The 60591-nt window shown below is 50.9% G+C and overlaps 1 protein-coding gene across 1 annotated transcript; it reads left to right on the top strand.

Annotated features, from left to right (window-relative positions):
• The first annotated feature begins 22083 nt into the window (after positions 1-22083).
• LOC144944354 (fibulin-2-like) lies at positions 22084-57505 on the top strand. Its single transcript, XM_078872457.1, has 16 exons — positions 22084-22318; positions 27169-27298; positions 32679-32808; positions 34717-34915; positions 36118-36297; positions 36849-36914; positions 37765-37866; positions 39148-39285; positions 40158-40295; positions 40686-40829; positions 41066-41194; positions 41647-41772; positions 47061-47180; positions 49063-49194; positions 54398-54521; positions 55932-57505. The coding sequence occupies exons 1-16, from the start codon at positions 22255-22257 to the stop codon at positions 56320-56322; spliced, it is 2313 nt and encodes a 770-aa protein (XP_078728583.1). The 5' UTR covers positions 22084-22254; the 3' UTR covers positions 56323-57505.
• Positions 57506-60591: the final 3086 nt, after the last annotated feature.

Genomic DNA, 60591 nt, shown 5'->3' with positions numbered 1-60591 from the left:
ATAATAAAATAATTCTCACGACGTTTCGGCCACAACGCAAGCAGCCATCCTCAGGTGAAGACCAGGTCTGTCGGGGAGACAGCGTCAGACGCTGTCTCCCCGACGCTGTCACCCCGACAGACCTGGTCTTCACCAACGCTGCTTGCGTTGTGGCCGAAACGTCGTGAGAATTATTTTATTATGTTTTATTTTTATTATTTACCTTCTACGTGACTTTACCGAAAGAACCAAGAAGATGAATCCCTGCAGTCACGAAAGCTTTAAATCGAAATATCAGTTTCAGTTTCATTTATTTGGTATCGCCCTGTGAGCCATTAGGCTCTTGAATCGGGTGCAACCGCAACAAACAAAAAACAAAAACATGAACAAGAAAACATCTTAAAGTGACTCATTCGTATAATAACTATACAATTACAAACAATTGTTATTCTACAAGGTAAGGTGCACTGAGCCATGTGTCTCTTTTTCAAAAGTGACCTGGCCACAAATGATAACTCAAGGAAGTGGCTTATCACGTGCAAATGTTTTTAGCCGCCAAAGATGCTGAACGCGTGTTGCTAAATGTAGAGGGGAAAACCGGAGGCCCCGGAGAAAAATCGACGCAACCGCGGGGAGACAGAGAGAACAAGCACACTCCGAATTTACAGGCGTCGGGGTCGAGATCGAATCGGCGACCTCTTGCATACCAGGCGAGGTTGTTAACATCTCGACTCTGCGGCGCCCCTGATGCTAGCCATGGCTGGGAATAGAATTTGGGTCACTTGGGTTTGCGGCGCAGTGCGCTAACCACCACTACGTCATCGATCGCTGCATATCCTTTCACACACAAAGACAAAGATCCCCCGTATAGCCTTAACTGACTGTAGGGGCAAGTGCTGTTAGCGATCACATATAAAGGGCCGGCACGGCACACGAGGGTGTGGGTGGCCAGCACCACGACCGACCATCTTTGTCTCCCTAGTGGCGATGTTTACACATCGCGCCAGGTACTCATTTGAGGCTGAGTGGACCTAGAGGAGACTCAGGACCGGTTCAGATAATCGTCACCGGTGTTGGCCGTGAGTGGGAATCGAACCCGGGTCGCCAGTATCCCACGCACTCACACTATCCCACACACTCACGCTATCCCACGCACTCACGCTCACACTACCCCACACGCTCACACTACCCCACACGCTCACACTACCCCACGCACTCACACGCACACTATCCCACGCACTCACACTACCCCACGCACTCACGCTCACACTACCCCACGCGCTCACACTATCCCACGCACTCTATCCCACGCGCTCACACTATCCCACGCGCCACACTATCCCACGCACTCTATCCCACGCGCTCACACTATCCCACGCACGTGTACGGCGTGACACGCCAAGGGGCCAGCACGCTCCGTCCACGGCGTCACACGCCGCGCGATGACAACTGCAATAACAGCGCGGAGTGAGAACTCGGCAGCCGCGGCGAGGGAGCGGTGTTTGTTGAGACGGTGTGAAATAGCCCATGGCGGTGCCCTCAGTCGACCCTGCTCCCACACCACCACCACCACCACCTGGCCACCACCACCACCACCACCTGGCCACCACCACCACCTCCTCACACCCTCCTCAAACTCAGCCCCCCCCCCCCTTCACAGCTGTGCCGGTTGAATGCATTCTAGGGCTGAACGATTTGGGGAAAATATCTAATTGCGATTTTCCTAACAGATATTGCGATTTGATTTGCGATTACATTTTTTTAAAGTCAAGCTTCAGTTCAATATTCACTGTGTGATAGATTTAAAACATGTGATGGAGCATTACCACGTGATACCATCACAATATGAACTGTCCTATATATTCTAATGCAAGGAGAAATTCAAATATATTAATTGCTTCCAATGTGTCTTTATTAAAATGTTTTAATTGAAATAGAACAATCAAACATAGAACAATTGTTAATAAAAAAAATTGTATAATGATAAAAAATAAAACAATTACAATTGGAAAGTAATAGAACTTTTCAATTCGCAAAAAATCGCGATTTGCTAATCGCATTGTTTCAAATTGCCATTGCGATTTGAAATCGATTAATCATTCAGCCCCAATGCATACCCTGCTGTGCACACGGGACATTCGCTTGATGGCCTAACCCTGCAAGCGCTGTGGAGGCAGCGAGGGGTTGGCGGATCACACACGCGTTTGCAAAACTTGCCTCCCTACCCGTGGGTGCAGAGGGTCACCATCACGTGGCTTTGCCAGGGTGCGATGGCAGTACAGCGAGTGAGCTAATTTCCATCGGCGTTTCCATCTCGACGGAGACTGAGTGCTCCCACCCATTAGCACGTGTGGGATGTTTTTTTCTCTCTCCAAGCACTCCGGTTTTCCTCTCACGTGTGTATCAAAAAAACAACTCATCATTGGAGTTGCCAAAACATCCCGACATCGGGATACAGAGACTTGGGCACTGAATGGCACCGGTTCAGGCCGCGGTTTCCCGCACCTCAGAATCGTTCTCTCTTCCCTCTCTTTTTGAGAGTGAACACAAAAAAAAATGTGCACGTGACGAATTCCAAATTGTTATTAGAATTGACGTCCACGCGGTTTGTGAGGTTATTTGGAGAGAAGGCAGGCGGGAGGCAGGGGCCTTTGCGCACCGAGCGTCTCCTCACCGCTGCAATTTTTGCCGGCAAATGTTCTATTAAGGCAGTCTGAAGGCCCCTTTTTTTGCGGTCGAGTCCGTTGTTGCTTTCTTAGCCGTTAACATCTCAAATGACCGCAGTGAAAGCTATTGGGTCAGTGTGCGGCTTCGACGCGCGCGGAGCTTCGAGTGTTATCTCGTATTCTTGGGTTTTTCGGTAAAGTCACGTAGATAGGTTCAAAGAAAATAACTTAAAATAACCACGACGTTTCGATCGCAACACAAGCAATCGTCATCAGGAGAAAAAAAAGTAGTTTTTGGTTATTTTATTTTTTGTTATTTTCTTTGAACCTATCTACGTGACTTTACCGAAAGACCCAAGAATATGAATTCCGGCAGTCACGAAAGCTTTAAGTCAGGGGTGTTACCCCGTTATTCTGCGTTGGTTTTTTCTCAGTGTTTCAGTTTCACTCCCACAGGAAGACGTTAATGGTCAAGAGCCCCCCCTCCCCAACCCCCCTCCCTCCGCACTGCCCCCCCCCCGCCACTGCTGGGGAAAAGCCTCCGCGAATATCTTCCACTTTTCATGAGCTCCTTGCCACCTTCTCATCTCGTCTCGCCATCTCATTTTCTCTTTACTTCTTCCTCTCTCTACTGGCTTCCATTCCCAGCGTGAGCCTCGCCCGTCTGTCATCTGATTGTCCTGCCCCAACTCTGTTATGTTTCTGTCACTTAGCAAATTTCAGCAGTGATTCTGGTTTTAATACTCAAATCTTCACTTTCAACGTTGTCTCTCCTTGTTATGTTCAAAAGCCTCGTTGCTCTTTGGCGTACTCCGGGCTTCATTTTTGCCGGGGGTCTGTCTGGATCGGCGAACCGAAAATGTTTCCGCCCTCAGGCCGAAAACCTGCCAGTATGCCCCTCGTCCTGGCTGTGGCTACCACGAGTCACGTGTCACCTATTCCAGTCGAACCGGTGACCCGGAGAACCTTCAGTGAAAAATTAAGCCCTGTACACGGTCATACTCACATACATGATCATACATATGAAGACAAAGTTAGCCCACATATACTTTCACGCGTTGGCGACCCTCTGGCAATGTACAGACGTTCGTACACCGCACGCACCGGCTATTTCAGGCTGAGTCGACCGAGGGGAATGGCTCCAGAGCAGGTTCAGATGTTCGTCACCTATTGACCTCAAGTCTGCCGGGTTTGTAGCGCGGTGCCGCTGACCAGCGCCGCACCCCATTCATGCACAGCGTGCGCAGACACGAGCGTACGCACACTAAATTAATCCTTGGGGTGTACTCGTGAGCTGGCTACTCTATCGCCAGATACTCGCTAGACGGATACTCGTGAGCTGGCTACTCGTGAGCCGGCTACTCTCTAACGGGCTACTCGTTATTTAGCTACGCGTTAGCTGGCTCGTTGCTCACGGCACACGAAGCCCCCTGGCGCTCGCCCGTTCCCGGTACCGACCGTGGCAGCCTTGACTGCGGCACCGGAAGTGGTGGGGAAAATAAAAATTTGGGGGTAAAAACAAGAGCCGCAGTCGCACTGTTGATTCGCCGTGTTCCTGGCCGAGCGGTGTGAGCAACGCCCTCGGTCCACGCTCACTCGGAGCAGTGAATGGCTCCTTGTGTTTGTTCTAAATGGTGCATAGATGTGGAGCGGCTACTCTGAAACGTGCGTGATTAGTCAGCGTGACACCCCCCCCCCGCCCCAGCCCCCCCACCGCCAAATTGTTCAGAAGTTTAAGGTCGGGTGTCGATCGCGACGATTGGCGTAATCTGGCAGAAGAAAGCGATGGGGGAGTTTGCGGTGGAATCGGCGGCACTGGTCACGGTGACCCTTGACCATGACTCGCTGCCACTGTTCTGTCGTCCGTGTGAGCTCCCAGGGGGCTCAGTCTAACTGGGTATTGAAAAAGAGCTATATAGCTCAGTGGGCCTGGTAAAATATTAAAATAGTTATTTACGTTGAGTCGTCTGTACTTGACCAGGTGCAGGCCTCTGACGATGATCCACGATGATCCACTCCTTCCTGCGATTTGATGAATTGTCACGTTTTGTGGCCACAATTCTTTTTAGGTTTATACGTTAGATTTCATTTATTTGAGCAGGTTCATTAGGTTTCCACTTCCTTGGTAGTTTTTACGTCGCGTTTGTATAGTTTTTGTTTGACCCGTTAGCCGAAATGGAACGTGAGCATATCATTTGCATAAAGTAATGAGCATCATCAATCAGTCTGTAGTTAGCATAGCTCCCTTCACAATCACTTGGAGCAAGGTGCTTCACGAGCACCACGCGGCAGTGATAGATAAGCAATGAAAACTGTCAATAATTATACAGCTAATTAACAATGAAAGCATGCAATGCAGAAATCATGTAATGCATGCAATACTGGGTAAACACATTACAATGTGGGCAATAGAATATAGAAGTGTGTCTTCAATAGGCTTTTACAAACTCCTCGAGTGGGAAACATGCAATCGATACCTGTACGATTCAATACATGGATCACTTTTAATTGAAACATCATTAACGCGTCCAATAATCAGCGTTGACCTGTTCAGGTGTCCTGGACCACAGCACTTACCGCGTTAACCCGCAATGCAGCGGCACCGTGAATGGCAAGGTACGTCTAAATGATACGTCCCACGGTCAACGTTTGTGAGCCATGCGAGAGCTTTGGGGGGAGTGCGACGAACACCGTCCAGCCCGCCGGAGAGCGTGCCTAGCAGAGCGCAGAGTTATTCTCCGCGACGTGGTCCATTGTGTGCCTCGGGTGTTCACAGTCACTGTGGAGGGGGCGGTGCGGGTGTGGGTGCTCACCTTTAATGTCCACACTCATCGAAGAGGAGTGCCCGGCAGCGAGCGGTCGCCGTACTAAAGCGGTTGGTGACGGCTGCCACCACAGTTGCCTTGGCAGAACGAGGGCATGCGGACCAGCGGCGGGGCCCTCCATGAAGCTTTGAATCGGAACGTCGGCGGCAGAACTCCACGGTGGCGTTCTCCAGCGCCCTTCCGCTGGCCCCGCTTCTCATCCGATCGTCTCGCGCCGCTATCCCAGATTGGTTCTCCTGGGGGACCTCGGACGAGTTCGCGGAGGCTCGAGCAGGCCCACGAGGGCACTTTTTGAGAGAAACGTGACCAGTCGAAGCAGCGAAGAATCGCGAGTGCCGATTTTTTTTTCGAGCGAATAAGGCAGCAACTGCGGCGACTATCTAACGAGATGGGGGCGCATTCCGGGCGATTTGGTTGTAGCGAAGCTAAGCAGGCGTTGAGCTTGGACAGCGAGTGCTTGGTATGCATGAACAGGGCTTGCCTGTGGTTACGCTGTGGGCAGCAGAGGGCATTGCAGCAAGACCCTGGGTTGTACTGTGCTTATGTACTCCCACTTCAGTGCTCCCCACCTTCATCAACCCGCACTCACAACCGCTGAAGCGTGGTCAGGTAATCCCTACGGCCCGCGTGGCAAGGGGGGGGCCTCATCCAGCAGTGGATTGACAAAAGGGCTGTATGTCTACACGTGCACAGTAATTACCGACAGATGCCACCTGCGCTATGGATGTCATGCCGGATCCTTGCTCATAAATTGGTAACAAGAGCAGATTTAAACTTGGAAAAATATTATGGTGATATCAATGCAAATGATTTACTTGGGGAGAGCCTCACCGAGTCTCAAGACTCTTCATACAGGGGGGTTCTGCTGCACTGGGATGTTTGGTCAATGCCACGAGTACCGTACCTGAAGAAAACCCACCGTTGTATTGCAAGCAGACAACACTCACGGCTCAGCACAGATGGAATCAATTGGCACAGGCAGACCCAATGAATCCACGGTGAATGTAAACTCTTCGGTGTGGTGGGTGAATAATAATAATTAACATTTATTTGCAAGGCGCCTTCCACTAATGTCTCAAGGCGCCAGTTTTCTACAGGGTTGATTTGCTTACTGCAGCACGGTGATCCGTTACCTGTCTCACATCCGCGGGAAGGGGAGAGCCCTCAAACCTGTGCTGCCTCAAGTGTCCTTGTCTGCGTGTTGTGTGTGGGGAGCGGCGTTGCAGTGGTTAGCGCACTGCGCTACAAATCCAGCAAAACTGCGTTCGATTCCCACGCACTGTCAGCATCGGTTACGAATATCTTTACCGGTCCTGTAGACTCGGTCTTAACCGAGCATTTGGTGCGGTGTGTGATCATTTGCCCTGGGGAGACAAATGCGGCTGGGCTTAATCGGTGCTCCCGAACAGCACTTGGCCCACAGGTCTGCATGTCCGTACGGGCGATCTTTGTCTTTGTGTGTACCTCCCCGTGCATGTGTTAGTTATTTGCGGCGGAGCTCACGGGAAAATGAGCCCCATCTGGGGACGAGTCTGCATTCCGTTGCTCAACAATCGCAGGGCACAGGACAGCGTCTCTTTGAGAATCACGGGCGCTTGATCTTTTGTTGACGGAATTCAGGCGAGGCCAACTTCAAGTCACCGTCGCCAACAAGGGCAGTTGCGTCCCGCGGTTGCGCGCGGCTTCTTTGAACGGGTGCAGCGCGGGAGGAGCACTTCAGCTGTATTTTACCGGCGGGCCTCAGCGATGCACTCAGCTGTGCGTCGTCGAGTGACATGACGCCTTCTTGCGTCACGACGCGTGCGGGCGCTGCTATGTCACGTGGCATCGCAGCATTACAAACTAAACTATTCGAAATGTTTATTTTATCAGCTAAGGCCCACTGAGCTATGTAGCTCTTATTTCAGAAGCGACCTGCGCCACAAATGATAGCTTAACGAAGTGGCCTATCACGTGGAAATGTATAGCAGCCATACGCTCTAAATATCCACGCGACCACGGGGAGAACACGCACACTCCAAATATACAATGGGCGTTGTCGGGGTCGGGATTGAACCCACGACCTCCTGCTTACCAGGCGAGGTAGTTAACATCTCGCCACCGTGACATCTGTGCGCGTGACCCGCTAATCGATGTGCCTACAGGTCTCTCGCTCTCATCTCGCTAATCCGTAGTTCATTGACCACAGCCCCCGTCATTTAATCGGTGCCAACGACAGCTGCCGGTGGCCTGAACTCGATGTCCGTTACACTCCAGGGCGATCGGTTTCAAAGTGTGGGACACCTCGTTGCCTTTGCTGCCATCGTCGTTCAAACGCTGCCGTGTAAAGAACTCCGCGCAACGTGACCGCGTGCGCCTGTCCCCAGCGCTGAGCGCTACTTGTTGTTGGTGGAACGTGCGACGTACGGAATTTTGCCGACCGCAAATGTTCCCACGGACGTCTGTTTTTTTTGTTTTTGCCAGCAGAGCCTTTTGCGCGTGTTTGCACGAGCCACCGGCTTGACCCAGCCCTGGCCACGCGGCGCGAGCGGTGCGGGCGGACAGAGGGCCCGTGTCGTGCGGTGAGCTCTAGGGGACGGTCGCCACGCTTCGTTTGTTGATTTTTTTGCAACGCTGTCCAATTCATGTTGAAAGGTGTAATGCAAGTTGCTTTGCCCGTCCAGCCGTCTGTAACGAGAGAGGACGATGATGATATTAAGAACGAAACCCTGTAGAAAACTGGCCACATTTATGAAAGGGTTTGCCTCAAACCATCATGCGAACTTCAGTCATCTTCGCAGTGGCTCTTGGCTGGCCATCAAACAAAGACGGTCACCGCATCGCGCACTTTCAGATGCGCTTCTGCGGCTGCCTGGAACGCTCTTCCTTCTGATATTAGGAAGCCGCTGGAGCTATGCTGTTCTAAAGAAATGAGATTGAAAACGTATTTCTTTAGAACTGCTTTTTTGCGTTCGGTTTGCTGCCCTTGCATCGCATCTCTGATGAGCGCGGTTGGCTATGTACGGTGCAAAAGAAGTTCACCATGAATTTCGATTTAAAGCTTTCGTGACTGCAGGGATTCATATTCTTGGTTCTTTCGGTAAAGGCACGTAGAAGGGAAATAATAAAATAAGAAAAATAAAACATAATAAAATACAAATTCTCACTCTATTTATTTTATTACTTTATTATTTCCCTTCTACGTGACTTTACCGAAAGAACCAAGAATAAGTTCACCATACCCGCACGCAAACGTGTGCTAGCACGTTCGACAAAGTGCGTCGCGCGTTGTCCCTTCCCTCGTCACTAACGTGGCCACCAGTGAACGTGCCTCGCGAGCTCGCGCTGTTCCAACAAGAACAACAACAACAAGCGGCCCTCGAGTGTGCTTGAGCGTACGCGGTGATGTACTGCCTCCGCTTGTGGAGCGCCAACGGAATATTACATTTTTTTTTTAAAGCGTCACGAGAGCCCTGCTTCGGCTCGAGAAGTCGAAAGCCTGGGGTCTGGGAGGAGCAGTAAATGGAAGGATTGTTGAGCAATTTGTGCTACGGTCGAGTGTTTCGCTTTGAAGTTGAAACCCTTTCTTGCCTTTCGCGCGATCTACGAACAGGGCGTTATTAGTGACCGCCGCGGTCAGGGAAACGGGTGTTGAGGCCGATAGTATTAAAAACAAATTCTTGACGAATGTGACCAATTTAGCAAACCGTGTATGAGTGCTGGCTCATTAGCTGTACAACACTCGCGCGCTGTGCGACCCCGGGCAGCCTGTCCGCGGGGCCTCCTGGAGGTGATTCATGCTTGCCCGAGGGCTAATGGACCCTGCCGAGAAATGTGGCTGCCAAGTTCACGCATTGCTGCCGCTGAGCCCACCAGAAATCGTCACGCGAAGGAGCCAGATGACGCCCACTCTGGGGAGGTGGCCGAGGTGCCTCAGCGGTCAGAGACGCTGAGCCGACACGGGCCAGAACCTGGGTTTGAATCTGGGTTTCAGTCAAGTTGCAGTGGGATGGTGGTCTCACTCCGGGTCATCAATGACTTCATAAAAAAAAAACCCATCATGTTAACAATACTGAATTTTTTAAATATTGGTTTGACTGTCATGTGGAAATTGATCCTCTTTAGCAGGGTCACTTGAAGGCATATCTGGGTTAGTTCTGCGAAATCTGCTTCTGCGGGCTGCTTTTGCACACACTAGGCGGGGATGCACTCCTCTGCAAGAGTTCCGATTCGACACTTCATCTGTCGACATGACGCCAAATCGTAAAACAAGAAGAGTGGGAATAAAATTGCGATCTTGCGAACGGCATGGAAAGAAGCAGGCATTTGGTAATTATCCCCCAAATGTCACTCATTCCTGATTCCTCGCATCGCCAATTTCTGTGACATCTGGCGCGGGACGAACCTTCATGATGGGCTCACAGCCCAGATGCCTTGCTGCGGTTATCATCAGGGCTCGCTCCCTCCTGGGCGACATCACCGTGCAGCGCGATCGTGCGGCGTTGAATATAACCGCTGACTAGCAAATGCGCAGCGGAAGCCGCGTGGTCCATATGGGCTTCCACAAGACCACCACAAGGGAGGCCATTATGATTCACTCCATGCCGAGCTGCGCCCTTGGGGCTGTTAGGAGATGCATTTAAATGTTTGCTGGTGCCCTAGCGCAAACCATTAAACAGGCGATATTACAATGAAAAGAAGTTGTCCTGGAGGCCCCGCTGGCAGTTGTCAAAATCAAAGCCAGCTGTGAATAAGTGCGTGTCAAATTTATTGCGGTGTCTGTAAAACATTAACTGGCTTCTCCTTGCGGGGAGGGAGCTGGCGGCTGCCTGGCTCGTGTGCTGGGCGCTCACCAGAGTGCGGCACGACTCGGCGGCGGACGGCTGAGCGCTCATCTCTCGGTGACTGGGTGTGGAGCTCGGGAGGCCGAGTGGCTCGTATGTCTGGAGAGGGAGCTCTTTGTTGAACATCACGTTGGCTTATTTATTTGTGTCCGTGACAGTCGCTGACGCAAAGCAATGAGCGACTAAGAGCGCCGATGGTGGGATGGCGCAGAGGGGAGCGCGATTCTCTCTTGTTCGCGGCGGTTGAAAGAAGGACACGGTTTTTTTTCCAAATGGATCCTCTCTGCGTTCACCCCCGCGGTTACAGGTCGTGTGTGGTGGGTTAAAATGTGGTTGCGTCCTCCGTCGCCTTCAAAGACGTCTGGCCTGCGTGGTGGAAGAGAAGGCCATATGTCTTCTAAAGAGGCTCTCTGGAGCTCACGTTAAGAGGCCCTTTAGCGGCAATGGCATGGGCAAACAAGTGCAGGGTCGCTCCTTTACCATTTTACCTTTCACTCGCAATGCTCGATGAATTCATCGGTCGCGCAATAATTTATTGGAATCGACTTATCGTCACTTTCCTCCGCGGCTTGGGCAGCACGAGCAGAATGACTCCTGAACTCCGGAAACTCCGTACCCCGCATCCTTTTTGCTCTTCCTCTCTCCCCGTTTCTCTCGCGCCACGCGCACTTCCACATTTTTTTTGCCAGCGTGAGCCTCTTGAAATGCGAGCAGGCGCTGAGAACACAGGGAAGTATTTGGTTACGCGACACTCAGCTCGGGCTCGGACTTCCAACAACAAACACGCGGCGCTCGCCCCCCCCCCATCGCAAAGCTCCACGAGTGCTTTGCGCACGGTCCGCGCGATCGCGACCCACCTCTCCGTCTTCTTTGCCTTCAAGTGAATTGTGCACTTAGCCGGTCAACGTGACATCGTTGGGTCAACATTTGGGCTATCGTTGGTGCAACGTTGGTCCATGCATTGTGTGTTTGCTGGGGTACGGAGCTTTGTTATTTTTATTATTATTTTTTAAAACAAAAATCCACCGAGGTGACTGGTTGAAGTTGAACAGCACAGCGATGTGGGTCTTGTCTCTCCGCACGTTTTCCCCTCCCACCACTCCGCGTGTTTGTGTAATAGCACGAGAGACGCGTGACATGGAATTGCTGTAATTGTGGGTTCCGATGGACGTCAGCGCTGTAAGGGGGGCGGTTGTGCCGGGTGACTAAATAAATAAACATGACAATCGTAGTCCGTTCATTGACAGCGCAAATAACTTTTAGGCGGTGGGAACAGAAGGAATTCATGTTGAGTGGTTACAACAGATATTGCGTACGCTACGCCGGTGACCCATTCACCTGGAGAAGAACCTCATCTAAACTAAGATATTTTGTATTTTACCAGGTAAGGCCCACTGAGCTATGTAGCTCTTTTTCAGAAACGACCTGGCCGCAAATCACAGCTTAACGAAGTGGCTTATCGCGTGGACATTTATAGCAGACAAATACTCTAAATGTGTGATGTTGATTCTAAATGTGGAGGGGGAAAAAAACCGGACGACCTGGAGAAAAATCCATGCGACCAAAGGGAGAGAGACACGCAAACTGCAAATATACAGCAGCAGCAGCAGGCGTCAGGGTCGGGATCGAACCCACGACCTCCTGCATACCAGGCAAGGTAGTTAACATATCCACGGGGAGAAAGAGAGACACGCAAACTCCAAATATACAGCAGCAGGCGTCAGGGTCGGGATCGGGATCGAACCCACGACCTCCCGTATACCAGGCGAGGTAGTTAACATCTCCACGGGGAGAAAGAGAGACACGCAAACTCCAAATATACAGCAGCAGCAGGATTCAGGGTCGGGATCGAACCCACGCCCTCCTGTATACCAGGCGAGGTAGTTAACATCTCCTAGCCACCGTGATGATGATGATGATGAGAGAGACATGCAAACTCCAAAAATACAGCAGGCGTCAGGGTCGGGATCGAACCCACGACCTCCTGTATACCAGGCAAGGTAATTAACATCTCGCCACCGTGGTCCCCTCACGATCTCATCAGATGCTGGAAGCTAATCAGATGTGAGCCTAGATCGTGCTTGGATGAGCGTCCACCTCGCTTAAAGCCGGCACTGCAGGCTGCTGAGCAGTGCCGTTGTGAGCAGCAGAGGACAGTGCAGGGAAATGCGTTGTACTGTACTATGCTTCGAATTTCTGTGCCCCCCTCCTTCTACCTGCACTGACGGACATGGGGAAGTATGGTCAAATTACCCCTATGACTTCTACCGTGTAGGGTGGCCCTCGTTCAGTAGTAGATTTACAAAAGTGCCGTGCGTTTACATTTGTATGATGGGATGTCAACATTTTTTTGAGAAGGGTGCGACTGCTGTTTTGCCACCTGATGTGACGTTTATTTATAAGCCCCATCTCCATCTGCTCATCAAAAAAACATTGACCTTGGATGTTATGAATGTCATCATCACTATAATCATGCATGTTCTATCCAATAAAACAAAGGCCATCATCATCACACAGGTCACTCAAAGGGGTTTCAGAAGTAGCTGTGCTATTATCTGCTTCCACGGTCGCCCTTTGACACATCTTGTTTTCACTGCTCTGCGAGATATTCGAACGTATAATTCGTCGCATGATGCGACAACGGAATTAAATTGTGGAATGGGGACTATTATTATTTTTACTCACACGAAATAAAGACAGGGCAATTTGGATTCTAATTAAGTGATCCATCCTACCTCTTCAGGGCAACCCAGTGCACATCCACACACACGCACCACACTCGCTCCCATTACGATGGGTCACAGGGATGGACGGGGGGGGGGGATTTATTTGGGCCCCTCTGGGCCGAACACGGCCACCTCGGGGGAGGCTGGTTCTGGAGGGCTCGCTGTGACCCAAAGTGGGCTGTTAAAGCCGCGTGGCTCTGGTTTGGATGAGAGAGCCCTTTTGTCTGACGCACAACGGCCTCTGGCAATCGACGCGTCGCACCCTGCTGCCGCTGCTGCTGCTGCTGCGTGCAGGAGCGAGAGTGGGGAGGAGAGGGGAGGAGGAGGGAGGAGGAGGGGGGAAATGGGCCAAGTCCAAGTCCCGTCCGTGTTGCTCGCACGGGCGCTGTTTGTGCCGTGCGTCGTGCGCGTCACAAGCGCGGCGCGGTGTGTGTGTGTGCGTGATCTCCGCGCTGCAACTGCGACGAGAAGTTGCGGCTCCTGATTCACGGGCATGAATGTGCGGTTCCCTTTGGCTCGCGCGTCCGTGCGTGTGTTCATACGGGGGAAGATTTGTCTTTGTATTCGCGGGGGAGCGGTCGCGCAATGGTTAGCGCACTGCGCTACGAACTCGGCGACACGAGTTCGATTGCCACTCACGACCGACACCAGTAACGATTGATTATTTGTACTATTAAGGGGCCTCCCCTAGGTTGACTCAGCCTCAGATGAGTACCTGGTGCGATGTGTAATATCGCCGCTCCGGAGACAAAGCGTGGTGTTGGCCACCCACCTCGTGTACGCTTAATGTTCTCGCAAACGGAACTTTCCCCATGTATCTGTGTGTCGGCTATACAGGGGATCTTTGTCTGTATGTGTGTGCGCGTGCGAGCCTGCTGTGTGTGCTTGCGTTGGCTGCTGTTGGCCCTGTTCCGCTGCGTGAGTGTGCGATGGGCGAGCGAGTCACGCTGATGACACATTCGTCACACGGCGGAGATACGAGATCACAGTCCCTGGCCACAGGGCAACCACTGGGCAATTTCACCAAAGACAAAAATCCCCTGTGTAGCGTTAACATACTTTTGGTACAAATGCTCCGAGCGAGTAGCAGTGATGAAGGCTGGCATGGCGCCCGAGCCGGTGGGTGGCCAGCACCACGTCCGGTCGCCTTTGTCTTCCTCGTGGCGATGTTTTCACAAACCGCATCAGGTACTCTTTTGAGGCGGAGTTGATGTAGGTGAGGCCCAGGACCGGTTCAGATAATTAATCGTCACTGGTGTTGGCCGTGTAGAGGGGCATCGAACTCCGGGTCATTGGATTCATAGTACAGCGCGCTAACCACGACACTACCACTCCCTCCATGGGCAATATGACCACACACAGTGACACATTAGAAGCGGCCTTTCTTCCATTAAAATGAAAATCTGGTCTCTATATCGCTCAATTACTCTTGGGAATTTTTTTTTACTTTTCCCCAGAATTACTTTTGTTATACTTTCTTCTGAGAACGTTAGGAGCACTCATTGCATGCTGATTCTTGAGCGTTTTATCCACCTGGGTGCCCTATAGTTATACGAGCGCTGGTCCATTGTATTATCATTGTATTCTCATCGCATGATTTATTGCCTGGATAAAAAGCTGCAAGCATTGGGACCCTGATAGCGGCCGAACATTTGTGCAGAACGTTGTGGTGTCTCCTGCATCTTAAAAATCTGCACGTGAGTGTGCGTGCTGGTGGAAAGTGGTCAAATTCCTCACGCAGGGAGCGGTGGCGCAGTGGTTTGCGCATCGCGCTATAAAACCGGGGAATCGAGTTCGATTGCCGATCACGGACAATGTCAGAGAAGTATATATGAACTGGCCCAGGGGTCCTCTTCTAGGCTGACTCAGCCTTAAATGAGTACCTGGTGCAGTGTGCAAACATCAGCACTTGGAGAGATAAAGGCGATCACACCACCCCATTGTGTACCGTTCTGGCCTGAATGGGTTCTCGATAACAGCACTTGTCCCAGCAGCTTGTGTAGGTTACACGGTGGATCTCTGTCTCTGTAGTCATCTTCTGTACATGCTTGCACGTGTTTGAGTGTTTGTGTGTGTGTGCATGTGATGCGTGTGTGTCAGGCAAAACAACCTCCTACCTCCTCGCGGTGCCGGACGGGCAACACTGTCGTGGGCAGTGCTGTGGGGGGAGGGCCAATGCCCATTGGCCTCTCCCCTCATGGCGTCTGTGACCACCACAGTGGCTAAACGGGGGCTCTGGACGGGTGCGAGGGGCTGGTAACCCCTCCACCTTCAATTAACCACCACTAAACTACGAATTAAACATAAACCTGTAATTAATAAGCTTGTGCCGGAGGCCCCGGGGGGTCAGGCTTTTATGACGTCTCCTGGCCAAACCCCATTTGGCGGAGCCAGGATATTGAATTTTAACCCTCGGGGCTCCTCCAAAAACAACGAAAAACCATTGCGGATGGCCACGTGGAATGTTCGAACGCTCACTGCGGAGGAGAGGTTGCCACTCCTCTGTCGGGAGCTGGACCGGTACCGCCTGGATCTCTGTGGCATTCAGGAGGTCCGGTGGACCGGTTCTGGCTCCTGCCACAATGAGGGGTGGACAGTCCTCTACTCGGGGCAGGAGACTGCCAAACAACAGGGTGTGGCTCTTCTTCTGAACAAAAGAATGAAGGGGGCGTGGGAGCGTGGCGGTGAGGTGTGGGAAGCTGTAAGCCCCAGGATACTTTGGGCTCGCCTTCCCATCAACCAGAGGCGAGGAGTGGTGGTCGTGGTTACTTATGCCCCCACCGAAGACGAACATCCGTGGAGGGATGCAGGCAAAGCCGATGAGTCGGACGCTTTCTATGACCTCCTGTCACAGGTGCTGGCTAAAGTGGCCACTCGGGACAGAGTCATCTTGTTGGGTGACTTCAATGCCCGAGTTGGTCATGATGCTGGCACCTGGTCTGGAGTGATTGGAAGGCATGGGCCAGATCAGCTCAATAATAACGGTAGGAGGCTGCTAGATTTGTGTGCAGCCCATGGGCTTGTAATTACCAACACGCTCTTCCGGCATCGGCGCATCCACACAACATCATGGATGCATGCCGGGTCCAAGCAAGAACATCTGCTGGACTACGTAGTGACGGACCAGCGGATGCGAGCCCATGTCCTTGACACCAGGACCTACCGTGGAGCTGATCTGCCCTCTGACCATCGACTAGTCATCTGTAAGATGCGCCTGCCATTCTTCCACTCCGGTGGTGGGTGTACACCCAGGATCCCATTCCAACCAAAAGTGGCCTGGTCTAAGTTAGCTGATGAAAGTTGCAAGCGAGAATTTCATCATCGCTTGCAGCTGGGGTTGGCATCGTCCCCCACTCCACCTGATGTCGAGGGTAAATGGGCGAGGTTTAAGACTGTGACTCATGCAGCTGCAATGGCTGCTTTGGGTACGCGGTCCAGACCTCCCCGGGAACCCTGGCTGACGGAGGAGGTGTTCAGGTTAATTGAGAAATAGCGACAGGCCCACTCTCATCGCCTACAGCATCCCACGTCAGAGAATGAGGAGGTTTACCGCAGTCTTCGCTCGGAGGTTCGGAGAGCCGTGAGGCGCTGCAAGGATGGGTGGTGGTCGCGGGTTGCTGAGGAGATGGAGTCTGCCTCAGTAGCCCGCGATCACAAATCACTATTTAACTCCATCAAAAAAGTAACCTGCAGCGCCACACCTATTACCATCATTAGAGGAAAAAACGGTGATCCAATCTCCGACCCCCAGGAACAGGTTTGCAGATTTGCTGAGCATTTCTGTAAGGTCCTGGGGGAGGGAAAATCTCTCAGCCAGGAAAACATCATGGCACAAAGTGGGGATAACCCTGCTGAGGCTGCGGTGCCTCAAATATTGGAAGAGGTCACCCCCTGTGAGTGGCTGGCTGAGGTACCAGCTGTTGAGGAAGTACTGAGGGCGATCCGGAGTCTGAGACCAGGGAAGGCACCGGGCAGAGATGATCTCCCAAGCGAAATGCTGAGGGAGGGTGGCGTTTGTGCACAGACTGCCCTATATGACATCATACCAACAGTCTGGACCACTGGACGGGTTCCGCAGGACTGGAAGGATGCCCTGGTGGTCCCCCTCTTTAAGAAGGGGGACCGTACCGACTGTAACAACTACAGGGGCATCTCACTCCTCAGTGTGCCGGGTAAGGTCCTGGCAAGGATTATTCAACATCGCCTTGCTAGGCACGCTGAGGAGAGGCTTGCGGAGCCCCAATTCGGTTTCAGGAAAGGGCGGTCCTGCACAGATGCCATATTTTCTGTCCGTCTGCTACAGCAGAGGTGTAGGGAATTCCAAAAAGACCTACATCTCTGCTTTATTGACCTGGTCAAGGCCTATGATACCATCAGTAGGACTGGGCTCTGGGTTGTTCTTCGTGCTTTCGGAGTCCCTGACCCTCTGCTCACGATCATTAAGGACCTTCATGATGGTGAGCGGGCCCGGGTAAAACTACGTAGCCGGGAGTCGGAGCCTTTCCCTGTACACCTTGGGGTGCGACAGGGATGTCCTCTGGCTCCCACATTATTTAACATCTATTTCGACTGCGTAGTTCGTGAAGCCTTCAATAGCTGTACCGGGGGAATTACCATTTGGTACAGATACAATGGGAGGCTGATCGACGCCCGGGTGCGATCAAGGGATGGCTCCCTATTGGTCAACCACGTTATGTATGCCGATGATTTGGTAATAGCTGCTCATTCAGAAGAGGAGTTGGAGACGCTGCTGCTGAGACTGGAGCGTGCCACTAAGAGGTGGGGCCTTACCATCAGCCCCACCAAAACTAAGCACCTGCCTGGGTATTTTGTACCATCGGGCACTCCACCCCCACAACTCCCAATCGGTGATGGGGCAGTTGTGGAGAGAGTGGAGAGTTTCCCATACCTGGGCAGTGTGCTTATGACCGGCTCCAGTTTATCAGCAGAGGTCTCACTCCGAATCAGTCGAGCGGCAATATCTTTTCATCGGTTGCGTAACGCTGTGTGGAAGCTACCTGGTCTGTCGCTCCGCACGAAGCTTCAGGTCTTCTCGGCCACGGTCATTCCCTCCCTTCTCTACGCTTGCGAAACGTGGACCCCCCTAGTGGAGCATCTTCGCCGGTTGGAAACATTTAGGCTGGCCTGCCTATGATCCATCCTGGGTTTAACCAGGCTGGATTGTGTGAGGAGCTCACAAGTCCTTGAAAGATCTGGGCAAAGTCCCATCAGTGAGCTCCTCCGGCAGGCAAGGCTGCGTTGGCTGGGTCATGTAGCCCGCATGCCCAGCCACCGCATGCCTAAACAGCTTTTGTTCGGCCGGATCGAGGGGGCTAAACGGGCGCGGCACGGGCTAGAGAAGAGATGGAGTGATGTGGTACAGGAGGACGTGGAGCTGAGTGGACTTGCCGATGACTGGTACCAGCGGTGTCAAGATCGGCCTCAGTGGAGGAGGCTCGTGAAGGACGCTACTGGGCAGTTGGAGGCAGTCGCCCTCCAACAACAACGGAGGGCGGAGGAGCGACGCTCACAACAACGAGCAGAGCGCTGGGTGGCTAAAGCACAGCAAGTTGGCACAGTAGGGGGCACAGGTGGTGCATCAGCCAGTCATCTCGGTCATCTCGGTCAGTCGACCCGTGGCACCTGGGTCTGCCCCGTGACCTCCTGCCAGCGGGCGTTCGACACTTCACGTGGCCTCAGGGTGCACATGGCCTGGCACAAGCGTCGTGGTGACGTCACCGCCACTTAGTGGCGAATGGCGGTTGTTGTTGTTGTGATGCGTGTGTGTACATTGGGTGGGTGAATGTGTGCATGTGCATTGCGCTGTGTGCGCAATGGGTGGGTGATGTGTCCACGTGTGCGGCTGTGTGTATGTGTGTGTAGGGGGTTGATGGATGTCTGTGCGTGTGCTCCACCTCCACGTGTGTGCGTGTGTGTATTGGGCGTGTGAATGTGCGTGGTGTTCGCCTATACGTGCTGGGATGCGTTCGTGTGTGTGTGTGCGGTGTGTGGTTGGGGAGCTGTAGTGCGCTACGAACCCGGTGACTGGAGTTCGATTCCTGCTCATGGCCAACACCAGTGGCGATTGTCTCAACCGGTCTTGGGCCTCCCCTAGGTCGACTCAGCCTTGAATGAGTACGTTTTAACACGATTATAGTCTGCAGTAGTTTCACAGTAGGGGACAATGTTAATGTCGGGGGCAGCAGAGCTCTTCACCCAATTAGATAATTTGTGGGTAATTATTTCAAACTTGGGCCATGACGCCAGCACTGCGTGGCCTTCTCCGTTTTGAACAACATTACGCTGTCTTTAACGCCCGCTGCAAAGCGGACGGCGGTCAGTTTCACTTAATTCCCCTGCCGCAGTACTAACCAGGGCGGCCGATGAGCTCGAACCCGCGGAACCTCCGTGACCAAACGGCAAAAACGCAACCGCCGCCCGGGCCCGCGTCAGCTTGCACCACTCCACAGGGCATCTTTGTGCAGCAGAGCCACGTGAGCGAGCGGGAGACCGCGAGGATGCGTGGGCCCACTGGGCGTGGGCTCTGCCCCGATGGCTTCTCATGCTGCCCGGGCGTAGCCGGTGTTGAGTTCCAGCTTGCGCAAGCCGCTCTCTCCCAGGCCGAGGTCTGCAGCTGCAGACTTCAGAGGACCCGTTTATCCCATCCCCGGGTTGCACGTTGCTCGGGGTGACGTCAAGAAAACAGACGCGACCACCGCCTGCGAACCGAGGGCCCGGCGTGCCCTAAAAAAGCCAAGTGGGCAGCAACAAACAGCACTCTTTGAAGGTGTGCGTTTGTTTGGTACGTTTATTGGAAAGAGCAAAGGTTATTTGTGGGAGCTTGGGAAAATAGATGATGGGAGAGAATTCCCAAGTGGAGCAGTGAGTGCAAAAATAATACGCAGAAAGAGAAGTGTTGTTGTGACCTCCAGTGTGGTGGTGGTGGTTGAACGCAGTGCGAATGAGACGACACTGGCCTTGGTCTACCAACGCCTCAACGTGGGTGGAGGAATCAACGAGTGATGTTCACGAGAATAGTGACCACAGTAGTAGCCACAAATGAACCACAGTATCTTGCTGATTTCGTCAAGAAGCATAAAAACCACCACAAAAAATTCCGGTCATCCTCGCAGCGGCTTTTGGCTAACCATCGAACAAAGACGGTCACTACATCGTGCGCTTTCAGGTGCACTTTAAAATCTAGATTGAAAACTAATTTCTTTAGAACTGATTTTCGTGTTTAGTTTGTTGTCCTTCCTCCGCACCTCCAATTAGCACGGTTGGCTACGTACGGTGCGAAAGAAGTTCAACATACATACATAGTGATAGGGGAGTTTTCTTTTTTTGAATAGATTACATCAACCATTAGAGTTGTGAGCGACAAAGCCATTCAATTGCTTTGTCTGAGAGACGGCGGTTTGCAGATAACACCCAAACCAATGCCTTCGAATGCATATTTTGTATAGAAGAGTGATACGGTGGTGGCTGACCGCCCACCCGCCCGCCGCTGAGCGCGCGACGAGAGTAAAAACGGTGCACGGTACAAATAGTGAAGATACTGCACTCAATTAGTGTTAACTAATTGGCACGTATCTAACTAAAAACAACTGCAACAACTGTATTACGAGTGAACAAAACTCAACACGTTCGTCAATAACACAGCGTGTTTCAGGCAATGTGCTATGAATGAATCGTCACCTATTACATTTGTTACATTTGTTTTATTTTAAGGCCACAGTGTTACTGACCGATGTGTTGAGTATTTTTTTGTGTTTTTTTTTTGTTAATCGTGCTCGCGCACCGCTCTGCCAACGCAGCAGCAGCAGCAGCCAAATATTTTGTCATATTCTTGGTTCTTTCGGTAAAGTCACGTATGAATGTGAAGCCCTGCAGTCACGAAAGCTTTAAATCGAAATATTTTGTCGTTTGATTTTCAAGTGCGGCGAGGTGCGCCCCACGAGAAGAGGGGGGTGTTTGCTGCCTGTGTGGACGCTGTGGGTACCAAGCGTTCGCTCATCCGTGCGCTTGACGGACGCCGTGCTTGGCGAGTTAGCGAGGCGTGCGGGGATCGCAACCTAACGGGACCACCTGTTGGCCCGCCACCAAAGGGCCACTACGTGCGGTGTTTGTACATGAAAGCCGGTCTTTATTTATGCAAGCACTTATTTGATTTCGCGTTTTTAAAGCAAAATTTACAGACCCATTGCCGGGGTAACCCTTGGGTTGTTAAAAATGTTTTCCCATTCATACGTATCAAAGTAATTATAATCATAATACCCACATTTGAAGTTGCAACAAGGCCAGAAATTGATTTTGTAGTCATTATTTGAATCGTTTAGTCTCGAAAACTGAGTGAATAATGAGACGCAACCATGGACTTAAGCCCTTGTGAACTCCACATAGCCAAGTCTGCCAACGTCATATCTTCAGTCTGGGATTTATTTTTAATATTAAACAAATTCGTTTGAACCATTCTCTCGGGCCATAAAATAGCCGAGATTATATTTGCCGATTTGAGGCACACCTGTGCTTAACTAAACTTGAACTGAATTCGCTGCGACGCCTCTGCTCAAGTTTTCAGGCCGCTTCAAGTGAAATGACATAATGGTGGGGGACAGGACGGTGCTTTGGGAAGCAGGGAAATTGCTGGTTGGTGTGTGGATCTCTGCTGCTAGGAGGCTGTGGGAGGTTGAAGGGGGGACGCCGTGGCTTGTACTGCAGACGGCTTTGCGAGCAGTGGCCGGTGGGGTAGGTGTCAAACCAAATGGATTTCCTCGTGCTCGAAAGCTCTCTCCGTTGGCTTCACAAATGCTGCTGCTGCTGCTTATGCATACCAGATGGACTGGCCAGACCGTGGGAGGAGAGGGAGGTGCGTTTCTCGTGGAAACTGACGTGCTAGTTGTAGAGCCTCGAGGCTTTGTCGGCAATTGGCCGCTTGTGGGTGATCGTTAAAAAAAATAACTCCAGTAACTCCCGCCACCTTCCCTCCCTCCCTCCCTACTTCCCCTGCAGCAGCCACCATTCACCCTTCAGTCCCGTCCCCCACCACCACCACCCACCCTCTACCCTCCGGCATCCTCGCTCCATCCCCCATCGCAAAACTTTCCGCCACCCCCACCCTCCTCCCCATCTTTGGCTCAGTAGCGGCACCACCGCAGCAGCAGCAGCAGGACCCGGCGTTCCGTCACGCGTTCTGCGTTCTCGCGGCCCCAAGCTCAGAACAAACGTAGCCAAGATGGGTCTCGCTCCGCAGGCCTTCGCTGCGCTCTGGGTCTCGCAGCTCCTTATCGCGTGTGCAGGTAACGGCTTCAGTGGCGGCATTGGCGGTGGTATCGGTGGCCGCGTATGTGACGGCGGTGTCGGTGGTGGTGGTATTGGCGGTGGTATCGGTGGCCGCGTATGTGACGGCGGTGTCGGTGGTGGTGGTATTGGCGGTGGTATCGGTGGCCGCGTATGTGACGGCGGTGTCGGTTGTGGTGGTATTGGCGGTGGTATCGGTGGCCGCGTATGTGACGGCGGTGTCGGTGGTGGTGGTGTTGGCGGTGGTATCGGTGGCCGCGATTGTCGCGGCGGTGGCGGTAACTTAGATGTAGCGATGTTGCCCTCGGCGCGCCAGCGGCTACGGTTTCTTGGCGGATGATGTGGGGCACGTGGATTACGCAGATCGCGGCTACGTAGAAGAATGAGGTTGGAATATGTTTTTGGAGAAGTTTCTTCACCAAATAAACCGTTTTAGTGCCCTTTTTTTAGTTTGCGGCCAGATTTTTTTTCTTAAGCGGAGAGAAATAAAACGCCTTCTGACAGGGAGCAGGGGGAGATGGATCGAACGGGCCGACGGAGTCTGATGGGTTTTAGCCAACGAATGAGGCCAGATTTGTTTGGTTTTGTAGCAAACTCACATTAACAGTCCAAAAAAACTGAAACATGTTGGCACGGAGTGGTGCGTGTAAAGAGCAGTTGCTGCCAAAGTAATGAAACAGTAATGGTGCCCAATGCACACGTGTGTGCCTATGTACGTTTGTGGGGAGCAATGGTGCAGTGATCAGCAGATTGCTCTACGAAACCAGTGACCTGAGCTCAAATCTCAGCGACATCTATCACCAGTGGCTAGTGATATCCGACTGAGCCAGTCCTGGTCATCCTCTGGATCAGCTCAACCTTAAACATGTACCTGGCGCAGTGGTGAGACAGAGATCATGGGCCTGATGCTGGCCACCCACCCACGTGTGTGCCGTGCCGGCCTTCAGACGTGCTACTCGCTAACAGCACTTGCTCCAACAGTCTGTTCAAGGCTCTACGGGAGATCTTTGTCTTTTGTGCGCGTGTGCGGGGCATGCGATCTCGTCAGAAGTGGGGAGTGGTAGTGTAGTGGTTAGCACGCTGCGCTACGAACCTGGTGGCCCGAGTTCGATTCCCGCTCACAGCCAACACCAGTGACGATTATCTGAACCAGTCCTGGGCCTCCCCTAGGTAGACTCAGCCTCAAATGAGTACCTGGTGCGGTGCAGAAACATCGCCAGCAGGGAGACAAAGGCGGCTGGGCATGGTGCTGGCCATCCATTCCCTCCTGTGTCGTGCCGGCCTTTATAGGTGCTCGCTAACAGCACTTGCCCCAACAGTCTGAACAGGCTATACGGGCGATCTTTGTCTTTGTCATCATAAGTGAAACGTTCTCAAATGAGTTTGCTGATTTTCTCTTCGTCTTTAAACCTGTAAGTTGCGACGCGAGCTACGGAGATGCCTCCTGGCTCGATCGTCATCAGCGATGAATCGGGCAAGTCGAGGTGACACGAGCACGTGGTGGTTTTTCTAGCCAAGGCCCCCCCCTCCCCGCACCCCCCGCCCCCCCCTCACGTACTCTACGGACCTTATCACGCTCCGCTCGAGCGCCATCACCCTGAGAGGACGCAGACGCGCCGCTGTCGACCTCGGGGCGGTCCCTTGCGAGACGCCGGGGTCACGCGGGCTGCTACGAGGCAAAGGTGGCAGCTTGATGAATTAAGGAAGTGCCCGGCAATATGTTTCTTTGGCAAGCTGCTGCTTCGGTGAGAGCAAGCGCCCTGACCTGTGTGGTCAAGGGGGCTTTCAGGTAGAGGAGGTACACGTGGGTGGTCTTAGTTTTTACTGCAGTCGTCTTTAAAAACATTTTTACTTTCACGGATGAATCGGGGCTCCCTCAAGTTATAATGCCTGTCGTGTTCAAGGCAGCAGATCTGAACTCCCTTCTGTTTTTTTTCATTTCCATCTGTGATTCTTGGCTTGGGTACTCGTGAAGCTCAGTCGGGCTTTGTGTGGCGCTGGGGTGGGTTTTTTTTTTGTAAAAACCAAAATACCACATGCGCACTTTTTTTCTGCAGAAATATTGTACAGCCGAATGAAAAGTTTTTTTTGAGGAGCGTTTTTTTTAAAGCTCAGCCTGGCTTTTGTGTCCCGCTGGAACGCTCGCTCGGCCTAAGAAGGCCCCACATTGTGTTGCGCATGAGCGTCGTAATTTATCGGAGCGGTTGACAAATCGTTTAAAAAAAAAACTATTGAGAGCAAACAAAAAGGGTCCTGGCCAGACTTCCTCGTAGTAACTCCAAATGTAATTAACTTTACTTTGGACCGTGATTTGCAATTTTATGGTACAGGTCACGATTAATAAAACTGAGGACATAATCCATCTTTGAGATGTATTCGGGTTCTAGAAGCACTTTCTCAGCTCTCCATTCGAAAACAGAACCCTTGGCATATTCCACAAAAACAATTGAAAAAAAATTACTCGAAATGTGAGCGATTTCATTTCAAGGTTTGTGGTTGCCAATGTTGGAAAGTTCAAAAACGTTTGATTTGATTTTTCATTGTGATGTGATCTTTTCCCCTTCACTAAAGTTTACACTTTAATCCCATGTAAGGCCATGTAATATTACATGGGGTCTCTCATTCAGAGACCACGCGCTACGTTTACATTATTAGAATATTTTTGTGATACTGCATTGGCAGCGGTGCATAAGCACAAATAACAAAAACTCATCACCGCAATCAATAACACTGTGGCCCTAAAAGGAACAATTATGTAACATGCAATGTTTTGGGAAATGGCCCTTCTTCATAACATACGTCACAAAAATAGATAATCACTCCTTTAGCCCTCCCACCAGGCAGTAATCTTAGCCAATTTATGAGATAGTGCCAAAACCCGACTGGTAGAACTTGTACATTCCAAAGCAATTGTAAGATGGTGTCACTTTAAAAAAAAAAACCTCCTGCATTGGCAGTTATATGATCGCGACAAAAATCATGTCCTTTATTATTAACACTGCCTTGCAACCCCACAAAAAATACAGTCGGCCGGCTGACATTTCAAGCAGTGAACCTTCCGCTACGAAGGATGGAGGTGGCAGTGTTAGCCCGCTGCATATTTTTCTCTTCCACTTTGGAGTAGAGGGGGCCTGAAATATGAGTATGGAGTATACGGGGAGGGGCAGCATAAGTGACTTTCTCTGTCACAACCATCAGAGTGGAGAAATCACTTCTCCTCCTTCCCTGTGTTGTTTTTTGGGTGATAAGATAGTGTTCATAGTGAAGGTGATTGATTCTTGTTTAATGTCAAATTAACGACAACATTTTGATGAAGTGATAACACTTTGCAGGATAAAGGGGCCTGGGTTCGATTCCCGACTCGGGTGCCTTTTCTGTGTGGAGCTTGCGTGCTCTCTCTCCCTGCTCTGCGTGGGTTTCCTTCGGGCTCTCTGGTTTCTTCCCATGACAAAAAAATACCATACAATGTCACCGGTATTGACCAAAATATCCCAGTGCCGAAAATATGCCCTGAAAAAATCACTCAATTGAGATTGCACACCGAGAAACATCGCCACCTACTGCTGCAAACACTTGTCAGGACTCTCCTGTAAAGGAATCTTGAGACTCGGTGAGGACCTTCCTGGGTAAACAAGCCTAAACATAATCATTGCAAACGGGTGTTCTTTTACAGGTCTTGTTTGTCAGACAAGAGCCACCCCCCTCTTTATTTCCCACCCCCCCTCCCAATTGAAATGTACAATGATTGTGCTCCATCTTGTCATCAAACGCAGAATAAATTCGCATCCCTCGCGGAGCGGTCGAATATTTCCAGTCAGCGAACGAACCATAGAAGTGAATATCTCAAAACTACTTCTGACATCCCTTTTCAAGTGACCTCTGTTCTACATAGCAGCAGGGATCGGCAATTTCCCACCCGCCCTGGCACGGAGAGTAATGTTCGTCACATTTTGACATCCCGACCGATGTTTTTCATTCTCAGGGCTCGGAATTCAGCTGAATTAGATTTAATATGGTCGTTTTTTTATGTGTGTGCAGTCATTGGTCACCGGGCAGAGATCTTAAACTCACTTCACTCAAGAACTCAGTTTCATAATGGGGAGCTGCCTGGTATCGAACCCAGGATCTCAACGGTGCAAAAATGATAAAACTAAACGAAAATACGTTTTATTTTACAAGGTAAAGCCCATTGAGCTATATAGCTTTTTTTGGAAGCAACCTGGCCACAAATGATAGCTGAACGAAGTGGCTTATGTGGAAATTTACAACAGCCAAATACTTTAAATGCATGTTTCTAAATGTGGAGTGAAAAACGAGAGGACCTGGCGAAAAATCCACGTGACCACGGGAATAGAGACATGCAAATTCCAAATATACAGGCGTCAAGAGTCGGAATCTAACCCACAACCTCTTGCATACCAGGCGAGGGAGTTAACATCTCGCCACCGCGGCACGATCCTGCTTTGGCAGTGGTGCACAAACACAAATAACAGCCTGCAATGGGAAGGTCCACAGCCTTATAAAGAGGGGATATTGTCTAAAACGTCACCTATGATATGTTTATTTTCATCTTCAGGGCCAGGTTATTGACGAATGTGTTGAGTTCATGTAAATGTTTGTTCCCTGACTTTAAACGAGTCCGGGTTGTCGCAGTGGTCACAGCAAGAAGGGTTTGGTTTAGATTCTTGACTTTGGCACCTCTCTGCGCCGAGTTTGTATTTTCATTTCATCCAGTTCCCAGACTTAGTGTGGCCTTCCTGGGTAAATAAACATCGTGGTTATTATAGCTGCGTGAGTTTACTCATGTGACAGTGTTCCCACACGTGTATGTGTGTGTGTGTGTTTGCAGCGGTGTTGCCAGTAACCTCGCCGGAGGAGCTCATCCACAGCTGCTGTGCGGCGGGGCAGCAGTGGGCAGCCGAGACGGGTCGCTGCGGGAACATCCCCATGTCCGGGGCACAGGGGGCAGACGACTGCAGGTGCAGCATCACTCCCCTCCCCTCCCCCCCACCACTTCTGTCTCATCTCTCACCACCACCGCCAGCCCCCCCCAAAATACGGTCACTGCACCGCGCGCTTCCAGATGCGCTTCTGTAGCCGTCTGGGACGCTCTTCCTTCCGATATTCGGAAGCCACTGGAGCTATGTACTTCTTAAATGACTTAGATTTAAAACTAATTTGCTTGGAACTGCTTTTTGTGTTTAGTTTGTTGTCCTTCCCCCGCACCTCCGATTAGCCACGGTTGGCTATGTACGGGGCAAAAGAAGTTCAACACACACCCCCCCCCCCCCCCCCCAGCAGCGGTAGGCGCAGAGAACTCCACCGCGCACAGATCACACGCCCCTCGTTGCCACCTTCTTAGGAAGACATACAATGAACGCACAGCAGTAAACGCGTGCGGCGACGTGTAAAGAAGGCATCGAGAGAGGAAAGGGCAGCACTGCAGGAATCGATCGCCCTGACCAGACACAGAGAGGAGGATAACGTTCCACCAGTTTCATCGTCGGCCAAAAAAACATGATGCCCGATGGAAAAGAAGAGCAGTGACACAAAGACAAAGACAACGATCCCCTGTATAGCCTGTATTAATTATTGGGGCAAGTGATGTTAGCGGCTAGCACCTATGAAGGCCGGCACAGCACACGAGGGGGTGTGTGGCCAACACCACGCCCGACCGTCTTTGTCTCCCCAGTGGCGATGTTTACACACCGCACCAGGTACTCATTTGGGGCTTAGTCGACCTAGGGGAAGCCCAGGACTGGTTCAGATAATCGTCACACTGGTGTTGGCCGTGAGCGGGAATCGAATTCGGGACGCCGGGTTCATATGTACACGGACACACAGAGCCGGCAGCCATGAAGACAACACCCCGATGTGTGAGGGCCAAAAAAAAAACTAACAACATCCAGGAGCTGGCCGGGTAGCTTCGGGGGATCAGAGAGATGCTGAGTCGACACTGCTGAGATCTTCTTGGGTTTGAATCCGATGTCTCGTCGGTAGCAGCGTCTCCTCCCGGAACGTCTGCAACCGCCCCATGCGAATCGTAAATAGACACCGACGTTTCTAGACACCGAGTCCGGGATTAATTTGGAGCCAAAGAAAATTCAAACAAAGCTGAGAAAATAAAGTGCAAATGCCCAATGTCCTGAGTGTTAGGGACAGTGACCTAGCTATCATTTGTGCAGGCAGTGCAACTGCACGGGGCCCAATGGCCAAAGCAGCTCAGGTGCTGGGCTACGAATAAGGGGTTCACGTTGGACAGGGGTCCCATTTCATTGCGTGTACCCAGGGCCCCATGCCAACCACGACATGCCACTACATTAGGGCCAAACGCACTGCTGTATGAAGCATCCAATGCCAATGTATTACATTCTCGTGGGCAGTAGAGCCCGCTGCTTTATAGCAGGCTTATGTATACTATACAGTATGTTATTAAAATGTTACACGCTGTAGCTAGACATCTGTAGACAATAAAAAACATTCAACCCACTGCTTAGCTCACTTGATCTTGACTCAGGGTACAGAATGAAGGAATGGTGGTGCAGCGTTTAGCGTGCTGCGCTTTGGAACCCGGCTTCTTGAGTTTCGATTCCCAGTTAGGGCTAACATCATTGGTGAGTGATATCTGAGCTGGTCCTTGATGCCCGCTTGACCCGACTCACACTGATCAGCTTGCTGAAGTATGGTCACACAATCAACCGTCCATGACTAACACAGCGTGAGGAGACCTTCACCAAGAAGTGTACTGTTTTGACAAAGTGCTGTAAACGAGTATTTTTTTTTAATTATCATTATGGAGTGAAGTATATATATCAGTGTTCTTCATTGCAAGGTCCACGGGCCACTGATGGCCCCTGATGGCCTTTAGTGCAGCCCCCGATAAATACACAATGTGAAAACACCCCATCATGCTGTCAAACCCCAATGGTTTCAAATTCTTCTTATTTTGTACGGCTCGCATAGATGCAGAGCAACCACTACAGTTTCACGTTCAGGTTGGTCAAGCCAAATAACCGCGTCAGGAGTAGTGGAGCGGTATCGCCGCAATATCTCCTTCGTATTGTGGATCGGGCACTGCTTCGTTATATGGTCTGTTCTGGGTGACCACAGTCGCATGCTCCTGGGGAGTTTTAAATTTCACATTGTGTGCATCAGGTATCCGCATCTGTCATTGATGTCTTATTGGTGAAAATTGGCTCCCCTCTGAAAATTAGTGAAGCTCACTTTTATATACAGAGTGCTTCAACATTTTTTTTACACTTCTGAGAATTTTCAACAATATCACAAGAAAACTGCCTCCGGGCTCTGGAGACCACCTGGAGAAGATTCCAGGCATGTGTTGACAATGATGGCGAACAAGTGGAGACTCCATAATAGAGGTTTTTGGGTTAGATCACATAAATATATAAATGTGTCGTTAAAACCCGCCACCACCTGACACAGCCAACTAGTAAGGGTTGTCACGTAAACAGAACATGCCAATTCGTCACTAGCACAGCACATTCAACACGTTAAAGAAGCGCTGCAAATGAACGGTTACAATGATGCACACATCAATGATGCACAAATCAACAGGGCGTTGAATACCAAAACCAAATCAAATAACAAGAGCATTGAAACTGCCCAAGTAATTAAAATGATCAAAATACCGTCCATTGCGGGAGTAACTGATAAACTAGCCAGATGTTTGGAAAAACAAAACATCCGAGTCAGATTTGGCACGGTACATAAAATACAGAAATCAATATCTGGTAAAAAATATGTATTACCGAAGCTATCAACAGAAGGTGTGTACAGGATTAACTGCACATGTGGAAAATGTTATGTTGGGCAAACAGGACGAATGATCAGCACGAGACTAAAAGAACATCAGAGAAATATTTAATTATCCCAAATACAACTGTCAGCAGTAGCAGAACACGCGTGCCAACAAGGACACTCAATTGATTTTGATAATGTTGAAGTTTTGTGCAAACTAGCTACTACTTGCCAAGACTAATTAGAGAATCTATCGAAATTGAAAGAAATAAAATAACTTTAACCGTTCGGATAGCTACCGCCTTAGTGCTGCTTGGAAGCGAATAATCGAATAATACATTATTTAAATGCTTGCCTACAAAGGGCAGCGTACTTCAATAGGGATTACCGTTGCTCCGGCTATTTTAATAAACACAATAGACAGGAAGGACAAGTTCAAAGGGCTCGCATAAACATTAAGACTTCTCAACTAATCTGGCTGTTGCCTGATGAAGCTGGTTGTAATTACTGGCGAAACGTCGTACTCATTTTGTAAATGTTATGGCCTGGCTCTTCAACACACCGGTGTGCTGTACTAGTGACGAATCGGCATGTTCTGTTTACGTGACAACCCTTACTAGGTGGCTGTGTCGGGTGGTGGCAGGTTTTAACGATACATTTATATATTTACACGATCTAACCAAAAAACCTCTTATGAAGACTCTTTGACTTTTTTAAGCTATTAACATACATTTGTTATCATATTACAGTGTATTATCCGTTCTTTTTCCATTCACAACGTTAGTCCCATTTAAGTGTTAACATGTTTTTGAAGTACCTTGTATATAGTACGTAGTTTTAGGTTTGTGGGGAACTCTTTGATTGTGGACCAATAGCACCATCTTCTGGCCAGGGTGAGAAGACGCATGGATGGGCTGTGTGGGCTCCTGTAACTCACTCCGGTGTTTGTTTGATGGCATTGCTCCGCTGGCAATGCAATGAATCATTGATTCGTGAATTAACATCAGTCCTCAAGCCCACGATGCATGCATTGGCATTGCATGGTGCGTATTAGAGTTGATCACACAGTGAGCATGCCAATGCTGTGCCAATGTTGGCATATGGTTGCAACCGTAGGACCAATGTTGGGCCAATGTCCCACCATCCCGTGTTTGCTGGGTAGTCTGAGTTGTGTAAACGTTCTGCACATTATCCTTTAGACTGCTGTCTTAGAACGAGATGGAACAAACGAGACCGATGAACTGACATGGCGCAAACCATACTGACGGAACAAAGCGGAAGTCAGTGTAGAGGAGACGGAACAGTCCAGATAATACTAATACAAACAAGACAAACGTTGCTTCTTGAATTTATGACAATTCGTTGAACGTCAGGGGAAAAGGCAGGCGAGAACTACAGAATCCTGGATTGTGATACGAGCATCAGGTCATGAGATAAAGTCTCCATTCACATCTCTCCCAGAGCCGTCCAATCCATGATTAGGAACAGCCCTCGTAAGCGCAATGTCGCAGAGCAACCTCTGAAATGTCCTCAAGTGACTTCTGTTTGATACAGAGGGGGGAGGGGCAGCACGTGCCCATCCGCGCTGCCACCAAAAGTAATGCTCGTCGCATAAAAGTAAAATCGATATTTTGTTATACTCTTTGATTCTTTCGGTAAAGTCACGTAGGTAGAAAAAATAAAATAAAAATATATATCACGTTTCAGCACTTCCACTGCTGGATTTTTTTTCCGCCTGAGGACGATCGCTTGTGTTGCGATTGAAAAGTCGTGATATATTATTTTTGGTTTTATTTTATTTTTCTACCTACGTTACTTTACCGAAAGAACTAAAGGGTATGGATTCCTGCAGTCACGAAAGCTTCAAATCAAGATCGAATTTTTTTTCTTTCAAAGATGAAAGTTAGTCAAATTAAGTGCAGAACCAAATTTAGTGTGATATATTATTTTACGCAGTCATTGGCGACTGGGAGGAGATCATCAACTCCACCAGACCTGAGAACCCGGTTTAATTACAGTCAGCTGTCTGGATTTGGACCCAAGATCTCACCAGTGTCAGCCTGGTGCTCTGACCTCTGCACCACATGTCCACTTACTCGCTTTAAATTACACTTGTTGTTTTCATTGGTGCTCGAATGTTCTAGAGAGGGCCACAGGTCGCGCGGTGTCGATATAGCCAGAGGTAACCCTCTCGCCCAGGTCTCTCGCAAATGAGACATTATCTTGAGTTCTCGCCTGGTTACACAAATACAACTTGACTTGAGCCGAGCGTAGAGGCATCTGTGCCATGGTACGTGTGGCCTGCGAGGTAGCACAGCAGTTAGCGCACTGCGCCACCCGAGTTTTATTCTCGCTCGCGGCCAACGTCAGTGACAAAAAGATCTGAACCGGTCCTGGGCCTCCCCTAGGCTGACTCAGCCCTTAACGAGTACCTGTTGCGGTGCGTAAATATCAGCATTCGGGAGACCAAGACGGCCAGGCGTGGTGCTGGCCACCCATCCCCATGCCTGCCTGGCCTTCATATGTCCAAGCTAACAGCACTTGCCTCACCAATCTGTTGGAAATCTCTCACGGGGGAACTTTGTGCGGTCTGCGAGGCAGGGTGGTGCAGGAGCAGTGCTGCATGGCCTTCCTGCACGACGTCAATTGCCAGGCGGGGGTGGTGGCGGCTCGCAGTGGGGGCACCTGCACATCGCTCGCCAACGACGTGTGCGAGGCCAACCTCTACAAGGTGCCCGGCCGTCGCCCGCGCTAATGTCCTTCTCCCCCGTCGCCTACGCCACCGCCATCGCCCGCACCGCAACGGCAGCCACCCTTATCACTTGCACTAGCGTCTTCACCTCATCGCCTGTGCCACTGCTGTGGTCAGCGCCACTTTACCGAGTCACATAGAACTGCTGTTTTGTGTTTAGTTTGTTATCCTTTCCCTCCGCACCTCCGATTAGCACGGTTGGCTGCGTACGGTGAAAAAGAGGTTCAACATGTATACAACATCACGGGCAACTTGCTTTACCTCAGCAGCGACGCTACCACTATCATCTACAGTTTTATGCATCTAAGGCGACCAGCTTTACCTCATCAACAACACCACAGCAACCAGTTTTACCTCATCAACAACACCACAGCAACCAGCTCTACCTCATCAACAATACCACAGCAACCAACTTAACCTCATCAACAACACCATAGCAACCAGCTTTACCTCATCAACACCACAGCACCCAACTTTACCTCATCAACACCACAGCAATCAGCTTTACCTCATCAACACCACAGCAACCAACTTTACCTCATCAACAACACCATAGCAACCAGCTTTACCTCATCAACACCACAGCAACCAACTTTACCTCATCAACACCACATCAACCAACTTTACCTCATCAACACCACAGCAACCAACTTTACCTCATCAACAACACCACAGCAACCAGCTTTACCTCATCAACACCACAGCAACCAACTTTACCTCGTCAACACCACAGCAACCAGCTTTACCTCATCAACACCACAGCAACCAACTTTACCTCGTCAACACCATAGCAACCAACTTTACCTCGTCAACACCACAGCAACCAGCTTTACCTCATCAACAGCACAGCAACCAACTTTACCTCATCAACACCACAGCAACCAACTTTACCTCATCAACAGCACAGCAACCAACTTTACCTCGTCAACACCATAGCAACCAACTTTACCTCATCAACAGCACAGCAACCAGCTTTACCTCATCAACACCACAGCAACCAACTTTACCTCGTCAACACCATAGCAACCAACTTTACCTCGTCAACACCACAGCAACCAACTTTACCTCATCAACACCACAGTAACCAACTTTACCTCGTCAACACCATAGCAACCAACTTTACCTCATCACCACCACAGCAACCAACTTTACCTCGTCAACACCACAGCAACCAACTTTACCTCATCAACAACACCACGGCAACCAGCTTTACCTCATCAACAACACCACAGCAACCAACTTTACCTCATCAACAATACCACAGCAACCAACTTTACCTCATCAACAACACCACGGCAACCAGCTTTACCTCATGAACAATACCACAGCAACCAGCTTTACCTCATCAACAATACCACAGCAACCAACTTTACCTCATCAACAACACCACAGCAACCAGCTTTACCTCATGAACAATACCACAGCAATCAGCTTTACCTCATCAACAACACCACAGCAACCAGCTTTACCTCATCGCCTACAACACGACAACGTGACGGCAACCTTTACCTAATCAACAACAACACCACTGTCGCCTACATCACCATGACCACTATCTTTACCCCATCACGTGTGCTACCGCTATCACCTTAACCATCACCACCACAGCCACCTCAGCCACCACCTTTACCTCATCACCGACACCTCCACCACTTTCGCCTATAGCACGATGCTCACCTTCACCACCACCACCGCCACCACAGCCACCACCGCCTTTTTAAAAAGGGTGACACGCGAACACGTCCAAGCCCTTGCCCAGTGCCATTCACCTGTGCTAATGGCTGCCTTTTGACGCTCGCTTTCACCTTGCGGCTGACCGTCCGCGTTGTTCGTCTGCCTTCTCTGGCCCCTCACTTCCCCCATCACGCCGGTCCCCCCGGTCACCAGCAATGCTGCGACTGCTGCTCGCTGGGAATGCGCGCGCGCATCCGCGGGCACGGCTGCGGCGACGTTCTGGCGCTGGGCCACGCGTGCAGCCGCGTGTTCCGCGGCTGCTGCGAAGAGGCCCAGAACCTGATCCCCCCGCCGGGGGAGGGCGCCGGGCCACGCCGACCGCGCCAGCCCGAGACCGCCACGGACGCGCAAGGTGCGGTTCGGCGGATGCCCCCCACCGGGAAACACGCCAGCGTTGGCCCCGAAGTTGGCGCAACGTCCCTCTGCGATTATTGGGGCCTTCGCGTGTTAACGCCGGCGGGCACCACTTAACCCTTTTACCCGTTTCGATTGACGGACGCATTTGTCGTAATTTTTCGTAAAAGGCCACGCGGGAGGGCGTGTGGCACAGTTTTGGCACCAGCTAGCGTAGAGTGCGGTCGTGTCGCTACAGTTCGCTGTGGTGAGTACAATGTATTTTAAAACAGTGGAGCTATGCCTCTCTCGATGAAATTTACGCTAACATCTTGCACATTCCGAGATTCAGCGGTGAATGGGACCCACGCTGCAACTTGCATACCTCTCGGACTGGGAAAGGGTTACATTCACCAGAGCAGTGGTTTTTCTAAACTTTAAATTCGTATTTATTTACTTTATTCACGTATCTGACTGGATTTGATCTTCAGTCTTCTTCATATGGCTGATGCTGATGAAGTGAAAAACAGCTGTAATTTTACATTGAGGCGGTTATGGGCCAGATAAGTGTGTCAGGAGTATCGGATTGTATCGCTGTGATGCCTCCTTCGTATTTGTGAATTGTCCAATGAGTCATTACATACTCCTGGGTGACCACAGTCGCACACCGGAGGAATTTTAAGATCTTCTTTGTATATCGCACCTCCGATCAGCAGGGTTGGCTATGTACGGGGTGAAAGAAGTTCAATATAAATACGTATAAATGCATTCTCTATCCGTTATGAATTGTAAAATGTGTGCATACGTGCCGTTGCGTTTGCTATGCGTCGTCAATCCACATACCGGGCACGCTCGCTAACGAGGCGGTCCACCTCGAGGCGATTATCCAGCAGAAATAGTTCCAGCAGCAAGAACAAACTGCTGACTTCAGCAGTTTTTTCTTGCTGTGGTTGTCCCACCTGATGACGATTGCTTGTGTTGCGATCGAAACGTCGTGATCTATTATTTTTCTACCTACGTGACTTTACCAAAAGAACCAAAGAGTAGAGTTAAATTTACTTCACGTTAACGAATGAATTAAGATCCCTGGCAGCGGCCGGCAAATTACATTTCTCATCAACGACGACGGAGCGAGGCGACGGTGTTGTGGCTCACGCGGTCTTCGTGCTCCTCGCAATGAACCTCTGGTGGTGGCGTGCTCCTCTCCCTCCGCGGTTGCAGCGCTGGCGGGCGGCGCCGGCTTCGGCGAGACGGAGGCGGGGGCGGCCGATGACCTGGACGAGTGCACGCTCTACCCGGGGCAGCTGTGCCAGCAGCTCTGCGTCAACACCGCCGGATCGTTCCGCTGCGCCTGCTTCCCTCGTCACCGGCTGCAGGCCGACGGACGCTCCTGCTTGCCCGGTGAGCCGCGACGTCGTGAATGGTGGGGTGGTGGCGGTGGGGCGGTTCGAACTCAGTTGGCCGGGTACACGGGAAAGTGTGCTAACCGCCGCTCCACCGCTTCCCCCCTAACCCTCCTTACAATGAATAATTGTTAATCAATTAAGGATAAGCATGGGTTACATAATGTTATCCAATGTGTGTTTGCCCTCGGAAGTATTTAATTAGTAACGCAAGCCGACGGCCAGCTGTCAGGGAACAACGCATTCGCATATTTGCAAATAGTTATTTTTGCTGTGTTGTTTGTGTCTTCCAAGTATGAGGCCAATCCCCCTTTTATCAATGTGGTACGTCCTTCATAGCAAAGCCACTCTACAGAGAGGTTTTGTTCATATCGGGTCATTGTTTCATGCAGTCACAATGTCTCACCGTTAGAGACGGACGGAGAGCTAGTGCACTAACGCTTTCGAAGTTAGAGTATTTGGAGAGCGTTCAAACGATCGGCGTTTGGTGGGTTGTGTGCGATGAGAGAATACCCGGTGCTCGCGTTTGAGAGGACCCCCTCTTTGCAGACAATGAGGATCGGGGGGACCGACTGGAGCTGCACCAGGGGCAGAACCACGTGGACAGATGCCAAGGTGCACACATCTCATTCAGAATCAGTGGGAGATCATTCAGAATATCTATTTGTATTGGAGGAATCTGATGAGCTATACAGCTCTTTTTCACAGATGTCCGGTAGTTCAGAACACACATAATCATCATCATCATCATCATCCATGGGTTTATCCACTGCTGGATGAAGGTTTCCTCACACCAGTTGCATCCTTTAGCACCCTGCAGTGCCACGATCCACGTTCTCTCCTGCCCAGGGAATTATCTCATCACTCCATCTCCGCAGGGAACATCCCTTTGGGCTTGTTCTCTCCAGTGACGATTATTGGAAACTGGTATTGTGCCTCCCCGAGGTCAACTCAACCTTAAAATGAGTATTGGGTGTGTACAGAAAAGAAAACACCCTCGTTAGGGAGACAAAGGCGGCCGGGCGTGGTGCTGGCCACCCACCCTCTCGTGTTTCCATGCTGGCCTTCATAGGTGCTCGCTAACAGCACTTATGCCAGTAATCTGTTTAGGTTATTTAGGGGGGCGGGGGTTAAAACTAAACTATTTGTATTCTACCAGGTAAGGCCCACTGAGCTATACAGCTCTTTTTCCGAAGCAACCTGGCCACAAATGATAGCCCAACAAAGTGGCTTATCACGTGGACATTGATATCAGCCAAACACTCTAAACGCATGTTGATTCTAAATGTGGAGAGAAAATCCGGAGGAGCTGGAGAAATTCACGCGACCACAGGGATAACATGCAAACTTTGGGATTGAACCCACGATCTCCTGTATACCGGGCGGGGTTGTTAACATCTCGCCACCGCGGCAGCTTCTTTGTCTTTGTATTCACTCCGCGTGCTTGCGTGGGCGGCGCGTGCAGGCGGGGGCCCCTGCTCGCAGCAGTGCCACGACACGGGCTTGGCCGCCGTGTGCTCGTGCTTCGCGGGCCACGAGCTCAAAGAGGACGGACACACCTGCCAAGGTGACCTTCCCAGCCACGAACACCGATCCCGAGGGGCGACCACCCCCACACCCCTTCACTCTGATCACGGAACGACAATTGCATTTTTTTTTGTCCACACGACTCATTAAATCGCATTTTGCAGGCTGATTTGGATGCCATTCAGCGCGCCCGCGATGCTATCTCTCCAAGGCGGCCGGTGGAGGCGCTGACAAAAGGAGTCAAATTGAGCAAGGGAGCTAACAAATATGAGTTAATCAGTGTGGCGGGCCCAACCTGGACCCCGCACTGCCCCGGTGACTGGCATCCGGCCAATCGGCACTCAGCCGTGAAAAAATCTAAATTCCCCGTGCAATTCTTACCCTGAGCGGTACGGCAGGCCCCTCGCGGCCGGCAAAACAAAACGGAGAATCTCGAATCGGAATCTTTAGGCCACGGGTAGGAATCCGATGAGCAGTGAAGCTTTTTTTTTCACACGTGTCCAGTATGGGCAGGTCAAGCAGGTAATAACAGCAAACGATACAAAAAAAAAACGATCGGAGTGCAAAATAGAGAAAAAGGTAAGCGGGTCACTAAAATCAAAATACACAATAAATACATTATATAACCCCGCTTTATCAATCTTGGGCAAGGCAGCAAAAACAACAAAATAACAGACCCATACCACAACATGACTATACACAGCAGTAGTCCCTCGGTAGAATGGCACATTAACAGTGAACTATCGATACATACAGGTAAAGATCAAAGTTACAAATCACATTTGAAATCGTGGCTGCTGTATCCAGCACTGAACTCCCCGGGTCCTGTGAAGAAATACAGATTTCCCAGGACAGCTGATACCTCAACCACATGACGATACTTTGGAAAACCAGGACAATTACACCATACATTTTACATTCATATAGCAGCATCTAAATTTAACCGCATCTGCAGGTGCTTCATATGAAGAAAAAAAAATACAGATGGGCTCTAAAGTCGTGACTTGGACAAGGGCAGCAGCAGCAGAGTCTCATCCGCACGGAGTTCTAGGGAAATAAAATTCCAGACCCTCAGGAGCAGAAGCCGAGAAGGAGCGACCTCCGAGGGAACGAAGGTTGACCGTGGGCTTTGTAAAGAGGCGGAACCGGAGACGATGTTGAGAAGTGAAAGGTGAGGTAGGAGGGCAGGGGAAAAGCAGGGACAGGTGACAACAGAATCAGAATATTTATTTATTCTGGAGAAATCCGATGAGCTATAATGCTGTTTTTTACAGATGTGCTTGCACTCAGCCACCTACTCACCCTTCCTCTGTCTCGCCAGACGTGAACGAGTGCCTGGTGGAGTCACACACGTGCCTGCCTGGCCAGCGTTGTGTGAACACGGTGGGCTCCTTCCTGTGCGAGCGCAACGTGCCCTGCATTCCCGGTTTCCAGATGGGCTTCGACAACCAGTGCACAGGTACGGCAGCCAGAGGCCGGAGCCACAGCCTCCTATATTTATCTCTCTCCCCAATGCGGTTGGCCAAACATGGCGATATGGGTGCCACAATGGTGAGATCTTAACTCCTTCGCCTGGTATACAGGAGGTCGTGGGTTCAATCCCGACCCTGACGACTCCTGTATATTTGGCGTTTGCGTGTTGCTCTCTCCCCGTGGTCCCATGGATTTTTATCCGCGTGCTCCACATGATAAGCCACTTGGTTGAGCTATTTTTTCGTGGCAAGGTCACTTCTAAGAAAGAGGTGTATAGCTCAGTGGGCCTCACCTGGTAAAATAAAAAATATTCAATATTTTTAAGTAGTATTAATAGATATAGGACCATAAAGCTTGGAAAAATGTTGATGCCTTCCTGCTCGTATCATACGGTGTGTTGAGGTGCAGTTTGCATGAACCACGCTTTGTGTATATGTGTAAATATATATTGGATTATGGGGCATCCAGACATATGATGTTGTTGCAGCCACCGATGTTTAACCGAAGTTTTAAGATGATGCTTGGTGGAGGTGGCCAGGTGGCTTAGATGTCAGAGCGCTGATCTGGCACTGCTGAGATTCTGGGTTCGAATCCAGAACCAAGTGCGATTTAATCGGGTTTTCTGCTCTAGTGAATTAATGGTTTTAGCCTGGTCACTAACGACATCAATGTGTGCCTCCAGCCAACCGCTCGCACTCACCCCTGCCTAGTGCTCCTCTTCGTAGCCCTAGACCTGAGCCTCTGTCTTGTCTGCGGGCCCGGGGCAGTTGCACCGCCTGCACACACTCCTTGATAGCTATGCCATTGAGTTTGAGCAAGTGATTGTGATCATTGCCGCTGCCGCTGCTCTCGTCGCAGATGTGGACGAGTGCTTGACAGGCAGCCACAGCTGCGGCCCCAGCAACGAGTGCCAGAACACGCAGGGCTCCTTCCTGTGCCGACCTCGAAATCACTGCGGAGAAGGTTTCACCAAGGACCTCGTGGGCAACTGTGCCGGTGAGCAGTGCGCCAGTGTTCCATCGTTGTCACCATCATCATTGCCATCATTGCAAAACTGTTAACACCATTGATATTCTAATCGTCATCATCATCAGCAGCAGCAGCAGCATCATGGAGCAGTGGCACAGTGGTTAGCGTACTGCGCTATGAACCTGGTGACCAGAGTTTGATTCCTGGCCTCGACTGATAAATCAGTAGCGAGTGACATCTGAACCCGTCCTGGGCCTCCCGTTTCACCAAACCCAGATTGGTGAAGTGTTGTCAAAGAACCACCACGGCTGAAATAGGATTGAGGAGGCCCTCGTCCGGCAGTGAATTGACAATGGGCTGCAAATGATCATCATAATAATTAATATTATTATTCATCGTCACCATCGTTCGCTTCAGACATTGATGAGTGCTCATCCGGCTCGGCGCCGTGCCGCCCTGGCTTCAACTGCATCAACACGGTGGGATCGTTCACCTGCCAGAGGACGCTCATCCTGTGTGGGCGCGGATACCACGCCTCCCCCGATGGAGTCCGATGCGTGGGTACGGCGACCACGTGTCACGCACACCACACACATGGGGCCAGATGCTTGGGTACGGTGACCGTGTGTCACGCACACCACACACATTGGGCCAGATGTTTGGGTACGGCGACCACGTGTCACGCACACACACTTCCGAGCACAAGCGTACGTGGGGTCGCGTTGCAGAACCGGCAACCACGGAAATTTTTCTATTTGCGCATTTATTTTGTCTTTGTTTTTTTCTTCTTTCCGGAGATGTGGATGAGTGCTCGACGGGCGTGCACACGTGCGGTGAAGACCAGTTCTGCCAGAACGCTCCGGGCACCTATCGCTGCGACTGCCGCACGGGCTACGAGTTCGACGTGCGAACGCGCGCCTGCGTCGGTGAGGGCGCCCGCGTTGATGCCAACCGGCACTGCTGCTATTGTCGGCCCGACTCACAAATGCACCCATAAGCCATCAGGATTTCTCCTATGTGTCCCTGGCAAGCCACCGATATGCACCTACACACCACCGGCACCCTTCCTGCCAGCATAATCGACAAGCCCCTGTATCCACCGACACGAGTTCAGTTCCCGCTCACAGCCAACAACGGTGATGGATATCTGAACTGATCCTGGGCCTCCCCCTAGGTCAACTCAGCCTTAAATGAGTACCAGGGGCACTGTGTAAACATTTGCATTGGGGAGACAACGGCGGCCGGGCATGGTGTTGGCCACCCACCCCCTTGTGTGCCATGTTGGCCATCATAGGTGCTCGCTACGTGCTCGCTAGCAGCCCAGGCCCCAGCAGTCTGTGAAATGTTATTTTTATCTTTGTGTTTGTTTGCCCATCAGACGTTAACGAGTGCTGGAAGTACCCGGGGCGGCTGTGCGCACAGACGTGCGACAACACCGAGGGCTCCTTCCAGTGCTCGTGCGGCGAGGGATTCAGGCTGGCGGCCGATGGCAAGAACTGCGAGGGTATGTACACTCTCCACGAGGGGCCAGGAACCCCTGCCAGATCGATCCCGGGCCACCTCACCCTGGGCCATTAAACCCTCGTCACCCCGAGCCCAGCCTGGGCCACCTCACCCTCGGCCATCAAACCCTTGTCACCCCTAGCTCAGCCTGGGCCACCTCACCCTGGGACACTAAACCATCGTCATCCCTAGCCCAGCCTGGGCCACCTCACCCTGGGACACTAAACCCTCGTCACCCCTAGCCCAGCCTGGGCCACCTCACCCTCGGCCATCAATCCCTCGTCACCCCTAGCTCAGCCTGGGCCACCTCACCCTGGGACACTAAACCTTAGTCACCCCTAGCTCAGCCTGGGCCACCTCACCCTGGGACACTAGACCTTAGTCACCCCTAGCTCAGCCTGGGCCACCTCACCCTGGGACACTAAACCTTAGTCACCCCTAGCTCAGCCTGGGCCACCTCACCCTGGGACACTAAACCCTCGCCACCCCTAGCCCAGCTTGGGCTACTCTTGTCTGTTCTAGATTTGAAGCTTTCGTGACTGCAAGGATTCATACTCTTAGGTTTTTTCGGTAAAGTCACGTAGGTAAAAATTAAAATTAATAAAAGTAAAATAAAAATGACGACGTTTCGGAGGCAACACAAGCTTCCGTCTGTATCAAGATACGGTGATCGTGCTGTGACGGTTCCACCTGAAGACGGAAGCTTGTGTTGCCTCCGAAACGTCGTGATTTTTATTTTGCTTTTATTAATTTTAATTTTTACCTACGTGACTTTACCGAAAAAACCTAAGAGTACTCTTTTCTGTTTTCACCTAACGCTGGGTACTCCAATTCTGCAATCCTGGTCACTCCTCGGCTATCACTGGGTCACTCTGGTTTTTGCCGCCCAACCCTGAACCACACCACCCTCTACGTATGTAACCATTCACCACTCCTCCCCCAGAAGTTCGATGGATCGACACAATTCAGCGCCGCGATATGATCCAAGAATACCTTTTTGCGTCTCATTTTCACTCTCTCTTTCATATTGTTTTTCATTTTGTTCAGACTCGTTTGTAACTCATCGTTTAATTTGTTCCGTGCTACGTGCACAATTTTACGCGAGCATCGTAGGCGTAATAATTGACTTAGATCAATGAATCGCTGCATCATCACTTACTTACTTATCCTCACACAAGCCGAACTCAGTCTCCCTAGCAATATTAAAATAACTTGATTATCCAGGATTGCCACACTGAGTCCTAGGGCTTTTTTTCAGGAGGATTCTGCATTGCATTTTGTTTTAGTTCAAGATATTTTCTGTCAATTTCTGAGCATTTCTGACCTGTCATCCCTGAGACCCCAGGCCACTTTCCACTTTCTAGCCCGGTCAACGAGCCTTGAGTGACCGCGAAGCGACAGGGCGAAACATATACGGAATTTAAGGCATTATACATTATTTTTCTACGATGGAAGATCAGCGGCGAGGTTTTTTTTCTTTTCTCTAACATTAATGCAGATCAGCAAAACGTTGTTTTTTATTATCGCGTGCGCACCTGTCGGAAGAAAAAAAGAATGCCCTCATTTGGCGAGAAAATTCTCGCCGTGGTAAAGGTCACACGCGGGGCCAATGTGCCCTCGCAGCGACACCATTATATTATCAGCTGGCTTCTAGGCGGCATTACAACTTGCGTGAAAGAAAATCCCCTTTAGATGTAAATCATCGTGACCTTTTAGTCCGCCCCGGCGCTGCTTTATATCTAAACTAAATGTGGGCGACTTCTCGGTTGTCTTTAAACTCTTAAAAGCCTCGCCATTTCATTGTGAGTAAAACCGCGCCGCCGTGGTGACTCGGGCTCGCGCGCCTTGTTGTGACCCGGCGGCTGGGGCCCGTCGCGATGGCCATCCACCGCACGAGTTGTTTGAGGAAAACATCGTGGTCTCCAAGCGCCGACGTTGCCGCGCGTCGCTCAAGGAGCATGCGGGGAGAAAAATACAACTCGAAAACACACGAGATAGCCTCGTGGCGTTGCGTGCGCGCGCGCGCGCGTGCGTGCGTGCGCGGACTAGGCGACGTGTGTGATCTCGTGTTATGGTGCTTGTGTTTTGAGAATAAATGTGTGGACTCGAGCAAAAAGGTGACGCGCGGAGTTGGTGATTGTGTAGAGGGATAGCTGAGTGAGTAGAGGGTTAGCTGAGTGTGTAGAGGGTTAGCTGAGTGAGTAGAGGGTTAGCTGAGTGTGTGGAGGGTTAGCTGAGTGAGTAGAGGGTTAGCTGAGTGTGTGGAGGGTTAGCTGAGTGAGTAGAGGGTTAGCTGAGCGAGTAGAGGGTTAGCTGAGTGAGTGGAGGGTTAGCTGAGTGAGTAGAGGGTTAGCTGAGTGAGTAGAGGGTTAGCTGAGTGTGTGGAGGGTTAGCTGAGTGAGTAGAGGGTTAGCTGAGTGTGTGGAGGGTTAGCTGAGTGAGTAGAGGGTTAGCTGAGTGAGTAGAGGGTTAGCTGAGTGAGTGGAGGGTTAGCTGAGTGTGTGGAGGGTTAGCTGAGTGAGTAGAGGGTTAGCTGAGTGAGTAGAGGGTTAGATGAGTGAGTAGAGAGTTAGCTGAGTGAGTAGAGGGTTAGCTGAGTGTGTGGAGGGTTAGCTGAGTGAGTAGAGGGTTAGCTGAGTGAGTAGAGGGTTAGCTGAGTGAGTGGAGGGTTAGCTGAGTGTGTGGAGGGTTAGCTGAGTGAGTAGAGGGTTAGCTGAGTGAGTAGAGGGTTAGATGAGTGAGTAGAGAGTTAGCTGAGTGAGTAGAGGGTTAGCTGAGTGTGTGGAGGGTTAGCTGAGTGTGTGGAGGGTTAGCTGAGTGAGTAGAGGGTTAGCTGAGTGTGTAGAGGGTTAGCTGAGTGAGTAGAGGGTTAGCTGAGTGTGTGGAGGGTTAGCTGAGTGAGTAGAGGGTTAGCTGAGTGAGTGGAGGGTTAGCTGAGTGAGTAGAGGGTTAGCTGAGTGTGTGGAGGGTTAGCTGAGTGAGTAGAGGGTTACTTGAGTGAGTAGAGAGTTAGCTGAGTGTGTGGAGGGTTAGCTGAGTGAGTAGAGGGTTAGCTGAGTGTGTGGAGGGTTAGCTGAGTGTGTGGAGGGTTAGCTGAGTGAGTAGAGGGTTAGCTGAGTAAGTAGAGAGTTAGCTGAGTGAGTAGAGGGTTAGCTGAGTGAGTGGAGGATTAGCTGAGTGAGTAGAGGGTTAGCTGAGTGAGTAGAGGGTTAGCTGAGTGAGTAGAGGGTTAGCTGAGTGAGTAGAGGGTTAGCTGAGTAAGTAGAGGGTTAGCTGAGTGAGTAGAGGGTTAGCTGAGTGTGTAGAGGGTTAGCTGAGTGAGTAGAGGGTTAGCTGAGTGAGTAGAGGGTTAGCTGAGTGAGTAGAGGGTTAGCTGAGTGAGTGGAGGGTTAGCTGAGTGTGTAGAGGGTTAGCTGAGTGTGTAGAGGGTTAGCTGAGTGAGTAGAGGGTTAGCTGAGTGAGTAGATGGTTAGCTGAGTGAGTAGATGGTTAGCTGAGTGTGTGGAGGGTTAGCTGAGTGAGTAGAGGGTTAGCTGAGTGTGTGGAGGGTTAGCTGAGTGAGTAGAGGGTTAGCTGAGTGTGTGCAGGGTTAGCTGAGTGAGTAGAGGGTTAGCTGAGTGTGTGGAGGGTTAGCTAAGTGAGTAGAGGGTTAGCTGAGTGAGTAGAGGGTTAGCTGAGTGTGTGGAGGGTTAGCTGAGTGAGTAGAGGGTTAGCTGAGTGTGTGGATGGTTAGCTGAGTGAGTAGAGGGTTAGCTGAGTAAGTAGAGGGTTAGCTGAGTGAGTAGAGGGTTAGCTGAGTGTGTGCAGGGTTAGCTGAGTGAGTAGAGGGTTAGCTGAGTGTGTGGAGGGTTAGCTGAGTGAGTAGAGGGTTAGCTGAGTGAGTAGAGGGTTAGCTGAGTGTGTGGAGGGTTAGCTGAGTGAGTAGAGGGTTAGCTGAGTGTGTGGAGGGTTAGCTGAGTGAGTAGAGGGTTAGCTGAGTGTGTGGAGGGTTAGCTGAGTGAGTAGAGGGTTAGCTGAGTGTGTGCAGGGTTAGCTGAGTGAGTAGAGGGTTAGCTGAGTGAGTAGAGGGTTAGCTGAGTGTGTAGAGGGTTAGCTGAGTGTGTGGAGGGTTAGCTGAGTGAGTAGAGGGTTAGCTGAGTGTGTGCAGGGTTAGCTGAGTGAGTAGAGGGTTAGCTGAGTGAGTAGAGGGTTAGCTGAGTGTGTAGAGGGTTAGCTGAGTGTGTAGAGGGTTAGCTGAGTGAGTAGAGGGTTAGCTGAGTGAGTAGAGGGTTAGCTGAGTGAGTAGAGGGTTAGCTGAGTGAGCAGAGGGTTAGCTAAGTGAGTAGAGGGTTAGCTGAGTGAGTAGAGGGTTAGCTGAGTGTGTAGAGGGTTAGCTGAGTGAGTAGAGGGTTAGCTGAGTGTGTAGAGGGTTAGCTGAGTGTGTAGAGGGTTAGCTGAGTGAGTAGAGGGTTAGCTGAGTGTGTAGAGGTTTAGCTGAGTGAGTAGAGGGTTAGCTGAGTGAGTAGAGGGTTAGCTGAGTGTGTAGAGGGTTAGCTGAGTGAGTAGAGGGTTAGCTGAGTGAGTAGAGGGTTAGCTGAGTGAGTAGAGGGTTAGCTGAGTGAGTAGAGGGTTTGCTGAGTGAGCAGAGGGTTAGCTGAGTGAGTAGAGGGTTAGCTGAGTGAGTAGAGGGTTAGCTGAGTGAGTAGAGGGTTAGCTGAGTGTGTAGAGGGTTAGCTGAGTGAGTAGAGGGTTAGCTGAGTGTGTAGAGGGTTAGCTGAGTGAGTAGAAAGTTAGCTGAGTGTGTAGAGGGTTAGCTGAGTGAGTAGAGGGTTAGCTGAGTGTGTAGAGGGTTAGCTGAGTGAGTAGAGGGTTAGCTGAGTGTGTAGAGGGTTAGCTGAGTGAGTAGAGGGTTAGCTGAGTGTGTAGAGGGTTAGCTGAGTGAGTAGAGGGATAGCTGAGTGTGTAGAGGGTTAGCTGAGTGAGTAGAGGGTTAGCTGTACGAAATTTCAACGTTGCTTTAATGTCACCCGATGCTGGCTCGACATTGCCTGTTCACTGGGCAATGCCTGCTAACGCCTGTCTTTGCGTGGCTCTTCATGGAAACGAGCAGAGCTTTTTGTTCGTCGAACATGCACATACATCCACTGAGATGCCGCGGACGTTCGGTTTTCCTTCGCGTTTCCATCTCGGGTCCAGGCGCTTCTTTCCCTCCCTTGCCACAAGGTGGCCCTCTTGTTCCACTCCCACGACCTTACCGCCGTTGAACGTCGTCCTCCTCCTCCTGCCTCCCCCCCCACCGCTGTGTCACAGACATTGACGAGTGCTCCAGCGGCCTGTGCGGCCAGGAGTGCAGCAACACGTACGGCTCCTTCCAGTGCTACTGCCTGCCGGGCTACGAGCTCAGCGCCGCCGACCACACCACGTGCCAAGGTGCCGGCGCGCGAGCCGTGCCCTCTCCTCACCGCGCCCCCATCCCCGCCTCACCACTGCTCACCTCGCCGCCCCCCCCTCCGCCTCACCACACGCTCCTCACCGCGTGGTCCTCTACGCGTGTTCCTCACCGCACCCTCCTCGTGGCGTCCCCTTCCCCTCCACCCCTCACCTCACCCTCCTCACCTCACCCTCCTCACCGTGTTCCCCTTCACCTCACCCCTCTCACCTCACCCCCCTCACCTCACCCCTCTCACCTCACCCTCCTCATCTCACCCCCCTCACCTCACCCTCCTCACTTCACCTCACCCCCCTCACCTCACCCCCCTCACCTCACCCCCCTCACCGCACACTCCTCACCTAACCCCCACCCACCTCACCCCCACTCACCTCACCCCCACTCACCGCGCCCTCCTTCACCGCAGCCTCCCTCACTGCACTCCTCACCGAGCACGTTTCTGTGCCCCAAGCCTCAAGAGAAATGTACCGGGTGGCCCAAAAGTCAGCACAAGTAGGGTTGCTTTAATTATTTTAACACTGGTATTAGCACATTTAATTGTTTGTTCCTTAAGTTAATACTTTCTCATTATTCGATGTATATATATATTCTTCTTCCTTTTCAGATGACATATACAATTTTAAACTGAATTGACTAAAGACGAACGGAATAAATTCACTTTGTTCTCATGTGCACTCAAGTACGAAAAAAAAGTCCTAAATTAATTTCAATATAGGATTCGTGCATGCATAAACACTAAGGGAATTAAGCTTGTCTTTTTTTTATTATAATAACCCTATGCATCTTGACTTTTGGACCACTCTGTATGTACTGTTTGTCCACCCAGAATATGTGTTCCTCCAGGAATATTTATATTCACTCCCACCGATGAAGCAATGGTGTTGCCATTCCTGTACCCAGGAAAAGGCTCGCCGAGTCTTGAGACTCTTCTTTCAGGAGGGTCCTGCCACATTGGAATGTTTGGCCAACTTTGATGATAAAATGCTGCCGAATCATCTGCTGCTACCACGAACGTTGTGTCACAATCCAGTGGCAGCGACAACGTCAGCGTCTGGTCAGGGCCCGTGAACGGGATAGGCTGGGGCCACGAGAGATGTACTGTACGTTGAACTTCTTTCGCACCGCACCTAGACAGCCGTGCTACTCGGACGGGCAGGGGAAGGACAACAAACTAAACACAAAAAGCAGTTCTAAGGAAAAAAATGTTAAATGTAGATTTATAAGTGCATAGCTCCAGTGGCTTCCTAATATCGGAAGGAAGAGCGTTCCAGATGGCCATCTGAAAGCGCGCGATGCGGTAACCGTCCTGATTCAATGGCTCGCCAAAATTCGCTGCGAGGATGACCGGAGTTCGCGTGATGGTTTATGAGATCAGGGAGGTATTGTGATGATCTCTGGGTTTGTAAATTATTCACTTATCAGATCGTGGTTTCCCAGAATACCTGCAGGCAGGTGGGAGACGCCTCCGTGCTGAGCTAGCAGAGATCCCTGTGGCTCCAAACCGGCATGTCATGTGGGCGATAGCTATGATAATGTAGATTCATGATGGTGTTGATTGATGACGACGATGACGACGATACTAAATGATCTTGATCAATTACGATGTTGGATAATTAGACTGATGATGATTGTGATCATTGTGTTGATGATCATGACATTGATAGATGATGACGTTGATAAATGTTAACGTCGGTGGGGGTGGTGGTGGTGGTGGTGATGACGATCAATACGATTGTGTTGACGATTGAGATTTACATGTATAAACTAAGAGGATAATGATTACGACGAAGGCGATTTTATTGCTGTTGGTGATGGCGACGACGACGATGACGACGTCAACATGCACGGCGTCTCTCCATGTAGACGTGGACGAGTGCTCGCTGCCCGAGGCGGAGGGGCTGTGCGCGTTCCGCTGCGTGAACACCGAGGGCAGCTTCCAGTGCGAGTGCCCCGACACTGGCTACACCCACTCTCCCAACGGACGAGGCTGCCGAGGTGAGGTCGCTGCCACTCTGCCTTGCCACGCGGGGGCCCATGGAGTGTGACCCAACATGCCTCGAAATGAGGCCACGTCGCCCCAATAACCCGATCCCTCCACTGGCTCCTAAAGCAATCAAATCAACTTACATCACACTCACAGTGTGCCACCACCTACATTAACTCGGACGTGCCTACCTCTCCATTGTCATCTCACTCTACACCCCTCCACGCACTCTCCTACCTCTCCCCTCTCATCTCATTCTATCCCCCGCCACTCTCTCAAATCTCTCCCCTCTCATCTCATTCTATCCCCCACCACACTCTCCTATCTCTCCCCTCTCATCTCACTCTACCCCTCAACCACACACTCTCCTACCTCTCCCCTCTCATCTCACTCTACCCCCCTCCACGCACTCTCCTACCTCTCCCCTCTCATCTCACTCTACCCCTCAACCACACACTTTCCTATCTCTCCCCTTTCATCTCACTCTACCTCTCAACCACACACTCTCCACTCCAGCAACAGGTTTACTTGACCCCTGCAGCTACTGGTGGCTGCTACATTCACGACAATGTAAAATAATAGTTTTCCTTGAATCGAATCTTGACCCTGAATCGGGGCGAATCAATTGAATCGCTGGAAGTCAGTGGATCATTCATGAAAATTAAGATGATTGTTTTTTTTATCAATGTATGTATGTTGAACGCCTTTCGTACCATACATAGCCAACCGTGCTAATCGTAGGTGTTGGAGGAAGGACAGACTAAATACAAAAGCAGTTCTAAACAAATGAGTTTTCAATTGAGATGATTTACAAGTGCATAGTTCGGTTGCTTCCTAAAGTCGGAAGGAAGAGCGTTCCAGACGGCCGCAGAAATACGCCTGAAAGCGCGTGATGCTGTGACCGTCTTTGTTCGAGAAGATGCTGTGGGAATGCAGGTAGTTCTCGTGGTGGTTTGTGCTTTGCGTGATGGTTCATCAAATGCCCTTTCACACCGGGGCGTATCAGAACGGGTCACACGCGACAAGCGACTTCACATCGCATTCGAAAGGGCTCCCCCGGTGGCAGCTGTCCCTGCGCGGCACACGGTGACTAGGGACTTGGCCCGCAAGTGGACACTAGTCCAGCAGTAACGGGGGGTGGCGGCGGTGATTGCTATAAGTATGTATGTATGTTGAACTTCTGTCGCACCGTAGAGTTAGCCAACCGTGCTAATCGGAGGTGCTGCCCTTGTAATCCCAAATGAGTAATTTGCCTTCCACCCCCGGTAGCTACAGTACAGGTGAACATCAGAGAGGAGCTGGAGAGGCAGGGGGGTGGGAGGAGGTTGAGGGGGAATGAGCCGGGTGAGTGGCGTGGGGGCATGAGGGTTGCTCGCTTGGGTAGATTAGTGTTGGGGTGAAGTGGCTGGAACGGCGGTGGGGATGAGGAGGAGATGGGGGGGGGGTTGGCTAGATGCAGGAGTGGTAATAATGGTGCCTGTACGGGAGTTGTGTGCGTGTGGGGAGGGCCAGTTGAGAGATTGGCTGTGGAGGCACGGCGGCGGCGGGGAGGAGGGGGGGGGGGTAAAGGGAGGATGTTGTGGCAGGTGATGGACTAGGTGAGCGTCGTCGCGTGGTGCGATCCTGCCACATGATACACCGCGCCGTGTGTGGCTCCCGCTTCAGCTCACCCCCTGCCCCCCCCCCCCCCCCCTGTTCATCGTGCTGTAAATTGCCTAAGCGCCCTATTAAGCCCTCCTCGTGTGTCAATAGCCCGAGTCACTTACTGCCCTGACTGTAACTGGCAGTGTAATGATACCCCCGCGCAGCGAATACAAAGAAAGTTACGTGTGTGTGCCAAGCTTCATAAAAAAGTAATGTTATTATTATAATACGTTAAAAAGCTGGAAAAAAACGACACTTACGATTAGCTTTTAAAAAAATTGTCAAGGTGCAGCCCTGCAATTACGTGGCCATGCCTCTGATGGTTGTATGGCCTCTAGTGTGTATTTGGCCTACTCTTCCACGCTTGTCAGATATCATAGAAGCGGTTACATTACCCACGATTTACCCCACCACATACGATCTGCCGATTGCCTAACACTCATTAACATTGCTGGGTGGACAGAGGAGAGGGGGGGGGCTTTTTAAGAAACTTGCGGCAAGTTCTTTCAATTACTGCGCCACGGAATCGAACCGGCGACCACCGAATTGCAAGTCTGGTGCGCCAACCATTACACAACGGTAACACCCATGCTGTTAGTTTATCCGCAACACATCGAGCTGATTTGCCTTACGTTTAAATGAAAACTGAAAACGCACGCTTAACGGCATTGTTTTATTTAAAATGCCATCGTCTTGAGCATGTCCAAAAAAAAAAATGTAAAAAAAAAACGCATTGTGCGAAATCTGAGATTATAACCTGAAACCAAAGAGCCTGTCATTGTGATGGTATCAGAGGAAGTGTTGGCTTGTGATAGCGGAGAGATAAAACAGGCACAACATCTGCACGGCATTCCAGATTCCCCGCGAACTGGAAAGGCCATTGACGCAGCGCGCCCCTGCGAAGGGCGTAATAAACCTGTCGTGGGCAGACACAACACCACGAAGTCGTTGCCACCCGTTGCCCGCGCCGTCCTTGGCCTTCCCCCCCCACCCCCCTGGCCGCGAGACGGGCGATGATGTATGTGCCGGTGTGGCTGTCGCGTACGACGCGCAGCGATGGAAAGTATTGCACGTCCGCGGTTAAACGAAAAAAAATATTACAGCCGCGGGAATGTGGCCGTAGCTAGATAGTTTGCGTGCAAAATGCAAATCGGGCACTCTCTCTGTTTAATGATGAGAAAGCTCAGCGAGGTTGGGAAAATACGTGCAGGTTGTGGAAACAAACTCTTTTGAGTCGGTGGTCTAGACAAGACTGGAAGCATTGTGCACGCAATGTGGTGGTCAGATCACACGCGTGCAAAGCATGATGGGAGTCCTAAAACGAATAACTATGACTATTTACTAAACTAAACTGTTTTTTTTATTTTACTAGGTAAGCTTCACTGAGTCATCTTTCTCTTTTAAAGAAATGGCCTGGCCACAAATGACAGCTCAACGAAGTGGCTTATCATGTGGAACAGTACAGCAACCAAATACTCTTAACGCATGTTTCTAAATGTGGAGGGATAATCCGGAGAACCCGGAGAAAAATCCATGCGATCAAGGGGGAGAATATCCACTCGAAATATACAGACGTCAGGGTCGGGATGGAACCCACGACCTCCTGTATACCAAGTGAAGTATTTAACATCTCACCACCGTGGTGCCCCACTGTGAGGGTCTTGCCTTCGAGCTGTTTGTGTGCGACGCACCTTTGCTAGCTCTAGTTCAGGCGCGCACTGGCAAATGCGCATCGGAGTCCTGATTGAGTTAAGCGCTGTTCATAAAGGTTAATATGAACATGTGAACATGGGTGGAGCGGTGGTTCAATGGTTAAAGTTGAGTTCCCAAGTTTATGCTAATTAGCCAGGTGAGAATTCCAGAGGGCAGGAATGTCTGATAGTCTAATTTGCAACAGTGACCTGGGGTATTAGTCTACTCATAAGGGAGGCAATTATTGCTGCTGTGTATAATCCCAGTATAGTAATTTGTGGATAATTTTCAAATTTGGCAAAAAATTTGACCGCCGACGCTGGCACACGATGGTCCACGATGGTTACAATCTTTGGCTAATGAAATCAGGGAAATCTTGAACGGGCACTGCGATGCAGACGGCGTGTCGTCGTATTGTTACGGTCATTACACAGCACAGTGATAGCCAGGGCGGCCGCTGGGATTCGAACCGCGAACCTCTGCAACAAGCAGGGACCACGTCACCACCCGTGATTCACGAAACGCTCTGTTGTGACCCGAGTTGAATCCCAGCCACGGCTATCACGTCAGTGGCGGGTGCTCTCTGCATCGCCGGTCCTGTGCTGCCCCATTCTCCTCCTTCACAAACGTGCATTCCCCAAAAGTGGGGAAGTATGGTCGAATGAGCGCACGTGACCAACACGGAATGGCGCGGCCGCCATCTAGCAATGGATTCAACACGGCTGACGATGATGATGATGATCTCTAGCTCTCAGCCAGAGCAAGCTGGATGCTTGAGGGTATGGAGGCTATGACGTCAAACTGCGTTCAGTGACAGCGTTGTCCAATAAATGCTGGCGAGGGGAGGATGGAGGGACCTGCCCTTGGGCAGGAAACTTCAAAGAAACGTAATAAAGCAAACCGCGTGAGGTACGACAACTACTCAGAAGGGCGGGGGGGGGACGGTGGATTTCATAATCGGGCGACTTCTTCGCCTTCGGCAGGTGGCACAGCAGCAGCAGCAGCTGCAGCAGCTGCAGCAGCACACCTGGACAACTGAGACAAACGCTTTCAGGCGCCGAGCAATGGAGAGCAAGTGGACAAGCACCAGCGATTTAGCTGCAGTGCCGAAAAGCTGCGATGATAGCCTTGATTATTCCCAGGTCTGCCTCGTGCAATGGTAGAATGGTCCGTGCTCCCACGCTCCCAGTAGGCAGCTTCCAATCTGCCACGCGTCTTCAGCAATGTTGAGGAATGGTCACGATTCACGTTTTCGCGACTTCCATTTTCTCTCGTGTCATTTGCACCCTCTCATTTGTATTGCGTTTTTATTGCCCTGTCTCGCTTGCACATTTTGCTCGCGCAATTTGCTCTGAACGAAACGTTTGCATGAAGAGTCCACGAATTCATTATAAAGTATCTGGCTGGCACGCTTGCGATTCGACCAGCGCACCGCGAGCGCGAGATTCAATTTCAACCGACGAATCGATGCCTCGTCACGCTCCTAACACGTAGGCGAATGCCTCGAGTCTGAACGAATGACATCGCAGACGATAACGATCGGCCGAGATAAAATTCGGCTGCGCGTGGCACAGGCCCTGCTGTCGGCCGGTGGCACAGCCGGCACGTCCCTCCCGAGTGATCTCAGTGCAACCGGTTGCACTGAGATCCGGAAGGGCTCCGGTGCAGGGCTACAAAGATAGAAATTGGACAGAGAGAGGGGGGCCCATTGAACCCTTTCCCGTTCCCAGACGTCTGCGGGTTGCAGGGCGGGTGTCCCGTTCACCTATCAATCTTTGAGGGCGATAGCGGCTCAGCGTACATTTTATTTAGAGAGGCGTAGCGCCGTTGTTTTTAAAAAAAAACGTTGGACTCACTGCCACTCTTCCCGCTCTGCAGACGTGGACGAGTGCGCGCTGGGCAGCCACAACTGCTCCTCCGACCAGACCTGCTACAACATCCAGGGCAGCTTCCGGTGCCTTTCCTACGACTGCCCGCCGAACTACCGCAGGGCGTCGGACACGTGAGTGTGCGAGCTAACCCGAGATTGTACGTGCGCACGTGCGTGTGCACCTGTGTGATCTGTGGCTCCTTTTGTCAGTCTGATGGGGCATGCGGGCCTCCCCGCGCCTTACGGGTCGTTGGGGGCTGTTTATTGACGCGTGTTTACCTGGGGAAGTCCTCAGGAGGGTGCTGCCAAGTTTTCAGTCCAGGTTGATGATAATTATCGCTACGTGTATATATTCCAATCGAGTACATCGTGGGTCAATTTTTCTTCTACTTGGCAAAACGTCGGACCGCGACGCCAGCAGACGATGGCCCACTTTGGCGAATGTCCTGCTGCGAAGCAGACGGCGCGTAGTATTACGGCGAATAGTACACCCCGCTGTGTTCATGAGGGCGGCTGCTGCATTCGAACCGCGAGCCTCTAGAACAAGCGGCGAACGCGCTACCGCATGGGGTCACATCACTTTACAGTGCTGGGCGTTGTGGGTTATTAAATGTAGGGAGCAGTATGCGATGAACAGAGTACAGCAATACTTTGCACTTTCGTCTGGTTAGGGACCAGAGCATGGACGAATATCCAAGCAGAGCCGTTATTCAGCTTGCAAATTTATTTTGGCCGGCGAAAAACGTACATGCAAATAACTACAGTAAATATAGAAACGTACATGCAAATAGCTACAGTAGGTATATAACACATGCGCGCGAAACCTAAATAAATAGAAATTAAATAAAAATTAACAATAAATAAACAAAAATAAAAAAATAAACCAAACTAAATATATAAACAAAATTATACCTTAAAATGTTTTTATTCCTGCGTAAGTAATCACTGTAGTAACTATGCATTGTTTCCAGTATAATCACAGAAATAAGTAAATTATTAATAATATATGAATAAACACAAATATATGAGATGCTCACTGAATGACTTCTATTAAAAAACAAAAGAGATGGCGCGTGGCGTGAAAGTCGCGGAATGTTTGGGGATGAAATCGTACGAAAGAGGAAAGCCGCGTGGACGAAATGTGAAATGTGGTGATAGTTGAAAACGGCCGAAAGAGCGAAGCGACGAAAGTCAAGTGGACGAAAGTCAAGGTGTCGCTGTACAGTGCAACAATGGATGTATTTTCCTGCAATGCCCTCTGCTGCCACCTTAGCCCCCTGAGCAACCTAAAGTTCAGATACAGGCTTGGAAAAAGGTTAGGACATTTGGTCATTAAGAAAAGTGCACACGGTGCTAGTTTTTCATCCAAGCACTATTCCGAGGTATATATGTATGTTGAAGTTCTTTCGCACCATACCTAGCCAACTGTGCTAATCGGAGGTGCACATTTTGAATGTATGCTCGTTGAACTTCTTTTGCACCGTACGTAGCCGTTCCTGCTCACCGGTTCTCTCACCACCCTCCCATGCTTGACCCCGAAAGGCGCTGCGAGCGGATCTCGTGCCACGACTACCTGGGCTGCGCCGACGCTCCGGCGCGCATCACCCACTACGCGCTCACGTTCCCCGACAGCGTGCGCACGCCCGCCAACATCTTCCGCATCGGGCCCTCGCCGGCCTTCGCGGGCGACAGCATCCTGTTGTCCATCCCGTCCGGCAACGAGCTGGGCTACTTCGCGACGCGCAAGCTCAACTCGCACACGGGCGTCGTGATGCTCCGACGGCCCGTCGTAGGCGGAGCGCACGACTTCCTGCTCGAGGCGGAGATGAAGCTCTTCCGCCAGGGCACGGTCACGAGCTTCGTGGCCAAGATCTTCGTCTTCATCACCACCAGCCCCTTCCCGACGCACACCACCACGTACTTTCTGGAGTAGCCGGCCGGTCACCCTCGGTCGCTCTCTGATGAGCCGTCCACTGTGCCCGGCGGTGGTTGGGGGATGAGGTGGGGGGGGGGGGGGCGGCAGCTGTCGGATGTGGGAGGATGAGGCCGCGGGGATGAGCTCGGGTGTACGGAGAGCAACAGTTGTCCACCCGGAGAGGGATGAAAAGTTCTAATTGGTGCTCGCGATCACCGCTGGGGGGGGGGGGGGTGGGTGCGGGGGGTGAGTTTTATCCATCCATCTAGCGTCATCCTCATGACCGAGGGTCGATGTGCATGACAGACGAATAACCATCTACGACGATCGTCGGCGTCTCTCGTCGAGAGTCCGACTGCTCACGCTGTGCCACCAGCTGATCCGCTCCGTCCTCTTGCCCTCTGTCCCTTCGGCCCTTGACCGTGACACGAGTGAGCAATGTGGGCGAGTGAGCGACGTGCAACGATAGTGGGGGAGATTACGTCGACCCCTCCGATGCAAGAGAGAAAATAAATGCCCTTCGTCTATACTCACTTTAGAAAAAAAACTTTATCTGTATCTTACATTTTTTTACTAAAATTAACACAACTTTTTTTTACATTTAAAATGTGAAAAAAAACAGGCATGAACCTAGGACTGTATTTGTTGTGGAGCCTGAGGAGGGAAGTTGTGTTTATACTGTGGTCGCCGCGGTATGGCGATACTGTGATACATCGTACGGTACAAGATCAACGATAGTCGAATTGTCCGCTTTTTAAAATGATCGTCACATGGTGATTTATTTTTTGTCCATTTTACTTTTTATATATGTGTATTTTATTTCTTGACAAAATACGTCTGGAATAACAATAACTGACGTTCGTGGTAGCAATTCGGAATTATCCATTAATAAATTGACGGTACGGTTGTTATATGATGTCGTCGTTATAAGTAATCTTACATCGTTGGATGTATTACCGTAGCGCATCGTGAAAAATAATAACGTGGACAACACGATCGAGTTTGAATGGTGGCGTTTTCTGGGGAGGGGTGTGGGGATTGTGAATGTGGATCCAGGTTTTCCGGGTCTGGGAAGGGGGGGGGCGATTGTCGGATAAGTAGGATAAGGGAAGCTGGCTTCGTGTCGTAGGGGAAACTCAAATGTAACGAAATGAGCAAAAATATTTGGACCAAAGCAATAAAAACGTTGACTAATTGTGTAACCCGCGCTGGTTCATCGTACGCTCCTGTTTGTGCAAACGTCCACATCAATCACACGGTCTCGCCGTAGCTCTGTGCTCGTGATCCCCAAGTCGGATGCACGAGCTTCACGAGCCTGGCGTCCCATCGCCGATCTCCATCTGGAAAGCTCAAGATGACAGCTGCTTGTTTCTCCTTGACTATGTCCGCCCCAGTTTCATCCCCACTGTTACCGACGTCGCCTCGGGAGACGAAGAGTCCACTAGGATCTCTCACAGAGCAGCGCGGCCATTCATGTTGCATAACAGGCCCGTGGAAGTGGAAGTCACAGAACTGCTTCTGAGATCTCTTCAAGTGATTGACCTCTGATCCTAACTCAGCAAGGGGGCAGCGCTTCCACGCCCGCTCTGCCACCCAGAAAAAAGTTTGTCTCGTGACAGTAAAAACGACAAATTGATTTAATTATCAGAGCTGAAATTTAGGCAATTTACCTGCAGAACCAAAATGTGATGTGATGGTTTTTATTTGTGCAGTGGATTGGTGACCGGGCTGAGACCATCGGCTCTCTACGCTCGACAGCCCCTGTTTGATCAAACATGGGATCGAACCCAAACATGGGATCGAACCCAGGCTCTCGGCGGTGCAAGCTCATCCGCCCGTTGTAAGCTTACACGCGCCATCATCGCTGGGTCTTTGCGGTGGGGTGCCTTCTAATATTTATTTTTTATTATTATTCTAACACAGCGCCTCCCAGCATTTCGCTTACCGAATTGTCGGTGGGAGTTGATAGCGATCAGGGGATCAGGCTACCCGTGTTCCCGTGTGGTGTGTCCGGTGCAGGTAAGTGTGCGATAAGCCCGATTCGCGAGCCCGATTGCGAGCACACCAGCCGCATACGTCCCCAACGGCCGTTGAGCTGAGAACAGGCGTCAACTGGAGCCCTATCTGTCGCAGCTGCTGCTCCGTATCGTTGATTTTCTGGGGGGGGGGGGTCACCTGGTCGCTGGGGAGGAAGGTGACTCTGAGTTCACGGCAGCAACAGGATCCACGCTGGCAACTTGCAAGCAATAAGCGAAGCTCATGCAGAGTGCGAGAATGCACTGGGGCGATGATATTGATAACGCGTCCGTTGGCACAGCTGAGGTTGTTGGACTCCGATGTCACTCCGCGTGGCGTATGTTAAGCGAGCCCCTGTCCTGTGAAGACGTTTAAGCCAAGTGTTTATAAAGTACGTGTGCAGCCATTAGTTGTGTCTGGTCAATCCACTGCTAGATCGAGGGCTTCATCGCACCGATCGGGTTGTGGGAGTTGTTTGACCATACTTCACCACACTGGGTCAGTGGGAGCGCAGGTTGGTGAAGGCGTGGGAGCAGAAGATGTTCGGGCACAGACCCGGCAGCACAGCAACCGATTTTGCAGCGCTGCCCTTTTGCTGCCCACAACGTGGTCAGGTTACATCTGCACAACGCCTATAACACCTGTTGTGTCATCTAACCTTGACGTACAAATCATGCCTATCATCACCATCGCCATCACACGGCAGGAGACGTCACATTGAGCACGGCCATACATCCATCACACGTGAAGCCAACAACGCTCGCTGGCATGTTTATATAAAACACGAGGTGGGGGGAGAGGAAAAGGAGCGGCCAGGTTGGGTGAGTCGGGGGGGTTGGTTGGGGAAGGAGCTGTGGAGGAGGGCAGAGTGGTGGAGGCGGGAGGTGGTGGCGGTGGTGGTGGCGGCGGTGGTGGCGCTTGGGTACGCGGTGTGGCTGGGGCTGCAATAATTAAGGCCGATGATTGATGGGAGCTGTTCGAGGCAGCGTGCCCTGAGACTCAAGGACCCGGAGCCGGAGATCCTTCATCTCATTAAATTACACCGCGGATTGTTGAACGAAAAAATAAAAAATATTAACAGACACTACCTCCCCCCCCCGCCCCAACACCCCGCTAACGTTCACCTGTGCTCCAGAAGTACGTGGTGGTTTTGGGGAACACAAAGGACGACTTGAGAAGAGTTCGTCTGGAGCTCGACTCGCAACCCCTGCGGGGCATGCTTCGAGTCCTCGTGATTTTTGGCGAATGATACAAAAAAATGTATAATAATAAAAAAATACAATAACGTCGATTTGTAAATCTACGGCTCCGACACCGCCGCACGCGGTGTCCGCTCGCCGATTCTGGAGCGATACTGTAGAGGGCCACTCGGAGGAGCGAGGAAAACTTCGGACGACTACTGGACGTGCGTCAGTTGAACACGGAGGCTTTCGCGACCAATATCATCCATCTAACCCCAAAAATAAGTAATATTTAAAACTTATTTTATTAAAAACACGCTTTAATGAAATGTTCCGTACGAGTAATTGGCAGAACTCCACGACTCCAGAAAGTGGCCCCGAAGCTTGCCATAACGTAAGGGGCCGTGGTGATTTACAGCCAACGTCAGTTGAGCGTGGACAATTATAGCCAAGCCGAAACATAACATATAAAAATATTGTTTTAAAATATTTTCTTTTATTTTTTATGATAGAATATAGCATTGTCATCAGTATGACATAAGTAAACCAAGTTTGCAGTCGATACCACATTGTGAAGTGTGTTGAAATTGAGTTACAAGATTTGAGGATACGACAACGACAACAGAGTGAGTTAAATAAAATCGTGTGATAATAAATAAATAAACTCTATGATGGACGACTGGATATTTGTGGAATTAGAAAGCTTCGAAGCTCATCAAATAAATTATCTGGTTCTGATTCCGAGCGGGATGGCAGCAGCAGCCACGCGGAAAGCCGGCACCACATCCCCCCTCATCGCCCCGCCCCTCCCCACAAAGCTCTGCGGTCCTCTATATATGAAGGTGTTATCAGTCAATGAGTTTTTACACATTGGAGGTAACCGGGGCACCCGCAGAAAACCCACGCGTGCGAGGTGAGAGCACTGTATTATCTCCCTATGGAAGCAGTGGCGTACACATTTGCTGTACTGCCTTCTCCCCCAGACAAGCCAGGGTATCGCATATCTCGATGCCCACGCGAAGAGAGTTTCACGCATTTGTGTGATTCAGCAACCCTCGCTGCTGCGTCCACGGCGCTGGATCAACTTGCA

Source organism: Lampetra fluviatilis, chromosome 34 (genome assembly GCF_964198595.1).
Source record: "Lampetra fluviatilis chromosome 34, kcLamFluv1.1, whole genome shotgun sequence".
NCBI classification, from domain to species: Eukaryota; Metazoa; Chordata; class Hyperoartia; order Petromyzontiformes; family Petromyzontidae; genus Lampetra; species Lampetra fluviatilis.
The sequence above is the reverse complement of the archived record's forward strand: the minus strand, read 5'-3'. Positions and strand labels throughout refer to the sequence as shown.

Bases quoted from the DNA above. Each gene is read 5' to 3' on its own strand.
- LOC144944354 (XM_078872457.1), top strand. From the start codon at position 22,255: ATGGGTCTCGCTCCGCAGGCCTTCGCTGCGCTCTGGGTCTCGCAGCTC. The intron at 27,299-32,678 runs GTGCAGCATCAC...TCTGCGAGGCAG, and splicing joins CAGGGGGCAGACGACTGCAG to GGTGGTGCAGGAGCAGTGCT. The intron at 54,522-55,931 runs GTGAGTGTGCGA...TGACCCCGAAAG, and splicing joins TACCGCAGGGCGTCGGACAC to GCGCTGCGAGCGGATCTCGT.